Source organism: Elaeis guineensis, chromosome 1 (genome assembly GCF_000442705.2).
Source record: "Elaeis guineensis isolate ETL-2024a chromosome 1, EG11, whole genome shotgun sequence".
Classification (NCBI taxonomy): domain Eukaryota; kingdom Viridiplantae; phylum Streptophyta; class Magnoliopsida; order Arecales; family Arecaceae; genus Elaeis; species Elaeis guineensis.
The window spans coordinates 101,329,578-101,401,666 of record NC_025993.2 but is presented as its reverse complement, the minus strand read 5'-3'; the positions used below and the strand labels follow the sequence as shown (position 1 = coordinate 101,401,666).

At 35.7% G+C, this 72,089-nt stretch overlaps 4 protein-coding genes and 1 pseudogene across 5 annotated transcripts in view; 2 read left to right on the top strand and 3 right to left on the bottom strand.

The window, feature by feature from the left end:
• The first annotated feature begins 12,527 nt into the window (after positions 1-12,527).
• Positions 12,528-30,224, top strand: LOC105060765 (kinesin-like protein KIN-14F). The gene is made up of 17 exons (XM_073257589.1): positions 12,528-12,855; positions 12,958-13,121; positions 16,631-16,774; positions 17,071-17,427; positions 19,268-19,336; positions 21,386-21,580; positions 22,227-22,308; positions 22,406-22,501; positions 22,588-22,767; positions 23,238-23,344; positions 24,307-24,486; positions 24,672-24,835; positions 25,595-25,848; positions 26,828-26,991; positions 27,078-27,254; positions 29,033-29,664; positions 29,777-30,224. Exons 1-17 carry the CDS (start codon positions 12,735-12,737, stop codon positions 29,934-29,936), a joined length of 3,246 nt encoding a protein of 1,081 aa, XP_073113690.1. The 5' UTR covers positions 12,528-12,734; the 3' UTR covers positions 29,937-30,224.
• Positions 30,225-35,098: 4,874 nt separating this feature from the next.
• LOC105060764 (vacuolar protein sorting-associated protein 32 homolog 2) lies at positions 35,099-43,873 on the bottom strand. The gene is made up of 8 exons (XM_010944605.4): positions 43,643-43,873; positions 43,360-43,457; positions 39,214-39,313; positions 38,636-38,721; positions 38,425-38,516; positions 37,923-38,037; positions 37,628-37,826; positions 35,099-35,379 (listed from the first exon to the last, which is right to left on the bottom strand). Exons 2-7 carry the CDS (start codon positions 43,429-43,431, stop codon positions 37,632-37,634), a joined length of 660 nt encoding a protein of 219 aa, XP_010942907.1. The 5' UTR covers positions 43,432-43,457; positions 43,643-43,873; the 3' UTR covers positions 35,099-35,379; positions 37,628-37,631.
• Positions 43,874-45,615: 1,742 nt separating this feature from the next.
• LOC140856413 (ethylene-responsive transcription factor 3-like) lies at positions 45,616-46,318 on the top strand (annotated as a pseudogene).
• A 3,616-nt stretch (positions 46,319-49,934) lies between these two features.
• Positions 49,935-57,750, bottom strand: LOC105060763 (DNA-directed RNA polymerases IV and V subunit 4). 2 transcript variants are annotated; one of them, XM_010944602.3, is made up of 10 exons: positions 57,535-57,750; positions 54,389-54,469; positions 53,329-53,469; positions 53,082-53,201; positions 52,548-52,659; positions 52,377-52,454; positions 52,232-52,265; positions 52,085-52,153; positions 50,694-50,797; positions 49,935-50,223 (listed from the first exon to the last, which is right to left on the bottom strand). In XM_010944602.3, exons 1-9 carry the CDS (start codon positions 57,608-57,610, stop codon positions 50,723-50,725), a joined length of 786 nt encoding a protein of 261 aa, XP_010942904.1. In that variant the 5' UTR covers positions 57,611-57,750; the 3' UTR covers positions 49,935-50,223; positions 50,694-50,722. The 2 variants fall into 2 exon arrangements, with proteins under 2 accessions (XP_010942904.1, XP_010942906.1); XM_010944604.3 differs by having other exon boundaries at positions 50,006-50,239.
• Positions 57,751-69,861: 12,111 nt separating this feature from the next.
• LOC105060762 (extradiol ring-cleavage dioxygenase) overlaps positions 69,862-72,089 on the bottom strand; it is a 5,147-nt gene continuing 2,919 nt past the window's right edge. The window contains exons 2-3 of the mRNA XM_010944601.3: positions 70,548-70,918; positions 69,862-70,338 (exon numbers count right to left, since the gene is read on the bottom strand). Of these exons, the coding sequence (XP_010942903.1) occupies positions 70,146-70,338; positions 70,548-70,918 (564 nt within the window). The 3' untranslated portion in view covers positions 69,862-70,145. The remainder of the gene's footprint in view (positions 70,339-70,547; positions 70,919-72,089) is intronic.

Here is a 72,089-nt window from a genome sequence, read left to right as displayed (position 1 = left end):
CCCCACGTCCTCATTTGTGCGCCATATGGATGGATAAATTAATTAGTTAGCCATTCAAATTCAAAGCATGTTTGAATTTGAATGGATAACTTATCACTTGCCCTTTCATCCTTATCCATTTTGTGCGCCACATTACTTACACGAGAAAAGGTTTCTCGTGAAACTTTTCCATGCACAAAGAGCCACGCCCCTTCTCTTCTCACGCCCAAAAGGATAGGGATAAGTTGGTTTTCGTTTGAATTCAAATTTTGATTTGAATTCAAATGTGTAACCTCTTGTCTTTATCCTCTCACGCGGATAAGACACGTTCGACGTTGTTTTAAAAAGAGGAGAAAGGTGGGACGTGCGTAGAAAAATTAGGAGAGAAACTTTGGGGCGTGAGGAAGGCTTCTGCACAAGGTGAAGGTCCAAAACCTTCCGAGAGAAAAAGAAAGAAAAGAGAGAAAATTGGGCGCAGGGTTTTTGGTGTGTACCCTAGGGTTTCTACCTAGGGTTCGGGAAGTGAGATTGGTGTGCCACGAGTGTCGTGAGTCCACCAAATTTCAGAGAGAGATCCATCAGCCTCTCAAGTAACTGTGCAGATGATCCGGAGCATCCGAGAAGTCGGCACACATCGATCGAAGGAGTTCGATCAACATCTGCCATCAAAAGGGTGAAATCACGAACTAGCATTCGTGAGGAGCTGATCAGACGGGAGCTTCGTGTGGATGATCCGCAGAGGCCAGACAGTTGGGTGGCTGCGACGTGATGATCAGAGCCCTCCGACGGTGATCAGATTGCGGTGATCGACTACCCGCAAAAGGTGATGTGTTCTGAACACAGTACTGTAAAACGTTTACTGATTCAAATTTGAATTTCAAATTTAAATGCATGCTGTTGTATCATATTTAGATCCTAGTGTAGGGTTAATTAGTATTAATTAATGAGATTAATTAATAATTCACTGTAAAATAGTAATTTTGAAAAAGTTTTAAAATTACCATTTTGCCCCTGCACTAAATTTTCGCTTCAATTGGTATCAGAGCAGGTTCTAGAATATGATATACATATGCATGCGTAGATTAAGGTGTAATCTATAAGTTTAAATTTGAAATTCAAAATTGAAATTCGAAATTCAAAAAGATTTGAAATTTGAAATTTGAAATTTGTTAGAAGTTTCAAATTTGAAATTCAAAATTTGAAATTTGAAATTTGGTTGAAATCTCAAATTTGAAATTTGAAATTTGAAATTCGAAATTTGAAATTTGAAATTCAAAATTCAAAATTTGAAATTTGAAATTTGGTTGAAATCTCAAATTTGAAATTTGAAATTTGAAATTCGAAATTTGAAATTTGAAATTCAAAATTCAAAATTTAAAATTCAAAGATTGAAAATTCGAAATTTGAAATTTGGTTGAAATCTCAAATTTGAAATTTAAAATTTAAATTTGAAATTTGAAATTTGAAATTCAAAATTTAAATTTTGAAATTTGTATATTTAGATATACATGATCCAAGTAGCAAGTAATCTAATTGGGTTGGTTGCCATGGCCGTCCGGTCATAGGAGAAAAGTAGGGTTTAAAGGCCCTCTCTTCCCATTCGATGGGGTCTCCTATGGCGGTAGGGGTGCCGATGCAATTATATCCCATGCCGATGAAGCAGCGAAAGGACTTAATTAAGAAATTTATCATGAATGTGTTAGATTAGATCTAAAAGAAAATTTATGATTTATTTTGAGTTATTTTCTGTTATGAAATGAGCAATAGAATTGCTGTTTATGAAATGTGCTGACCCGTTTGTGAAATGAGTTAACACATTTGGTGAACAGAAAATAAAATCTTTCAAATTTGAAAATTATTTTCGAAATGCCAAACCCTGACCCATCAGCCCAAGTACTTAATTAAAAGAATTAAGTGTTGTCTAGTAGGTCTAGAATTGTGAATTAAGACCTAAGACAATTGCATAAACTTTTGGGTCAATGGGTTAGATGAATTAGGTCCATAATTGGGTTAGACCTAAGGTTAGTTTAAAAAATGGACGAATTGGAGTAATTGGTCAAATCTAATCAAAAGTTGAATTAGATTAGGTCAAGGATACTCTAGACTCAACTTCAATAGTTGTAGTTGAATGGGTCCATGTCTTTAACTAGACCAAGATGGACTTAATTCATGGCTACGCGGTGGAGCTCTATTTACTAAGTTGATCAAAATTAAAACTAATGAACCGGTTGGTGTCTAAGGTAAGTTCGGCAGTTTTGACCAGTGGTTCTTAAGCGGGAGCTACTCGCATTGATTCGATCATTGACGAGTTAATGGCAAATCCCCACCACTGATCTCACTTACCTGGCCAATCTGGTAAGTTAGATTTTGATTAGATCACTTGGTGATTAGAGCTCACCCATGTCATTAGGTAAATCAGTATGACTGATTTAGGTGCTCCTAATGCCAGCTTTAATTAAATCCTTTTTAATCTGACTTGGTGAAGTCAGTGGGAGGATTGAAATTGGCTGGATGATTTCTTCTCTACTATTCTTTAATAAAATCCTCAAAATTATTAGGTCCCTAAAATGATTAAGTTATAATGATAACTAAGTCATAGCCTCCCATTAAGTGAATGATAATGAGTCCATTAGTTCAATGATCATTGGAGGCCCAAAGGCCTGGTGCTCATTGGCTAATGGAATTATTATTCATAATATGATAATTTGATTGAGTCTTTCTGATGGTGGTTAGGTTGGCCGGCCAAAGTCGGGCCTGATCATTTATTGGTCCGATTCACTAAATTAAGTCATGTTAATGGTTGGACCTAACCAGATCTTTTCAGTGGAGGCCAAAGCCTACTGATTAGGTTCTGGGGCAAAATAAATTACTAGAAGTTGTTTAGAGAAACAACTGGTTAAGAACCTACCCATAGATGCACATGGGTTGACCAACCAAAGTTGGGCTCGTGTGTAGTCTGTGTGGATTCTAGTACCCATTAAGGAATTAAAGTAATTTCTCGAATTGGAGGATGAGGCTACCAGTTCGTAAAAATATTGGGAAAAATTTAGACTAAAGTCCAAGTCTTTAGTATTAATTTATGTACTAATAGAGGTCTCGTTTTCCTTTAAGCAGCTATGGCCACTACCCTGTCGCTCCGGTCATTATTAGATAATGACAAGCTCATGGGCCCAATTTCGATAGCTGGTATCGAAAATTGAAAATCGTCCTTGAGCATGAACGGATCCTTTATGTAGTAACGGATCCAGCACCTGAGGAGCCAGCTCCGAACGCTATAAAGCGATCCGAGACACTTACTTGAAGTGGCTCAATGACCGCACCACCGTTCGATGTATTATGCTGGCAGCAATGAATGACGAGTTCAGCCGAAGGTTTGAGAACGCCCAGCCACAGGAGATGCTTCAAATGTTGAACGACTCCTTTGGCACGCCTGACGACGTTGAAAGGCACAAAACTAGTTGTGCTATTTTCAATGCTCGGATGAGGGATGGGGCCTCAGTCACTGATCATATACTGTATATGATCGAGATGATTGAGCGCCTAAGCAAATTGGGCTTTCCTCTGCACGAGCAGCTCGATAAGGATGCGATCCTTAATTCCTTGCCCAAGTCCTTCCCATTCCTTACTCATTTTCGAATGACAAAGCCTGCAGTAAACTACCACGGATTGTTGGGGTTGCTGCAGAACTTTGAGAAGGATCACCAACTCCATAAGGAGTCGGTGAATGTAGTGGGAGGGTCTTCTTCTCGTCGTCAACCCTTTGGGAAGGGGAAGAAGAACAAGAAGAAGAAAAATAAGAAGGTGCAATCTCATGCTGGGAACAGTAGCAGGGGTCAGACCAAGAAGCGCAAGCATGACCAGAGCCAGGCGGAGTGCTTCTTTTGCAAGAAGCACGGGCATTGGAAGAGGAACTGTCCTCAATACATTGCCTCACTGGACCCGAACAGGCCAAAGAAGAAGCAAGGTAATTATATGATAACTCCTTGCAACTTTTCGATTTGTGATACTACTGCCTGGGTATTGGATACCGGAAGCCCTTATCATATTTGTAATTCGATGCAGGGTCTGTAGGTCAGTAGGAGATTTGATGAAGGTGAGAGGTTCCTGAATGTTGGAGATGGAAGCAAAGTTCCAGTTCTAGCTTTAGAATCATGAGTCTTGTAATCAATTCTCGTAATGTAATTCTGAGTGAATGTCACTATTGTCCAAGTTTTTTATTAAATATTATTTCTGTAGGCCTTTTGGTCATGTACGGTTATGATTTTTTAATAAAAGAAAATATTTGCAATATCATTTTGAATGGTGTTACAATATTTGTTGGACAATTAAATAATGAATTTACTTACTATCACAGCCTGTTAATGTGGTTCAAAAATTCGGTAAACGTTCTAGAATAGATAATGTGTCAGAAGTCTACCTTTGGCACTGTAGGCTAGGTCATATCAATAAGAACAGGATAAACAGGTTGGCTCAAGAAGGAATTCTTGAAGTTAGTGATTGTGAATCACTTCCAACCTGTGAGTCCTGTCTTCTTGGAAAGATGACCAAGTCACCTTTTACTGGAAAAGTGAGCGAGCCAGTGAACTCTTAGGTCTGGTACATTCTGATGTATGTGGACCCATGAGCTCAAGTGCAAGAGGTGGATTTTTCTACTTCATAACCTTCACAGACGACCTATCTAGGTATGGGTATGTCTATTTAATGAAGCATAAGTCGGAATCATTTGAAATGTTCAAACTATTCTGAAATGAGGTAGAAAAACAAACTGGGAAGTGTATTAAAACTCTTCGATCTGATCGAGGAGGTGAATACCTTTCCAATGAGTTTCTGACGTATCTAGGGGAGAATGAGATTCTCTCTCAGTGGACTCTTCCTGGAACACCACAGCATAATGATGTGTCTGAAAGGAAGAATCGGACCCTGTTAGACATGGTTCGATCCATGATGGGGTTTGCTGGTCTGCCGATCTCCCTCTGGGGATATGCGCTCGAATCGGCTTGTTACCTTCTAAATAGAGTTCCGAGTAAGTCTGTAGCCAAAACGCCATATGAGATATGGATAGGACGTAAGCCAGTACTCTCGCACCTTAGGGTTTGGGGGTGTCCGACTTATGTTAAACGTTTAATTACAGACAAGCTTGGACCTAGGTCTGACAAGTGTAATTTTATAGGGTACCCAAAAGAGACCAAAGGGTATTATTTCTACCTTGCTGATGAGCAAAAGATGTTTGTCAGCCTTAAGGCAATCTTTTTAGAAAAGGAGTTCCTTAGTGAAGGAACTGTTGCCTCTAAAGTCGAACTTGACGAAGTTCGACAGGTGGAAAAATCGACACATGTTACTGAACCTGAACCGGATTTGATTAGATCAGATCCGGAGCCCATTGATTATGCACCCTTAAGGCGGTCTGGTAGAGTACCACATCAACCGGACAGATATTATGGTTTCTTGGTCCGGGATGGTGATCCTATCGAACTTGATGAAAACGATGAGGATCCGATCACCTACATGGATGCAATGCAGAGACCTGACTCTGAGAAATGGCTAGAGGCCATGAAATCCGAAATGGAGTCCATGAAGGTCAACGATGTGTGGACATTGGTTGACCCACCCGAAGGAGTAAAACCCATAGGGTGTAAGTGGGTCTTCAAAAGGAAGAGGGGCGCAGACGGAAAGGTGGAGACCTATAAAGTCCGTCTGGTTGCCAAGGGATATCGTCAACGTTATGGTATAGACTATGACGAGATGTTTTCTCCTGTGGCAATGCTCAAATCCATTCGAATTATGCTTGCGATAGCTGCCCATCTGGACTATGAAATCTGGCAGATGGATGTGAAGACAGCTTTCCTAAACGGAGAGCTGGACGAAGAGGTGTATATGATACAACCTGAAGGATTCACATCCACAGATGAGTCTAAGGTGTGCAAGCTACAGAGGTCCATTTATGGACTTAAGCAGGCATCTCGGAGTTGGAACATACGTTTTGATAGGACGATCAAAACGTATGGCTTCGTTAAGAACGGAGAAGAACCCTGCATTTATAAGTGGGCTAATGGTCCAGCAGTAGTATTTCTTGTATTGTATGTGGATGACATTCTCTTAATCGGAAATGATGTCCCTGCATTACAGGGAATAAAGATTTGGCTATCGTCACAGTTCTCCATGAAGGATCTGGGAGAAGCTTCCTACATCCTAGGGATGAGGATCTATAGGGATAGATCCAAAAAGTTGCTTGGCTTATCCCAGTCCACGTACATTGATACTATGCTGAAAAGGTTCAGCATGGAAAATTCCAAGAAAGGCTATCTACCGATAGGCCATGGAATTTCTCTCTCGAAGAGGGATTGTCCGACAACACCTCAAGAGAGAGAGCGTATGGGTAGGATTTCATATGCTTCGACAGTGGGATCTATCATGTACGCCATGACATGTACACGACCAGATGTGGCATACTCACTAGGGGTAGTGAGTAGATACCAATCTGATCCAGGAGAGAATCACTGGAAGGTTGTTAAAATCATCCTGAAGTATTTGAGAAATACTAAGGACCAGTGGCTTATATATGGTGAATCGGACTTGAGACTTATAGGGTTTACAGACTCTAGTTTCCAGTCTGATCGAGATGATAGCAAGAGTGTGTCAGGATTTATTTTTACCCTTAATGGTGGGGCTGTCTGCTGGAAGAGTTCCAAGCAGCACACTGTGGCTGATTCAGTATGCGAGGCGGAGTATATTGCTGCATCAGATGCTGTCAAAGAAGCGGTGTGGCTGAGAAAATTCATCACCGAGCTCGGAGTAGCACCCTCCCTTGTTGGTCCAGTTCTGCTCTACTGCGACAGCTCTGGAGCCATTGCTCAGGCAAAGGAACCAAAGGCACACCAGCGGACGAAGCATATTCTGCGCCGCTACCATCTCATCCGGGAGATCGTGGATCGAGGTGACGTCGACCTTCAGAAGATCGACGGGAAGGAGAACCTGGCCGACCCATTCACTAAAGCCATTGTGGTGAAGGAGTTCAACGACTACAAGTCGAAGATGGGTATTAGATACTGCACCGATAGGCTTTAGGCCAAGTGGGAGATTGTTGGGAATAGTGTCCCAAAGCCAATCGTCAGCCTGTTGACGGTTGTGCTCCTTTTGTATTAGTACATGAATTATAAATAAATAAAAGTTATTTTGGTATTTTTTCATCACAAATGTTTCATCTTCTAATGAACTCCTGTGTTGTGGTGAAGTCTTTAGGACTATTTAGACTCGACAAAGGAGGATTTGTCGTTTAGTCCTTAAACATGTTCGCGATCAAATGATACGTTGTTACCAAGGACGACAATATTTATCGAGCATAGGTCGTTGTGTGCCATATGGGTTGGTTGTCCTTATAACCAAAGAGTGTGGAGACACTGGTATGGTATACAGGTGAGATGTAATGGTACATCTGCACTGAACGTGACCAACTCCGGAGCTATTTCTGCTGTCAAGATTTGCTCCGATGGGATATGGGTATAAATGTCCCTCCGACCTGAGACCGTCACGGTGACTTGCAAGCAACTCACTGCACTTAGGCACTGGACTACCTGAATTTCTAATTCAGTGACGGAAGGTTGCTGGGTGTAGTCAAGTACTTGACTTGTCGGTGCGTGTGTCAAGATGAGATTGACCACTCCAGTTTAGGAGCTGTGTACAGTCGTGTTTCAATTTAGCAAAACCTTGGCCAAGGTAGTCCTAGTGAGGAGTCACAGGACTAATTGAGTTGAGCACGATTCGGATGATATCATCAGGGTTGACAGTTTAACTCTGAGTCATCCTAAACACAGGGGTCAAAAGGGATGAATTATACGGTAACCATATTCACGTAGGTTCTGAATGTTGCGATTGTGATTATTCGACCTATCCGGTCGTCGGGTATCATTGCTAGATGGTCACTTCGATTAGTACAGAAATTGATTCCTGTGCTACCGGCTTAGGTTCGAACCTGCGGGGTCACACACATTAGAGGTTCCTTTCTGATCTGATGGCTGATTATGAGTCTTATCTATCTGGAACTCTATGATTGAGAATTAGGATTCTCTAATCATGAGTTCCACACATTTTGGGTACCGGGGTCAAAATTTTGAATTTCGAATTTTGAATTTGAAATTTGAACTCTTTGATCAGGGTTTCATATCGATGGTCTCTAATGCCTGATTGCCCATCGAATTTGGACTCAACATTTATGAGAGGTTTAATTAGTAATTTAATCACTAATTAACTCAATTTGATTGAGTAATTATTTTTGGATCAAGTCCAATTGAATTGGATTCAGTTTGGATTGACCCGATTAGGTTAAATGTTGACCTAATCGCTAAGGTGGTTTAGTCCCTGATTTGATCAGAGGTTAGGTTTAGTTAATTCCTGATTTGATTAGGATTTTATTAAGCCTAATTAAGCCTAATTATGTTGGGTTTAATTTGGTCTAATTGTGCTCAACCTATTTTAAACTAGGTTGGCTCAATTTGAATCAAACCACCTTGTTTTAAATTCCCTGCGTCACCCAACTTCCTTGCACCCATTTGAATTCACGAGAAGAAACTTCTCGTAAAATTTTTCTCACGTAAAACCCTTCCCCACGTCCTCATTTGTGCGCCATATGGATGGATAAATTAATTAGTTAGCCATTCAAATTCAAAGCATGTTTGAATTTGAATGGATAACTTATCACTTGCCCTTTCATCCTTATCCATTTTGTGCGCCACATTACTTACACGAGAAAAGGTTTCTCGTGAAACTTTTCTACGCACAAAGATCCACGCCCCTTCTCTTCTCACGCCCAAAAGGATAGGGATAAATTGGTTTTCGTTTGAATTCAAATTTGATTTGAATTCAAATGTGTAACCTCTTGTCTTTATCCTCTCACGCGGATAAGACACGTTCGACGTTGTTTTAAAAAGAGGAGAAAGGTGGGACGTGCGTAAAAAAATTAGGAGAGAAACTTTGGGGCGTGAGGAAGGCTTCTGCACAAGGTGAAGGTCCAAAACCTTCCGAGAGAAAAAGAAAGAAAAGAGAGAAAATTGGGCGCAGGGTTTTTGGTGTGTACCCTAGGGTTTCTACCTAGGGTTCGGGAAGTGAGATTGGTGTGCCACGAGTGTCGTGAGTCCACCAAATTTTAGAGAGAGATCCATCAGCCTCTCAAGTAACTGTGCAGACGATCTGGAGCATCCGAGAAGTCGGCACACATCGATCGAAGGAGTTCGATCAACATCTGCCATCAAAGGGTGAAATCACGAACTAGCATTCGTGAGGAGCTGATCAGACGGGAGCTTCGTGTGGACGATCCGCAGAGGCCAGACAGTTGGGTGGCTGCGACATGACGATCAGAGCTCTCCGACGGTGATCAGATTGCGGTGATCGACTACCCGCAAAAGGTGATATGTTCTGAACACAGTACTGTAAAACGTTTACTGATTCAAATTTGAATTTCAAATTTAAATGCATGCTGTTGTATCATATTTAGATCCTAGTGTAGGGTTAATTAGTATTAATTAATGAGATTAATTAATAATTTCACTGTAAAATAGTAATTTTGAAAAAGTTTTAAAATTACCATTTTGCCCCTGCACTAAATTTTCGCTTCACGTGGGATACACAGAAACGGGTTGTTGACCCCACCATCGGCATCAGGAGTAAAAAGCTAACATCGGCCTGAAGCACGATGCCACTTTCAAAATCGACTAACGGTCAAATCCCATAACGGAAAAGTCTCCGAGTCCAATAGGGAGTCGTCGGCCGGAACCCACGATTGACCACCCCTTGTGACAACCTCACTCATCAAAAATACTCAAAAAATCTGGACTGAGGAAAGCGACAAGAAGTGATTTTAGCTCAAAAGCTGCTCTCTAACAGAACCCTCTTTTCAGAAAAGACAAAATGAGGGATGAGTACCTGACTGACAGAGCCCCTTTATATAGAGAAATGCCCAACGGATCGGATGAAAGTGGCAAGACCGAAGCCATGCCAGATGATGACGCGTGGCAACATCTAAGCCCATCACCGGCCTGATGATTCGATGCACTTGCACCAGATTGAACCACATCACCTCTATCCACGTGAACAACTCCGACCTAATGACGCCCCGACACGTGGAGGGAATCTACAAGCCAGAGTTGAATTGCGCGATGCCGGTTCGCCTTCCCGATATAACGACTGGCGCCAGCTCACCTTCCGCAAATAACGCCTGATACCAGATCTCTCTGTCGATACGACAGCTCAAGGACGACAAAGGGGATGATCGGCCATATTTTGGAGAATGTGGTGATAAAATCGAGACTCGACATGACGGATAACTACTCCTTTCATCCAAAGTGACCGACATGTAGCTACGCATGCGATGACTCGCCATTTGGACTCAAAAGTAGGGGGCAACTGTTGGAAAAAATCGATCGGCCTCTATTTGTCGATCAATCTTCGGAATAGTTCGACCGACACCCGACTCTGACCCATCAAATAAACGGACGATCCTGAAAGCAACTACCAACTATATATCAGCTAAGCAGGCCGACACTACTTTCAGCCGACCGACCGAATCTCTTTTGCCAACCTAGATCGGTAAGCGGTCGATATTCGGACTCTACAGACAACAGACTACTTTGACCGTTGGTATTTCAGAGTTACTAACCGACAACCGACCCCCGACGCATAGTCAGCCGACTCATTCAAATATATCATAACCGTCACAGACGGTTACTCCACTGATATCGCGGCGTAATCTATGGGGACTAATAACCCATTGCGAGATTACTGTCCTGTGATTCTACGCCGCTAAATGCGGGATCATATCCGACAGTTACGATGATCTACTCTATAAAAAGGGGATAAGGCAAAAAGTTTCGGTAAGCTAATTTTTATACGCTGAGCTCTGTCTCCATTCTCATACGATTGGTGTCCAGTCTTCTCCTCTAATTGAGATATCGAAGGATCTTTATCAAAGATAACTTCGATCAGTGCAAATTTTATTTTGTAGGTACTCATTTTTCATGAACAGACGACGAGGAGATTGCAGCAACATCTCTAATAATCCTCAGTGGGATGTTTAAGTTCGAGAAATTGGCTCTAAGTACAATTTCTCTTGCTTTTTGTTAATGCTGTGCTGGGGCCATATTTTGCATTCGATGGCCTATTCCACATGTAATGATAAATCATCAATGCTATCCACCTTTTGAACATGCTACTCAACGATGCCAAATTCAACAACTTGCCATGGATTCATCCAATTTCTCTAGTCAAAACCGTGATAGAAGGCAATCTCTTCCTGTCTCCAGCTGACACATGTATAGACACAATGACGCATGTTACTTATTATGAACATGCACACACTGGTTCGCACATTTTTTTTTTCACTAATCCAACTTTCCCCTATCCAGATAATAAGTAAAAAAGCTATTCTTGATTGAAGCGTTTCATGCCAGATGCAAAGATAAAAAGCATGGAATTGATTAGATAGGAGGTCACTCATCAAGAGCTTGGGACGCATTCCGTGATCAAAGGCCAAGGATCATGCTTCAAAGCCAAGCCATGACTTGCTAACAAAGTGATTCGGTGTCGGTGAAATAAAGAGGCCTCTCGTTTGCCGAGCTAATGGTGGACAGACGGTATTATTCCGTGCTCAATGGCATCGCCCGCGTGCGCAGTCATTTGAATCCGTGGACGTGGTGGATCCCAACGGTCGAATTGGGACGTGTGATCCCAATCATTTCAAACCTCCAGACCGCGTCGTCAACTCCCTCACTTCTCTCCTGTTCCCCATCAGGTATGCCCCCATCGTATCTTGGTCCCACCGTGCTTCATCAGACGGTAAAATTTAAAAACGCGGACCAGTCCTACGCCGGATCGCTCCCCCCTGTTACATTATCCGATCTTGGATACTGTGTCTTCGAAGACATCAGACAGAATGTATTTCTGCCTACGTGGCGCTTAATAATTGGTTGGTTTTGAAAAGGTCGACCATGTGGGGACAAGGGATCGGGTCAAAAGGGCGTCAATTTAACGGGCCTTCGATTGTTAACGACGTTATCAGAAGGAGCAATGCTACGAGGCCCAAGAAAACGACACCAAATGTTCTCCTCATCTATGAGGTCAAAGCGGGTTGTGATGATTCACCAAATGTCACCGATTGTTGCAGCTTAGATCGGTTACAAAGGAAGAACCAAGCTACAAATGCTGGTGGATTTGGGTCCCGTAACTCGCATCCTTCACCGTATTTCGATCAGCTAGCGGAGAAGCCCCGTTAACGTCTTACTTTTGAATCCCTGGGGTTTTAAATGGCTTTGGTAGAACGACAATAGCTGCTGACAAACAAACAAACAAAATTTGCAGCAGCAGGCCCACGCGTATTAAAAAAAAATTTTAAGAACAAAATCCCGTCGCATCTACACGTTGCGTCTTAACATTCGCAAGAACAACTGTTTGCTGTTCCAATTCAGATAGCAGACGCTGGTGAAATTTCAACTACCACGCAACTCCCACTCCGCATTTAATAAACCCGTCGATTTGGTTTTCGAATGCTCTCCCTCGCACACTCCACGAGAACCCTGCCTCTCTCTATCTCTCTGCCTCCATATCTCTCGTCACCTTTCTCCGCTCCTTTGTTCACAGTTTTGGATCCGTGGTGAGAGCGAGACAACCGAGTCTATTTCCGGAGGCCTAGATCTCTCCGGCAAAGCTCCGCGAAACGCGTTGGGATTGGATCCTTGAGATCGCTTCGTTTTCCGGTGGCGGGGACTGCCATGGCGTCTTCCGGCAGGAGCTTTGGCTTGCGAGGCGGCGGAATGGGGTTGAAGGCTTTTAAGCTCACTGCGGAGGAGAGCATTAGCGATGAGATGGCTCTTAGAAAGGCTGAAGAAGCTGGTATGGATCCATCCCTCGTAGAAACGCCGGGGTTCCATCTTTACACTGCCTCCTCTTCAGCTTACTTAAATAGATGAAGATCTTTATTGTTTCTAATTTTAGCTTCAAGGAGGTTCGAAGCGGCACGATGGCTGAGGCAAATGGATCGGGGTGCGTTGGAAAGCCTGGCGACGGAGCCGTCGGAGGAGGAGTTCTGCGTCGTGTTGCGCAATGGCCTGATCCTCTGCAACATCCTCAACAGAGTCAATCCTGGCGCAGTTCCAAAGGTATATGACGTAAAATTTCACAGTTTAGTTCGTTGTTTCCGCTACTTTTCTTTTCTCTTTTTTTTTTTTTTTTTTTTTGGATTCCCTAGGAGAAAGATTCTTGAATACTTTGACTTCTTGATGTTTACCTCGATTCGGCCAATGCCCTTTTCTTGGTTATTCACTTGGCCTGTGCTGGAGTGGTGATTAGATTTATAAACCTAGTCATTTCTTGTTGGTCATGATGGAAGTTTGACGTTATTTTCATGTGTTGGATTAGTTTAAGTAATAATTTAATATTTCATATGAAAAATTTCAGTGGTGTCGACATTTGCATGTACCTGAAGTTGGGTAGAATTGGACTCACCAGATAATGAAACTTATTGGAGGGTGTTTATGCCATTCTAATTTGTAATATGGATCCTTTTGTTTATCATCTATGGCATGAGGCTGAAATGTTGGCAAATTGCTACTTTAAACGGACAATTATAATAGGGTAGGTATTGATTTATTTTGTTAGACAGCACATATTTATTGTAGATTGGATGTTTGTCTTTGCGAACGGTCCTATCCTTTAGGCGCAGCTTAGAATTCTTGGTGAAATAATTGCTTTGGAGGGATTGCTAAGTAAAGTGCTATCGTTGAAGGTTTTCCCCTTTAGAGAGAATTGGGTATGGTAGACACAAGCATCCTTTCTAAAGGGCATCATAAATTCATGTGATTAGCTTCAATGGATATAGAAATATGATCAGTTCAGGTAAGATGAGAAAGAAGTCATAGACTTGGTGCATGTTTGGTGTTGTTCTTGTCTCTCTTGAGATCCTCTTTTGGAAGATCTTTCAGTTTTTTGAATAGAAGAATTTCGTGGAAGGTTTGGTTTTTGGTAACCATGATTGCAGTACTACTTCTTTGTGTCACATCATTGATAAAGTTGATGCAATCATGTTGGAGACTTTGATATTGCCCAGGCTTGGTACTGAGCAATATTAAATGACTAGGGCTTGATTTAGGCTGAACTGCCCCGATCTGGTATAATCTAGATGGTTCAGGCCCAGTTGACAAAATCAGCATGTAATGAATCTTACTATAGTGGTTCATGACTGGTATGCAGCTGGTATGCCCATTCTTCGAACGGTGGTTTTAAATTATGGGATTGTAAGCCACAACTAGGAGGAAGTTTGAGTGAGAATATGATGGTTTTCGTGAACTTCTGTTTCCCATGTATTGGCCAAGCAATCTTTGGGATTAACAACGAGGGTTTAGATTGGATCCAAATATTCAGTTTGGGTGGGGTGTAGATATGGTTGTGTCTAAGTAAAATTTTGGTCCATAATCCCGACCAAAATGAGAAAGAAGCAAGAAATCACCATGAAGTGGGAACAAGAAATCACCATGAAGTGGGTTGAATTTGTTATGTTGAAAATATAGGAGTAATAGTTTCATAACAAGAAGAGAGGGGCCTACTTCACATCATTGCTAATTTTCATGTTAAGGTTTTTGTTTTTGAAAATATGGAAACCGAGGCAAAGCACTTGTTTGTTCATCCTATTTCACATTTGATTTTTTTTTTTGAAAACTATTTTTAAGTTTCTAAAAAAGTGAGCTCTCGGGACTCACATTCACCTAATTTTTTCCGAAAATAGGAACTACATAGCTATCATCACCATCTCTATAGCCACTGCTGCCACCATGTATTGATCCCTGCCACCACTTGTAGCTATCATTGCCACTCACCAGCCTTAATCATAGGCATGGAACACCGTACTGGGCCGAATCATCTGATACACCCCGAACCATACTAATCTCGTACTGTACCAATGCTTGATACACCATCTCATGCCATACCGAACTACATACCGACATTATAATAGATAGTATTGGTACAAGGTCTGGTACTGAGACGGCGAACCTTAATCATAGGCCTTGTCACCACCATTGGTGTAGCAGTCAAAAGCAACCGCCACAATCATTGCCACTGCCATAACTCAAGTGACTACCGAATAAGTTTTGGCTTTTGATTTTCAAAAAAACGGTTTGGGTTTTCAAAACTGGAAATTGGAGGTGATGCCAAAATGGAACCCAATTTTTTAGCCTCTTGTTGGAGCCACTTTATATTTAATCTTGATATTTTTTGAAAGAATTTATTCCATAATTAACTTTACCAAACCTTTTTTTTAAATCAATACGCCTTTTATCTTTAAATGTCTTAAAATGACATTTGTTTAATCAATACCAAAGCAATTCAAAACAGGGTGAAAGTTTTGTGGGCCAGCGATACGTTGCTTTGACATTGGAACCGTATGTATCATGTTGTGCTTTCTCACTAGTTGGCATGCATTAGCATGCACTCATCACCATGACATATCTGCTTATCCATAAGACACTAGCATGATGTGTGCTGGTCTATGCTGAGCTGCGTTGGACAGCATTCTAGTTGATAGCTTGACAAATCTTTTGTAGTTGGACCACTTGGACTAGAGATGAGACTGTGCAAGTTAACACACCAAAAGTAACAGGCATGACATACTACAAAGCAGTTGTAATTGCAATGGAGCAACATTTAATTAAATGTGGTCAAAGGAAAATATCTAAAATATGATCACATTTTTTTTCTTATGGACAATGGAAATGGCCATTCCAGTGGAGCACATTTTTTAGAGCAGGCAATGGCAATATGACTAGAAGCTTATTGAGAAATTTAGAGGGTGAAGTACAAGGCAATAGCAACTTCTTCTAGACTGGCAAGAATATCATGTTAGCAAAAGACCAAGTAAAGATGGCATTATTTTACATGCAGTTGTAATATGATATTATGACATGTTGCCTAACTACTAAATTAACAATTTGTGATCAAACTTGATAATTAAAATGTTTTTATTTTGGTTGGCTTCCAAGCATATTAAGTCATGGAAAATCCAAAAAAGTTACTTCATTGCAGAAAAGGTACCATATGATGAAATCATAGATTTTAGCATAAATATGAAATCTCAAGTAGTGGCATCTCTGTGAGAATATCATACAAGACTAAGCTTGAAGAAACTTAAATCCGTTTGAGCATCTCTAAGTTAAGACAGAGTGGAAGTGCTAATATGTAATTCTACATTGATGTCTCACTAGCTTTTGCTATTTTAGCCTGTCATGTGTAATCCATGCATAATGTATGCAGAAAATTCTTACATCCATGTATTGATACAACAAATATTTTACAATGTGTTACTCTCCCTTTCTGGTTCTCCTTAGGTTGAAAAGCGGGTATTGGGTGCTCAATACAATATTCAAGTGTATGATAGCATATACAAACTTGTGCTCCATAAGTGACAATAACAAGGAAGAGTATTTCCTGTGATTGGCTATTTTATATGTCTGTCTGTGCCTGCATGCATTTGTTGTATAATTGTACATTCTATCTCTTGTCAGATCTTTTCCACTGTTGATGTTATGCTGCCTGATAGTATAGAAGTCTAACGCCATGATGGGTTTGTTTGCTATTTTGTGACAACATCTCATTGCTGATAGATGTGATCCAATAGGTTGTAGAGAATCCTGTTGTCACTGTTGAATCTACCGATGGTGCAGCTCAGTCAGCAATTCAGTATTTTGAGAACATGAGAAATTTTCTTCTTGCGGTCGGTGAAATGAAGCTTTTGACATTTGAAGCATCAGATCTAGAAAAGGTATATCCTAACCTAGAACAAATCATCATAGTCAGAAAAAGGGGAAAAACTTGGTGTTCTTTCTCAAGAACCGACTAATCTCTCTAAGACATTGGTTTGATCGGGCCTGAGCGAGATAATGAACCAATGCTGTCTTAGTAAAAGAACCATTATGCAAGCAAAAACAGTTATTTTAATTGGCTGAAGAATGTGAATGACTGCTTTATTGGGCATGTATATTTAATCATGAACTTAATTGTGATTCAGTGTTCATTTCAATTTTTCATCTTGATTGGAATATTGCAATATATTTGCAGGGAGGATCATCAATTAAGGTTGTTGATTGTATCCTTTGTCTCAAAGGATACCATGAGTGGAAACTAGCTGGTGGAATAGGGGTCTGGAGGTATGGTGGGCTTGTAAAGATTACATCATCGAGCAAGGGTTCTCCTTCCACTTTGCTTGATGGTACTTCTGCTGAATTATATGATGCTTCAACTTTGCCACCCAACCAACAGCTATTGGAAATACTTGATTTAGTTACAGAGGTTTCCCTTGAAGAGTCCAATGCAGCTAATGCTCTCAGTCTCCTCTTCGATCAGTTTGGGCTGAGACTTCTACAGGCTTTTCTTACACAATACAGAGAGCTGGAGGACATACCTTTGAATGAAATGGTAGGTAAGATATCATTTCTTTTGTTTCACAGTTTTGCTGTGTTTCTCCATTCTCATCAATAAAAGATTCCGTTACTATTCTTGAAATTTTATACTGTTATGATGTATGCCAAAGATTTGTCTAAGAAACAATTGCTAAAAGGAAATTGTAACTCGTTTGCACATCAAGATGGCTTAATGTCAATAAGAATTATGAGTAAAACCTTTTTTTCTGAGAGATATGATGGGACTGCCACCTCCTAATCTGGAACACAGAATCTCTCCTGAGCAAACCAGCAGAACCAACTCTTGTTGTCATGGATCAAGTAAAGCTCAGTCATAGTAATCTTCATCATTAACTTATAATTCATACATTGCAAGGGATCAGATGTTCTCTTTAATATTCATGGATCAGAAAGCAAAAGTACTTCCCTATACGATTACAATTTTGGAGGAAAAAATATTTTCCAAATTTAGAAAATTGAACTTGCACTGTAAACATGCATGATTTTAAAAAATTTACTATTTGAATTTTGTAAAATTCTACATCATTCGGGTCTAATAATTTGTACTCCCAGTTACATCCTTTGCTCCTTGGTAATGGTTGCATGAACATAATGCACATAACGAACATTTCTTCAGGAAGCTGACATGATTGAATATGACCAATTGTCACCCTTATGAAAAAAGTAAATTATCTTTGGAAAATATGATCCATGAACTAACATGACAAAGTTGCATTATTTTTAAAACACTGGCATGCAATTGAACTGAAGATGGGATCATGGAAATTTACATAAAATGTGATTTTATCCATAAAAATTAGCAAACACTTGATGAAGCAAACTTTCTATATATTGCCAAAAATTTGATATATTCTTTGGATCTAGCATCAAAGATGACGTATGACCAAATGGACATCTAAATTTTTGACATCAAGAGTATAATTGTGGGCATGTGGAGGTGGGATGAACACAACATATGAACCAGACTGCAATGATACTTTGTTTACTTCCAATGGTCTTTGAAGTGTCTGGTCTGGGTATATTGAGTGGACTTTGCGATGGTCTTATGGCAAGCATATCATTGAGTCTCCCATAAATCAAAGGGTCTGAGTCAACTAAATACAGCAGCATCAGGTAGCTAGATCATGTCCAGAAGGTCTTAACTCTTGAGTTCATGTAAAGGGCCTGAGATGCTTATTTTGTACCCCAGCTAAAATTTGAAGAGACCATTTTCAGGGAGATTGCAATATATGCTTACAAAGTCTAGCCAAATAGGACTCAATATACTATGGGTATGATATACCACCAACGGTTACCTTATCAAACTGATATATAGCTTTGTTCAATCCGAACATTACACAACCAAATAGAGAAAAGAAAATAAAAATACTAATCTAATAAGTAGTAAGATATTTAGTAATGTAGTCACTGTGGTGAACATCCACTATAGCAAGTAAAGAGTGCTAGATTTCTTTTCCCATAGAGCAGGCTACTCAACAAATTCTGTTTCAGATATACTGCTCATTTGTCTGAAATTTACAAATGCTATCAAGACAGGCACGTGGACATGCATTTAAATAGGTATATTTAGTTGGCCGCAGGATGCAAATTTTAATGCTGTATATACATAACTGGCTATGTTGGCATGCTTGTAAACTGGTTTCATGGCAACTGTAGCTATCAAATAGGCATATTCATATTTGATTGTGTACAATTACATGTCTTATCTGTGCCAGAAATACTTCAGTTTTCTCTCTGATAAATCTAAACCTTTCATGGGCAAGTCTTTGCACTCATGTTTTCTCTTTGTTCTGTCAAACAATTTAAACTGTCTAATTTGGCTTTTTATGCTGTAGCTCATTGATTGGGTGCTTGAGCAAGCTGTTAAAGAGTTTTGTATGCTGCTTGTGTCTCAAAGAAATCAGGTAACCATTATGACAGTTATTTATGCACCTCTATGATTCCAGAAATTATTAATTTTTGAGTGATATAAGAGGGTGTCTTAACAGATTCTGATCAGTTCTGTTACAGTTATCAGACTAGGGAGTAATGATTGAAAGAGGCTAAAACCTGAAGGAGAAAAAACTGACGGCAGCACTTCATTTTGAACCAAGAAAAGGATGTTGCCAATGGAATTAATATTTGATAAATTCTTTAGTTGAAACTGGTTTCATGGTGACCACATTTTCCAAAGTGATCCTTGTATTGATAACATTTGTATCTTTATAATAAATTAATCATCAGTCGTGCTGGTTTAAATAAATTCATTTTTCTTTTCCGTGATAAGTTATTTATTACTTTCTAAAAAATTTTAAAAAAATTCTGCTATTTGTATGGTTATTTTAGTTGTTACAAATTGTCGAAAATTAGCCATTCTTTGGTGTTGTATACAGTGCAGCAACTGATACCCATGGCGGAACATATTAACCGTTGAAGATAATTAGACATCAAATTCATGTTATTATAATTAATGCAGATTGGCGTGTTAATGGAAGTATGTCACAGAAGCAGATCTGAACATGGACCAAGCTGTAGACCTAGGCCTGTGGCTTGATTTTGTCTGAAATGTAGGATCGATTCCTGAATCAAGTCAAATATGTCTAACACAGCTAAAACAGTCAATTTAGACTCCTATAAAATGTTAATATGTCAAAGCTAGCTCATGAAAATTTGGATCTTGTTAAACACTGCTTCATTGAGTAAGAGTGGGTTGATTCTACATTCAGATCCTCAACCTGTGAGACTAATCAAGAACTGGACCTGACTTGACTCAACACCCTACTTTTCAATAACAACGTATGGTGGAGGATTGCAATGCAAAAGGGAGAGAGGGAATGCAACTTTCTTTTATTGCTGGATGACTACAACAGCATGGTTCAGTATTCTTGTTTCATGTTCTGTTTTTTTTCCCCCAGAAAAAGGAACTGGTTGACATACAGATATTGCTTAAACTTTAAAGCATGAGTCCCTATTACATGTATGTAATTATGGCATAAAATAAAATGATAGATACATATGAATGGAGGAATGTTTATAGATGCATTTTTCATGTATCTGTTCATATGGAAGCATGCATTATCTGCATAGAGATTCACAATTTAATACCTATTTTCTGTTTAGATATCACAAAAGATTAGTACATATAACAGATTATTAGTACGGAGCTATTGAACAAACTTGGTTTCTTAGAAAGTTAGGTATTAGAGGTAATTAGCTTTTATTGTTAACTAAGAGTTTGCTAAACCTCTTCATGTAGGCTGTTTACATTTTTGTCTTGCTGCTTTGCAATGCAGGACGTGATAATATTACATATGCAAGTCATTTTTTCTGTGATTACAATCTAGTTTGATTGAATGATAATATCTGTTCTTTTTACCTGTTTTTGAGAAATCCATCAGTGTTGGGTGTCGGTTTATCTTTGGTACTGGCTAAGACCCAGAAAAGGGCAAGAAAACAACCATTTATAGAGATGCTAACAGATATACAAACCAAAAGAAACACACAGAATTGATCTAAAAAATGAGATACGAACACGAAGAGCAGCACCTGATGACCGGTTCTTTTGTTATCTTAATTAGTCAGTCCATTTTGAACATGCAGCATAATTAGCTTAACTGTAAAAGTTTTAGGCATCCAAGCGATGGCATGATGACTGAGTCTTTAGGATTGTTCTATGAGTGCTGGTGGGAGTTGCAAGGACTAGAACTTTATACCTAGAAAGACAACATCATACTCCTTTCAAGAGAGTGGCCACTTATGATTCACTATATTTATTTTGCTGTCAACTTGTGAGTATGAATGTAATAGCCATAGTTGGAGAGGCTTGGAATTTTTCTTCCAAGAAGCATTTAATTGATCATGCTAATTTGCAATAAGTGCCATCGTTGAATCCTGAAGTATTCCATTAATTGCTAGCTATTGTGCATAATTTTGATTGTTTCTTTGTCTTTGATTGCTATTGATACCTTCACCAGCTAGGGTTGCTTTTGAAGAGAACACTGAAGGACTGCAGCAAAACCATATCGAAGCCAGAGTTGGTTGAGATTGTTGTGAGATTCCTTAAAGAAAATAGTTGTCGCTTGTCTTCTTTCTCAAAGTTCTGTTTCTGTGGTGGTCCCGCAAATGCTGATGGAGAGGAAAGGCTTGCACATCAGCAGAAGGAACTAGAGGTAAAGATATATTATCTGTCAATTTTACCGATTCATGAGGATAGTCAGATATAGAACATATTATGAATATGCATGATTTCTTTGGAGCCATGTTTATAGACGTTTTGTGCGACTTAGTCCCATGTTTGGCATCTTGGCAATGTCAGATTCCTAGTATGTGGAAAGTTTGCCATGGTCCCAGGATAATTTGGAAAATATTACATCAAAGATTTCTTAAAACTTTGTAATAGTTAGTTAATAATTATGCTAGTGAATACAGAAGGAAGGATGGGAAGACAACAACAATCAAAGTCGTCAGCAAGCGAGCAACAGAAGAAACAGCAATAAAAACAACATTAACAGATAATCCATGATTACTTTGAGAAGTAGTTGTGAAGGATAAAATAGCTAGGGAACACTGAATTAGTGTACAATCTGTGAATGAATTATTTATCTGTTGACATTTGGAAGAACCATATAGAGATTAAGATTTTGATTATAATTAGAAATTGCCTAGAAGAGGCAACAACAAGAATCAGTATCAGCAGACATCCCAGCAGCAGCAGCACCAATACAAGTTACAACAAACAACTTGGTGCTTGTTAGTTATTATCTGCAACTCTCATTTCTTGGAGTTACAATAATGATCTTATTATAAAATTTTCAGAAGTTGAAATTCTCCTTTTGTGAAATGAAAGTTAAAGTTGAATGCAGTCAGACAAGATGGGAAGAGGATCTTAAGAAGCTTGGTAAGAAAATGAAATTGTTATGACTTCTTTTTTGTATTTTTTTTTTAAATATTAATTCATCATTTGACTTCATTTTGTGTCATTGTTATTACCTTAGAACACCATATGCAATGCCTCCAAGTGAACACTTCTTCCTACCATAAATTGCTTGAGGAAAATCGTCTGCTTCACAATCAAGTGCAAGATCTTAAAGGTAACTACTGATTTTTCCTATGTTCAATCTCTTATTAGTTCATATAGATCAAAAGCTTATTTGGTACAATGTGGAATTCTACACAGGTAACATTAGGGTGTACTGTCGAGTGAGGCCTTTCTTATCAAATCAATGTGATGGAAAATCTACCATTGATCATATTGGAGAAAATGGAAGTATCATGATTGTGAATCCTCAAAAGCCAGGGAAGGATGCGAGGAAGATATTTTCATTCAACAAAGTATTTGGAGCTAATGCCACGCAAAGTATAACTTTCAGACTTGGGTTTTGATTGTAGTCATGATTTGATTAGCTAAATATAGTTTATGAAGAATTCATGTTGTAAGGGGGAAAAAACTATTTTTTTAGAGTGCACAAATAAAAAATGTCATCAATTGTTTTAATTCTTTGCTGATAAGGCAATGCACTCTTCAGCCATTCAAAACTAATAGAATGCATGGAAAAATTTCTTGCAAAAGAGAAAAACTGCATTGATGACAGAGAGTGGGAGCAATTAGCTGTTCTATGTCCCGGGAGGAATAAGTTGTTCTACAACAGTTTTTAATTTTGTCTATGAGGTTGGGATGCATTTTAATAATGTGCTTCATCTATAGAATCGAAATGTACACTTTCTTTATCAATCTCTAAATTAGTATTGGTAATGACTTTCATCGATATTACGTTATTCATATTTGATTTTTAAAATAGAAATTAATGATGGTTTGATTTCTGGCAGATGAAGTATTTGCTGATACCCAACCTTTGATCAGATCTGTAATGGATGGTTACAATGTCTGTATCTTTGCATATGGACAAACAGGCTCTGGGAAGACATATACAATGGTACGATTATTTAGAATGGTTAAGATTTTAATCTGCATACATGCACATTTGCATGTCTGTGTTGGTGCTGTTGGCCGTAAGTCTGGATATCTGTTTTGACATTGGGATGTGCACACAGACACATGTGCGTGCATGCGTGCTTGTAAACAAAAACAGATCCATACACACACTAGGCATGCATCAGACTACTTTTATATGAAACCAGAGCTGCTTGATGCTGCCTTGTGATTAAATATTATTTTGGCTCCTGATATGAATTGATTTTTCTCCTTTCTGACCATAGTTGTTTGAGGATGAAATTGTGTATCAACATGAGCATACTGGTATGAGCACACAGGATATGCATATAGAGAGACATCCTATGAAACAAAGTTATTGATGCTCCTCCTCCCGATTTGACTAGATATTATTTTGTTTTCAAAAAATGTTTAGAATGCAGAGAATTATTACCTTCTCCTACTTGATCTATGTGGTTGTTGCCGATGGGACTTTAGTCTGCTGGTTGGCACCTGTCTCCTAAGCGCTTGTGCTGGGAGAGGCCCTGACTTTCAGTCACTAACATGACACTTTCACAATTATTATTGAAAAAGAAAAAAGATTTTTGTGATCATTGCCTAAGGTTATCATAATTACTTGTAATGGATGGGCTAAATTAATCAGTTTTTATTCTGTGATCCATTCATTTGATTCTATTTATGCAAAGAACTTTTTCTACAAATAAGCTCTGTAACGTTTATACACAAACATAAGATTTCTTAAGTTCTGCATTTTTCAGCCTTTCTTTAATACCACATCCAGATTAGTTCAGAGTCCTTGCAGTATCAGTATCAGTATCCTTCTACAGTTAAAAATTATTAGGCTACTGCTGGCATGGCAATGCATTTAACACATGAAAATTGTAGTTCTTGAAACAAACATTATCTTGAGATCACACTTTAGTGATGCGCAGTTTTGCTTTCCAGAGTGGTCCAGACATGACAACAGAGGAAACATGGGGTGTGAACTATCGAGCACTTAATGATCTATTCTGCATATCAAGGTCAAGGGCTGATCTTGTCTCGTATGATGTGAGTGTCCAGATGATTGAGATATACAATGAACAAGTGAGGGATCTTTTGGTGGCTCATGGTTCTAACAGAAGATATCCTTTTCTACTATTTACAGTTTTATAATGATTTTATTTTTTTCCTTGATTGCAAAAATAACAATTAAACTCTGAATAATGCAATAAAATATTTTTGCCCTTAAAACATTAATACTGTGATTTAATGAGGTAGACAACTTGATTTATCTGTCAGATTTGGGCATTTCCCTGACCTTTAATACACTTGAGATAAGGAACAATTCTCAATTAAATGGACTCAACATACCTGACGCAAGCTTAGTTTCTGTGAAATGCACACAAGATGTTCTGGAATTAATGAAAATTGGCCAGGGAAATCGTGCAGTTGGCGCTACTGCATTAAATGAACGCAGCAGCCGATCTCACAGGTACTTCCAAATTATCATTAGGTTTTATCACCTCTCGAAATGGTCAAGGATGGTCCTTTAATATTGTTTAAAGCGGTTATCCTCTTGTTCACATGGTGTAATCTAAAAGCCATGAAAGTGCTCTACTTGATTTAGTTTACAAAAACACACTAAAGTAGCATGGCCTATTATCAGATCTTACTCATGGCTCTAGTTCATTATTCAAGGTTTTAAGTATCGTGGTAGATGGAAACTATCTGGTAATTATACATTTAATCTGTTTTTGTTTTCTTTTTAATAAACCGACCATCATGAATGCCCCTTATTAATTAGTACAGCATGAGCAGCACTTTTTAGTCTGCATTTGTAGGGATAAAACTAAAACAAACAACATCATGAATAACTGACAAAAAACAATGACTTATTTTTTGATTGGCAATAAAACATGAATAAGCTACACCAATTGTTTTGGAACTAATTGAAGTGCTTAGCCTGGCTATAGGCTCCACATGGCATGCATGAATATCTAAATATTTAAGTTATCTAGAATTTCTAGTAAAGATAAGAGGAACTATTGGCACAATGCATAAAAACTTAGGTGAGTAGAAAAAGATCATTAATGATTAGGTAATCATGATGGCAGAAATATTACTTTATCATCAATGATGTTAAATTAGCATTATATTTCCTGTTTAACAAACAGATGTGTTTATACCTACTTCAATGATTTCTCTTTGCATAGTGCTCATAATTATCTGATGATCCTCCTCTTTTCTCCAGTGTGTTGACAGTTCATGTTCAAGGCAGAGAGTTAGCAACTGATTCTATCATAAGAGGCTGCCTTCATCTGGTAGATCTTGCAGGAAGTGAAAGGGTGGATAAGTCTGAAGCTACTGGAGAAAGATTGAGGGAAGCTCAACACATAAATAGATCACTTTCTGCACTAGGAGACGTTATCTCTGCACTTGCACAGAAGAGCTCCCACATTCCATATAGAAATAGCAAACTTACACAAGTGCTGCAAGATGCTCTAGGTACTGAAAACTTCTAACTTACATTGGACTTTTGGAACATCACTCCCACTAAAATTCATGGCAATTACAGGATGCTTCCAAATTTTATCAAGTATCTCTTCAGGTTTCTTCCTATACTTGATCTCAAGTGAACACATACAGGAACAAATTGCTTATATACCAAACTGTTGCTGACTGATGATATTAGAGAAACTTATAAATCTGTGAATCACATTCACACAAGCTATTTTTTATTTTCTGAGAACTCAAAATGGTTATTACCTTTTTTTCTTTATTTTTCAAACTATTATTGCTTTGCATAAAGGTCATGACATTTTAGTAATATGGTGCAAACAAAAATTATAAAACCAGCCAGCATGATTATTTGTGCTCTTAATAACGGACTAATTTTTTATTCTACAGATAGATCTTTTTCAAGAGAAAGTCCAGAATTATACTTTTTGCGAAAAAAAGATTTTCATTCATATATTTTTAGGGTTAGTAGGTAGTCTATGTGGATAAGTGGCATGCCTACAGATCTAGTCCTTACTCTTTAGCAATGTAAGCACAAAAAGGCTGGAAGGCAAGCTTTGTACCTTTACTATCAGTTACAACAATTTCTTCCTAAAAAAAATTTAAATTGGAAGGCATCAGCACATGGAAATCTTGAACAGATTTAAATAGTCCTTTGTATTTTAAGTAAGATGTTTGAAAGATTAGTTTCTCTTGAAAAGCCTGCATATGCCGCATTCAGGTTGGTGAAACTTGTTTGTTTCAAAACAATGGATTTATATTCTCAGTATGACACAGGTGCTGCTTCTTTCAGTAGACAATTAAATAGAAAAAATGCTAATTTTTTCAAACTGACTAAGCAATGCATTTTATAGAAAAAAACTAACAATAAGAATATATCTTCTAAAATTTGTTTTGTAGCTTATCTCAATATCATTCTTCTAACCATGTTTTTCTGTTTTATTTTATGTTTTTATTTTTAATGTAGGTGGGCAGGCTAAGACTTTGATGTTTGTACATATAAATCCAGAGGTTAATGCTTTTGGAGAAACAATTAGCACACTTAAGTTTGCAGAGCGTGTTGCCTCTGTAGAGCTTGGGGCAGCTCGTGCTAATAAAGAAGTTGGTGAAGTTAGAGAACTTAAAGAGGAGGTTTGCCCTATGGTCTTGAGCCAGTTCAGAGTAAGGCATAACTGTTTATTGGTAGGATACTAAATATGATATTCCTTCTTGCTCAGATCTCTAAACTGAAATCAGCATTAGAAGGTAAACAATCTGAAACAGAACTGAGAGGTTACTACCGGATTACTTTGGAGGAGCAAAATTCAAAAGTAAGATCACCTTATTCTAGCAGTAGCAACTCAAAAATTGAAGGTGCTCAACAACGAACAGGCAATGCTAGAATGACTGAGGAGGTATCTTATACATCCTTAAACAACCTTTAGCACAAAGTACTTTAAAACTCAGTTCTTAGATTAATTGAGTTAGAGCCTTGGAGGGTTTGCTTCAAATTAGGTTATTATGCAGCATAGAAATTAGTGCAATTTCCTGTATTTGAACTTGTATTCCTCTCTCCATCTGGACACATTCCTAGGATAAAGGAGACTTTGAAGATTCCTGTCTTCACTGCATGAGTTAAAATTGCATGATTAATAAAGTAGGTTTTCATCCTTTTGCTAATAGTTATTTTGGACAGAATTTAATCACCAATTCAGAAGGTTGGTGTCAGATTAACAGTGGATGTGGAACAATATCACTTTTTTAAAGTATACCATGATCACCCCTATGGCCAACTTAGCACATATGGGATAAAGCTTGCTGGTTCATCTGATGACATAACCTTCTAGGCATGTTAATTGCATAAGCTGCGTGGGGGGGGTAAGACTTTGGTTACAATTTACAAATTAGAAAACTACTTGATATCTTCTACCAATTTATTTGTGGCACTTTGGTAATTTCTGTAGCAAATGCATTCGTGCATAATGTTATTATTTTAGGGGTGCCATATTACTGAACTTCGATTGGAAATTCATGCTTAAATAAGAGATGGTTTTCACTTGGTGAAGGTTGGGTTTGATGGACAGAAAAAAGTAGTATTGTTATTAACATAAAGAGTATAATTTGGCCTTGTTGGGGTTTGATAGACAGAAAAGAATAGTATTGTTATTAACATAAAGAGTATAATTGGCCTTGTGCAATCCTTTCATTATTTAATTTGTAAACTTGGTTAAATAGTCTAAACTCCATTCAGATTTTGATTAATCATAAGTAAGTGTCATTCCCTTGTCATGTCAGGATCAAAATGATTTGATCATCCTCATTATGTAGGATAAGAGTAGGGTATTGTCCCGAGAATCTTTAGATAGTTTCAGTGATAGGTTTTCTTATTTTTCACATATATGTTAACATACTCTTGTTGAAGTCAATGGATATTGCTTTTGGAACCTAGGATCATTAGCCAGTCTTCGTTACTGTTGAACACTTGGTAATGCAGAAGGTGAAGGCAGCAGGCCTGATATCATTCAGGCTTAAGAAAACTTCTAGTGAAGAAAAGAAAGCAGCGCTGGAATCCACCAGAAATTGGAGAAAATTTTATAGTATCACTAAATCTCTTTCTCAACCGGTACAGCACAATGAATATTTATAGTAGCTGTTCCTATTCTTGCAAGGAAGAAGACTTGTAGACAACTTTGTGAGCAAAAATTTTAAAAGATAATTTATTGGACGAAGAGTGACTTAATTACTGATATAAAGCATGCAAAATAAACAACCAAAAGTAAGATCAAAGTCTAACGGTTTCCGATAAATTTGCTGCTCAAGTAATTCATTCCTGTTCTACATCATTTCTTGATGTCAATCCTTATAAAATTGGTCCACATTCTATGCAAAACCAACTTTAGTTATGGGAAGCGCCTTTTTTCTTTAAACAACCTAGAAGGCTGACTATTGGGTAGGGAGCACCTTTTAAACAACTATGTTTGTGCAAGTGCAAACAACCCTCCAAGGTGCTTCTAAACAAGTAAGATTAAGAAGGCAAAGGCATACCAGTGTGAGCAGTATTCATGATCTGGGCTCATGTTATAAGACAGAATCAATTAAACTGTGGTCTGCATGATGGCAGCATTTATGAACAAGTGGATAAAACAAGTTCCAACATTTGATATTTTTTTTCTTCTTTTATGCTGCTGTGCAGTTCAGAAGCTGTTCATCAGGAAAGCAGAGAAGGCCGCGTTATTCCTCTGCATTATTCAATAAAGAACTTGATGCACAATCACCTTCTAATGCTGAAGAGAGCTACCGCAACTCCATTATGCTGAGGTCCACATCTCCTCCGCTAAGAAGATCATTATCCACTGACCGTGCTGCCATCATTAAGAGCAAGCCTAAGATTGTAAACATCGATGATAGGCCCGTATCAAGATTGCAGTTTCCAGATAAATCATCCATTAACAGATCCAGTGCCACAAAATCATCAGCACTAACAAATAGGAGTTCGAGCGTATGTTGGAACCCTCAAGAGATTAGCAATTTAAGGACAGCCTTTTCTGAACATGAAGAAAAGCAGCTCAAGTCAGCACTTAATGTCAGACAAGGTGGCATCAGGAAGAATATGGCAGAGAGTAGGATCAAGTCAAAGCATCAGCAACCATTTGGGTCTCAAAGGTTCGACTTTGATAGTGGGGGCAGGGAAGAGTCACGTAAGAAGAGCAATTTTTATGAAACAGAAAATGAGTGCAGCCTTGTTGAGTCTCCTGTATATGGTAGTCCTCGGGCAAAACAGTTAAAGCATCACATGACAAGAATCTCCCAAAATGTTGAACCTAGGTGTTTGTTTTCCTCCTCAACCATACCAGTTTGCTGCCTCTCCATTGTACTTGTCATTATTAATGGATGCTGATGTATTTCTACTACTAAAAGGTGGTTGTGCTTGTTTCAGGGTCTTAGTTCAGGCTGTGGAGCCGCTGTCCAGCGGGAAGCATGAGAACAAGCTTCGAAATGGTGCAGTTCACAATGGAAAGAAGGAAAGCACTGATAGTATTGAACCTGACTTCAGACGGAGCAGATCATTGCCTCGTGGAAAATTTACACTATCATGAGATTTCAACCTTCCACCAGAGGCAAATTAGCTTTTTTAGCGAGGGTGGGTGGAAAAGGTGAAGAAGGAATAATGTATCCGAACGAAATTAAGTAAATGTTTTCAAGTTGTATTGATTGAGCAATTGCATTATTCTTTGGATACACTGGAATTAGTATATTAGCTATAGGCAGTCTGTTTAGTAGTTAACAATAAGCATAAGCCAGTTGGGTGCTAATGGTTGACTCAATGAGCCCTTTGATGATACTTCAGATTTCCTTGCTTCTGGGTCTTAAAAGACAGATGCTAAATCTGTTAATTTTAAGTTGCTAGATAAAATCAGAGAAAAAGGCTTTTGTTCTGTGAAAAACTATTTGATTATCTTCTGCCTGCCATCAGAGCTATAGATTCAGAGGTTTTTGATGCGCCCTTTTAAAGAGAAGAATATGCTACTTCCTGGTGGACCCTGGGGCTGGAAACTGTGCTTGGGTGCCTGTTATTGGGAAGCTATAGGCACCACTGGGGATTCTGAATTTTATTCCCAGAATAATGGCATGTGCTATGACCGAACATGACCTCACCCAAGCCCGTTCTACATGTTGAGAAAGTCCCAAGTTCTTAAGGTTTTGATTAGTTCGGGATAATCTAGTTAGGAAAAATAAATATCATATCACATTATCATATGTGGTTCGAAAAATGAAAGCGAGAGATGATAAAAAAATTAGTAGATCATTTATTTTTCGAAGAGAGAAGATAAAATAAATATCGAAAATTGGTATTTGATAAATTTTTGAGTGGTGGTAATTTATATTTGATAAAATTATCTTCTGTAAATTTGCATATATAACTATTGAATTTAATTCTGATATATTTCTAAATTTATTTAATAAAAATTTTTTATAAAAAAATTAAAATAATAATAATAATATGCAAAGAAATATATAATTATAGTCATTATATTAAAATTGATGGAAATGACAATGCTATCCTAATATTAAAAAATTATTGTATATTGAAAGATATATTTATAAATTGTATCGTATTTTCATTTAAAATTACTTCCAATCAAATGTAATAATCTCTTTTTAGTGTTATTTTTGAAATAAATTTTCTATCAACCTGACCTAATAAAAATTATTTTTTTCAATTATTTTTTTAAATAAATAATTTTTTGAAATCATTAGATTATCCCATAATCCCGCACACCCCAACCAAACAGATCCCAAGACAACTAACTATATACTAAAACTGGGTGCAAAGAACCGAAATCCCTTCTTTCTTTAAAAGTTCTTTCGTGACACGTGGGTTAACTTACATACCCGGGCTGCCTCAATATTATTGGAAAACAATCTAATCTAGGCTTTTCAATGACTTGGCCATTCAATCTTGTGAACTAATCGAGATCAAAATTAAATAAAGAGGTATAAATGGAAAGAAATACCAGCCGAACGATGAAAGAACATATGAAACCATTCTTCTTTTTTTTCGGGGAGGGCGGGAGGGTACATTAACCATTCTACTTTAATGGAGGTATGTAAAATGGTTGGAGGTAATGAAGCTCTGAACCGGCTACTATAAATTTTATTAATTTTATTTATTAATAAAATTTATTTATTTTATTGATTTTTTTTTTACATGTATATCTTTCAAAAATATTGAATTTGTATGAATATCCGTGAAAATCAATATCTGCATTTGTATCCTCTTAAAACATAGTTTTTGCTCAAATGCCTTAAAATAATAGTTCTTCTTAATAAAAACTATATTTATTTAAATTAAAAATTAATTAAAATTCTGAAATTATTGTTTTACTTCTGAAATAATTAACAGGTCTTGCTAAGAAATCGAACCTGTTCCTCCGTCGCTCACTCGCGATTCCCCTTCTGCTGATGATACTTTGTATTCATATTCCTGAGCAATACTATTTTCTTGTCATCGAAGAAAATGGCACTACTATTTTTCTAATATCCCTCAATTTGATTCTCCATTGCTGGCGGCCTTCTCCTTCTCTTCCCTCACCGATCCTTTCTTTGTCGCTCATCATCTGAGTCTTTATTAGTGCCGATCCTTTCTCTCCATTGGAGATCTCGTCACTGCTATCTTTTCTTAATTGGAGATCGTGTTATTGTTTCTGAAGAAGAATAGAGGGTGTTGTGGTGTAGAGAGAGCATCTTTAGTCTCACATCGGTTATGAATCAAGAGAAAATATGTCTTATATGAATTGAAATCTTCTTCCACGTGAGGTATTTTTTAAAGAACAAAACCTAAGACTCCAAATAGCCATAGGCCATTATAACATAAAAATGATCAGAGCCAAAGTAGACAATACCTCACATATGTGAATGCGGAAGCATAAGTCAACCATCTGAGTCATTCGACCCCTTGACCCATGACCGCAACATTGACGCCATCTGTGGGAACGTCTTCTGCCCACACATACTTTCTCTTGACTGTGGGTCTGTGTTGTGGTATAGAGAGAGCATCTTTAGTTCCACATCGATTGCGAGCCAAGAGATAGTATAGCTTATATGGATTGAACCTTCTCTCCCATATGAGACATTTTTTGAAGGACAAAATCGTGAGGCTTTAAATAGCCATAGGCCCATTAAAGTCTAAAGATGGTCAGAGCCAAAACAGAAATACTTCACGTATATGAATGTGGACGCATAAATCAACCATCCGAGCCATTCAACCCCTTAGACCTAAGACCGCAACAAAGGGCTTCATTGTTTCCTCTATCTATCCTCGAAGATTTGTTTGCTTCTGAAAAAAAAAAAAAAAATATTAGAGAAACTTTATTCTCCAAATTAACCTTTCTTAATTTTATTCTTCAAATTTTCCTTTCAATTCTTGACATACTTGTTTATGGTGATTATGGACAGGTCAATTTTATTCCACAAATAATTGTACCATTTTACATAATAGTGCGCATATTTTTTATTTGGTAGCAAAGCTAGACAGGATATTCTACCAAAACTTAAAAAAAAAAAAAAAAAAAAAAAAAAAAAAAAAAAAGCTATATAGGATATTCTATAATGCGGACCAATGAGAGTGCAAACCAGAATGTATATGGCGCTAAGCAACAGCACGACACCGACACCTGGCGAGGACTGACAAGATGAGCTTCAGGTCAGAGATAGGGGTCCTATTCAATGGATCCGTGACACCATAGAGCAACAAGTTTTTGGAGTTGGACAAGTGTGTCAGGGTTCCTGATGAGCTCGTTGTAGGAGATGTCAATGCACCTGAGCTTCCCTGGGATGGAGAACTGGCTTGGAATCTCATCAGTGAAATGGTTGTAGCTACGGCTGAACAAGATTTCAAGTGCTAGAAGCTGACCTAATTCTACCGCCGGTATCTTGCTGGAGAAAGCATGGTCACCGAGGTCCAATAATTATAACTTGCTGCAGGGGCCTGATCTCCACCGAAATCTCGTTGGAGAGCTGATTCTTCCCAACAATAAGCTTCCTTAGCTCAGAAAAAATTATAATATATATTATTATATATAATAATATAATATATTATTATATTATTATATATTATATTATATTATTATTATAATATATTATAGTATGTTATAATATAATATATTATATTATGTTAATATCTTAGGTGAATAAAATTTTTTTCATTTTATAGATAAATATTATTTATGAAAAAATAATTTATTCATCTTAAAAAAATGTAAAAAAATGAATAAATTGATCAATAAAAAAATTAATCAATTTTTTTTATAATATTTATCTATAAAAGAACGGGTCTTAAAAACTATACGTCTTTAACATTTGGATCCCCTCCAACCCGAGGAACAACACATTCCTGTAGTTTTTCAATGACGGGCGGATTGCACTGAATCTTCACGTATGGGATGGTAAGCTGCTTCAAAACAAGTTTCTTCTTGTCCACGATCTCATTGGCTGCTCCTCAAGAAAGATCCTTCTGAGCCGCAAAACTTCCAACCCTACAAGTCTAGCGCCTAACACATGCTGAGCTTCAGCAACAGCAGGTGGTAGGCTACCTTTCCAACCCTATCCAAGATCTCGAAATGTCCAACATATTAGAAACTCGGCTCACTTTAGACTCCAAATCTCATCACATCCTGGGCAGGTGATATCTTAAGAAACATATAATCTCTCACTTGAAATTTAAAGATGCTCCTTCCTTTGATTATATGATCAAAGATCAGTCACCAGATTGAGATCCATTTTTGTATAGAAATCCAAGTGGCTGAATCTTGATCCTATTTAAGATTAAAATGCAGGTCAACAAGATTAGCATTAATAAAATGAATAGAATATAATGAGACTTGAGATCCATACTTCTTGATTACAAAATACTCTAGGATCAATGTATAAAACATGAGAAATGAAATACAATAATATGGTTTGACAACATTAAGATCCAGGTTCCATAATTCCTTTCATTGACTAACAATTCCATAGTCAAATAGAATATGTGATAAAAAATATAATGATAAATTCCTGTTAGTTACATTTTAAGGTTAGATTGAAAAGATAACAAGCATAGAAATCATATTTTTCACTGTCCTTGACCTTTTCATGGAGACTTGGCGGGCATTGAATCATTCTGACATAGATTACCCGATCAACCACCATATAACTCTAACCAAGAAAAACCAAACAATAAAACTCGTCTAAGTGGATCACCCACCTGACGTACTGGTCTCAGAAAGCCTCAACTCTTGACACCATTCCACATGCTATCAAAAGTTATCCCTTTAGAAAGCACGCACATCAATTCAGAAAGGTTCGCTACATCTGTGAGCTAGGAAACCCTTTATCAGATGTACAGCCACTTAACAATCTGGACTAAATCCTGAGCTAACATTTTAATTTTCAAGCATATCAATGTAGTTTTCAAAATTGCTAGATTTTCTTGAGGATTCTTTTTTAAGCTTATGTGCAACCTCAGTTTTTATTTTACAGTCATGACTGCAAATGTTCCAATTGAAGTGCTTAGAAGTAGGTTACCAAGGACTAAGCAGTAGGAAGCATTCCCACAACTTAAGATGATGCAATGAACTGCAGAAATTGTACTCCTCCCATGTAATAAGAACCAAAGAACAGCCACAAGACCTCTGATCTAGATGTTGAAGGATGACCTAGGAACACCCTTGGCTGCTTTAAACACACACCCGAGGGGTTCACAAACAACACCTGTTGCTGTTTTGAACAACTCCATGTGTTTTGATAATTTTAGAACAGGCTAGAAAAGATATATGATCATGCCGACAAACAAATGTTCCTGAAAGACGTGTGATTACAAGAGAGAGCACAGTGCACCCATAAATAGAATAAGAAGCTAACTAAATGATCATTTCTCTCTGCCAATAACATTTTGCAAAAAGTATACACACCAGAAATGTAATGTTGCAATATGGAGCAGACTCCATTATAAAGTACAACCAACCACTTGTACAGTACTGTGTATCTCTAGAATCAGATCTGCAGAAAATAAAAAAAAATAAAAAAGAAAAAGATTAGAAAATTCAGTTGTTTGTAAATTTCCAATATGACATCAAAAATATTGGTTATCCTTCCATTTCAAAAGGTAATCGCAAGCAAACCGATAGGCAAAACTTCCCAAGCCCCCTTTTCTGGGAACATCTGAATATGCTGTAAAAAAGGGATGGCTTTGCAGAGGCAGACAACTACCCCAAAAAAATTAGCCATATGGAAGAAGCTACTAAGTCATTAGTTGTAAAGGATTTTTCCACGCTCAACCATATGGAAGATTTTAGTTGTAAAGGATTTTTCCATGCTCAACCATATGGAAGATTTTAGTTGTAAAGGATTTTTCCATACTCGACCATGTGGAAGATTTCAGTAATTTGTTTAAACTGGGTTACCATATTGATAAGATTAGGAGCACAGGAAAATGGTAAGATTTCCTAAATTTGCCAATTCACTGCCTTCTCTTCCTAATAGTAGCAATCAAAAACATGTAGTAGCTGTATTAATGTCTGACTATTGCATTAAGATGCCAAAGGGAGAAGGGAGTCCAAGGATGACATTTATATTTTCACTTAGAACAGACTATGCAGGTCCATTTTCTCCCATAATCCCTTTCTCCACTACACCAAGTTCACCATATGAAGCAAAAAGCATAACCAATAAAGCTTTTTTTTTTTGGTTTCCATACCCTGCTAAGTGACCTTGGAATACATGTTTTCTGCCATAACTTTATGTAATTAAAACAAAAGTGCCACATAAATTGCTTTAAATTACAGCCTCAAAAGAAAGGGCTAAACACATACAAGCTGATTGTCATTTATTTTGCAAACAATTAACTAGGTTATATTGGCTTCAAAACTTCTACATACATCTCTAGTAAGCACCATATAGTGCATTTCTTCAGTAAAAGAACTACCCCCAAATGTCATCACCTAACATCAAGCAACTATTACTTGTTGGCACTTGGTAGAATTTGCAAGGGGGTGCGGTCTTTAATCCATAGATTGTTGTACGATTACCCAGTTATCCATAATATTTATCAGGCTAGCAAGACTATGCTAGCAACCATTCTTTAGACAGCGCAATTAATATCTTCATCTACTTCTCCATTACTAAAATATATCATGAAGAAACAAAAACATAACCAAAATAAAAGAAAACCACCTACCAAAAAATAAATAAAATAAATAAAGAAAACTAGCAAAGTCGATTATGCTAACTGAAAACAATTCCTCCTAAAGATCAAGGAAAAGACAGGAATTCAGCACATGGACACCCAAAAGCCAGCATATCATCTGTCGTTTATCTAGTTATATATGGAGATGGTGCAATGTGGGCTGCTATGAGAAAAGGGTACTAGAAGTCTTGGAAGAAAAAAGTCTGGAGAATCATGAAAACGGATTTAATTATGCTGGAAGTAAACTTTTAAAATATTCAATGATGAATTATAATAAATAATTCAATTAACTAATTTTCTTAGGGTTAAACATAAATCTTGGGAGATAAGTTTTGAGCTCACTAAAGTCGGACTCGGGAATTTGAGACACTAAAATCTATATGTACGCACAAGCACTAGGATTTATAACTAGTTATTGAATCATCTGATTCATCAATTCTAATTGATCATTTAAAGGTATAATCCTAACAATATATCAACTCTGAATATACCAACTTGCAAATTCCCATAATACACTCAATTAGATTTATCTGTTAAATGTTGTTCCTGCTCTTAATCTCAGTGTCCTAATCATAACTCCATTATCTCTAGGATTCCCTGCCAATCTTCCACCTCACCCAAACTCTCATCCTAAAAAGTCTTTAGCTTTATTGGTTTCCAAACCAACAACCTTTTGCTTGCAATAACTTTTTTTTCCAAATTAAAACTAATTAATTTTGAATCTTTTTTTAAAATTTAGAATTTAGCTGAATTTCTCCCTGTCCAAAATAGGTAGCAGCCATGCACGTTTGCATGTTCATTATAAGTAGTCTCAAAAAAAATTTAATAAACTTCCAGCATGAAGCTGTTGAAAAAAATATAAAAGCAAAGCCAAATAACCAAGCACCATGGAAGAAGTCTTCTTTAGCCTCACATCTTGTCTAGCTCAAACAACAGACTTTGAGATTCCACTTCATCACAAAAGTATGGTTTCTTATAGTGCTAACTGAAGATCAAACATTTGATAACTGTTAAAATGTGAAACTCTGATGTCTATGGCATAGATGTGAGAAAGAAAAATACCTGACTACATAGCCATTTCAGCTTGTAGTGCTGCAAGTTCATCCTCTTCAGCTGTATTTTTCTGTGGAGCAGGGCGAGTTGGCCGTCTTCCTGCTGGAACATACTGTGCTGGTGCAGCAGGAGCAATTGTAGTAGGTTGAAGAAGTTGTTCCTCCAACTCAGCTCCCTCCAACTCCTCAAGTTCTGCTTCCAGTTCATCCTGCCATGGCAAAATATACATTGGATATATCATGACAGGACAAAAATAGAACAGCAAAATATATCAGAGGGGGAAGAAGTGAGGGGATATGATTACTTCATCAAAATCAGCTGCTGCTCCAATAGGAGCGGAAAGTGCTTCTTGGATCTGCTTCATGTTCTCTGTCTGCTCGTTGATTTCATCCATAGTCTTGTCTACATCATCAATGTTACTGAAAAATTAATAAGCATCAGGTCAAATTCCTCCATTAACATAAATGTTAACATTATGATAGTAAATTATTTGAAGCTGGGAAATGTAACAAAATATTCAAAAAGTTATAGGTTGAAAGCCATCACCAGATAATTAAAAGAAAAAAATATTATTCATTCTCTAGGCAGAAATTCTAAATGTTCCACTTCATGCAAGATTTATCTTTCAGGTAGGATTAGACAACAAAAAAATTATATTTATTATGCATTAAGATCCGGAAATAAAGATGTTGGAAAAATTGCTGACACATGAGGTTTCCAATAACATGCTCTGTATCCCTATAAAACAGTTACCTAAGAACATGAATAATCAAAAGTTCAATGGAGTATAAGACAAAGCTGCTCACGTTGCTTTCTGCATAGCCTTCATTGCTGCTGCCCCAGTTCTCAACGCATCAACAGTTTCAGTTGTAGCTTTTGCACCTTCTAGCATTATCATCTATAGTGATAAACAATCCAACAAAATTTAAGTATCAACTTCATAAGTAGTACTCCCAGAATAGATTAACCAGGCACTCTCTGAAGCAATGAAAGAACTGCTTGACTTAGAAAAGGTACCTGATCATGAATCCTCAATTGGAAATTTCCAAGTTGCTCCATTTGTTGCTCATAGAGCCTTTTCCTCTTCAGACACTGTATTGCAGCTAATATAAAATCCAAAGCAAAATTTCAGAGAGGATACACATATAGCAATATGTATATCATTGATGAAAACTTCCAAAATATAAAAGAATGATAAATTCCTGCTAATTTATCAGTCCATAGAGAAGTTGGGGAATTATAAATATACCCTAAGCATCCTAGGATAATCTCTTCTAAGAAGAGTTACTGGCAGGCATTTGAGAACACAAAAAAAAAAAAAAAACATCGCACAGATATATTGTTCTCTTTGAAAAATAATGCAAAAGTCAGCATTAATGATCTCTGGACCTTTTCTTTCCTTCTTCCTGGAACTTCCCATTCATGCACTCAATGACCTAGAGTGCATGTTACATGAATCTAAAACATGAACATGAAGTTCAGGCAAATATATTGGCTGACTAAAGCTATGCTTCATGATATTTCACAGTGTTGCATGTATGCATGTGTGTATTTTGTATATGTATGTTGACTATATGTACAATTAAAAAGCATACCTCTTTTGTTCTTTGCTCTTGTGAATTCCTTGGCCTTTTCAACTTCTGCAGCAACTTTTTTCTCGAGAACTTTCTCTTTTTTCTCGAGCATTTCAAGTGTCTAAAACATTCATAAAGCATAGCAGCAGTTTAGATAATTTTTCCTAATCAAGAGTATGATTTGTACTTTCATGACTTGCATGACACAGAATTAGAATATGTACACAAGTTATATGAATACAAAAGAGAACTGAATGAATGTACAAGTGAACTACATGAATGTACAAGTGAACAGGCACGAAAGCCAAACATATATGCAGGTTAGTTGCCAATATTAGGAGTAGACGCATAAAGGTGCGCATAAGTGGTTGTCCTAGAACTACTCTTAGTAAAGGAGGGGAATCAGACTCTAAACTCCCTACTCAGAAATCTCAGACAAAGCAAAAAAAAATCTGCACCTCGACCAATTTAGACTTCTCTCTCTTAAAATAATTCAAAGAAAGTTTTGGAAACTTGCAAACTCTCGAGGACATTCCACCTTCTATTCCCTGCTCATAATAATCTATATGAAAAATAGAACTCTCTAAGAAGCCAGTCTGGCCCTCTAACTCTTCATGCACAAATCCCAAAAAGGTTTTAATAGATTTCTTCTCTTTTAATAAATCTAGAAATTCTTTCCAAAGGGAGAGAAATCTGGATTTCAATCGTAAGAAAAAATATATCTAGCAATGGATAGGTCACATTTCATGCTGACTTTTGGACTTTCTAATGAACAGGACTGAATTTTCAGGATAATAAGGTCATAGCTATTCATGCTTTTAAGAGTTCAACATATATTCTCTAAATGCTTTTGAAGTCTCAACATATATGCACTCACGTGCATAGCATGTGCTAGAGAATAGCACTAGTTGTTCCTGCAGATCTCTATGTATCTAAACAATGTAAGAATTAGCAAGTGCATGCTTTACAACGTATGCTCAAGTTCATCCATATGTCAAGTTTACTAAAATTCTGTTACCCTCTACCTTCCCATTGTAGCTAGCACTCTTCTTTAAAAGCTTGCTTTATCATCAACATTTCTTTCCTGAGCTAATCAGAGCAACTTATTTAATCTTTATTTTTTCTCATAGTTCCACTTCAGTGCCTTTTGAATTTCCAACAAAGAAAGGATACAAAAGGGCAGAGAGATGTGATAAAAGTTGCATCTGGCACCTAAAAGCAGTTTCCATGCAAGTACTTCTATACTCTCCGCATGTTTCTCTATTGGTGGCTGCTTGACAGTTTATCAAATTTATATTTTCCAAGTATCATAAAAGGTAAAACAAATGCAAGTGGGTTGCTCCTATTTAAGAAAATGGATACAAATGACAGGAAACCTACACAAGAATATCCATAAATATTATTGCATGAAAATTGGGAAAATGGATCTGCAAATGGATATATAAACAGAGAAAATGCAGTTATGATGAATTAATTCTATCGGTTGTGTATTGCTAACTAGCATTCCCCATTATTTTATTTGCAATGAGGATTGGCGGACAGAGAACATGCAAGGGTTTCATTAGGAGAGAACAAAATAAGTCGATTCAACTATGTTGCAACCAAATTAGGTTAAATTTAATTTCCTTATATGAAAATCAAATTTAATCAAGTGTGTTTTATTTTCATAATAAAAGGTTATGTGAACAAATGGTCATGGTTGTGTTGGGCAACCCTTATGTTGAACAATCATTAGATTTTATCATCCTGGGTATTAGCATGTCCTTTACACGGGAATGATGGAAGACTCATCACTACCTGAACCCATGACTGAAAGCTTAAATATTTGGTTTATAGTCAGGTCTAATTCATGTTCGAGACATGATGCAGTAACAGAACACCCAAAACCCATGCAAGATCATTCAACCGAAGAAAAAAATGCTGCCTTCAGCTTCCAATGATTGATTCGGATCCATTAGATTGTTTCAGTAGTACATTACCTACCCAATGCTTGCCTGAATTGACGGATTGGATGTACAGGTGAAGCATGTTCATTGGAGTCTTTTATGGGCTGCACCTCCTTGGTACTCAGGCATGTCTACCAAGAGGCGAATAGTGCGGTGGATTGGGTCACCTCCTTTATAGCTCAACACGCAATGGACGTCCTATGAACCAACACGACGGGTGCTCCGAGAGCTTTTAGGGATGTTTTGTTTTCTGATTTTGTTGGATTACTCAAACTAGACTTATATGAACTGTTCATCTTTATCAGAAAAAGAAAAAGGACTACTCTAGTTTGGTGACAGTTTGAGGACAAATCACCTTTTGAAAGCTAAAGTTGCGCTCATTAGTCCACAAAGAAAGCTTGAACAGAACACTTGGGTGGTTGGCTATCAAACCACTTCCGTCACATCTATCACTTGAATAAGCTCTCTAGTGCCATTTTAACTCGCATCAATTGGAATCCAGATGAGGGAGAAATAGCGAAAATAGTGAAAAAACAAATAGTGGAAGGTGTTGACAAATTTGCACATAATAAACTTTCAATTTTGCAGCCAATTCAATTCAGACATGAATATTGATAGCTTTTGGGACCACGTTTAACTCATCTCTCTTTTCGGAAAGATTGCTGGCCAAGTTATAAGTCCTATCAGGCAAAAAAAAAAAGATATTTTTCATCATTTATTGTATTTTCTTTTTGTAATTGAGTTCTATAGAATTAAAAAGGATTCCTTGGGGCTTGAGGAGCCTCATAACCACACCTGGTCATATATATTCACTTTTAAGACAGATAACCAAGTTAATAAAATATGAGTGAGTTTTCTCTTCTATCCTATTATGTGATGTGAGATCATGTGCGAGATCCATGGCAAAAGACTGCAGTTATTTTTTTAGAGAAGCTTGGTGTTGAGACACTAGGTATAGTCTTGCCGGTTATCTTATTATGTGATGTGAGATCATCTTTGCTTGTTTACTGTAGATATAGTCTTGCCGGTTTGTTTGCGCTGATATCTGTAAACCGACCTTGGTTTCAGATTGATTCCGAGAAAATCAGAAATAATCTGGTTTTAATTTCTGATACTAAGCCAAAACTGGTATTCTGAACCATGCCGAACCAACCACTTCAGGGGGTACCAAACCAGCTCCCGACACGATTCGGTATATAAATCACCCAGCCTCTGCAACTTTGGCTTATTTTTTTTTCATTTCAATTGCTGCGCCCATTCCCCTCCCTCAAAGCACTAAGGGCATCTGTTCGTGGTGCTCGATGATGATGCTGAACAACGCTGCACTGCCAATGAGGTACACCCTTCCTCCCTCTCCCTCCCCCTCCCCCTCCCTCTCCGCCTCTGAAAGACAGGATCTCTCCCTCCCTTCCTCTCCCTCTCTCCCTCTCTGTCCGACTTGACGTGATAGCCTCTTGGCCCTTTCTTTCCCTCCCTTCCTCCGGCTCCCTCTCCCTCTCCCTCTCCCTCTCCCTCTCCCTCCCTCTCTATCTCTCTCTTTCCTTTCTCTCCTCTCTCTAAATCTCTCCTGTCAGTACATGCCGAAGCAGCACAGTATGGATCCATATTGTGCCAAACCAATCGCCAGGCAGAACTCCCTCCGAGACTGGGTTGGCAAACCCTCCTTAAAACCAAAATCACAACATAAAAAAACTGAGCTTGTCCATGGAACTAGAGAATGAGTTCTATCTAGCTAAAGTTTGATCCCCGAAGGTATCCCAAATAACATTCATTGAGAGCATTAAACAACCCAGATGATAAAGGATGTGTTGGTCATACATAGTCAATATCAGTGGTATGGCATTGTTGCTCATATGGAATATTAATGTGAAAAAATATATATATATATATTCTTAGACCTATGATCTTGTTAAACCTGCCAATCATAGCCAGTACTTTTGGTCAGCTTAAAAGGAAACAAAAAAATTACGAGCACTTTTGATAACAGAAGAGTATATTTATGAAAGAAAAGGAATTCTCCCATTAACAAAGACAAAAGTTCCGAGAACAATCAGTTTGAAGTAACATCCGACCAACTTAAGTAAGAATCTTCCATAAGATTACTATGTACCCAGTTATGCTACAATTCCAAAATCCATGTCAGTATAACATCAAAATTATTTTACAAGCAAATAAAAACAAAACAAAAAAAAAAACTTAACAAAACTCTATCAGAACATACCTCATGCAACTTCTCGAGAGTGGTCAGAGCATTGGCCTGCTCCTTGGGCTTTCCGAAGAGCCTATTAAACATGGTTGCCAGCTTCTAAAAGCTCAACTCTGCGGGAGGAAAAAACCAATTAATCTCTAAGAACCCCATCCAAACCATAACCCTAAATAAATAATTGATCCAAAAAGATAACACCGCATTGCACCGATCAATTTTAGGAAAAAAACAAAGAAAAAAAATAAAAAAGGAAATTTTTCTATGAGAAATCGTTGAATAATCGCTAAAAGAAACCCACCTACGCCACGATAACGCGACCAAGGGGAGATTGGGATCGGCCGCGTCTGGGGGTCGAGCGGGGGCGAGGCGAGGATTTGTATGTCACTGGAGAAAAGACGGGGGAGGGATCTGAAATCCCCCACGGGGAAAAAAAAAGGAGGGGAACAAAAAGGCGTCCTTTTTCCGGTCGATGTCCCCTACTCTTTCCGATATGGATTGGTACGGAGGTATGCAAGGGAGACCTAAACGTGATCAAGGGACAGGATGTTCTTGTTAATTTACAAGGAAAACCAGAAAAATTACTCCTTCCAATTTAAATTTAAAAATAACTAACTACTTGACTTTTAAGTAAAAATAATTATTCATTTAAAATATAACTTAAAAATAATTATCTAAATAAATATAAAATAATCTAATTATTTTTAAATTATAAAATAATATATATTATTATAAAATAATATTATATTATTATAAAATTATAATACATTATTATGAAGCAACATATATTATTATAAAGTAATACTATACTATTATAAAATTATACTATACTATTATAAAGCAGCGCTGCATTATTGTAAAGTAATACTATAATAAAGAAATAGTATATTATGACAATATAATACTATTTTATTATAAAAAATACTATATTAATATAATACGATAAAGTAATACTACATTATTATAAAAAAATACTACACTAATATAATACAATAAAGCAACATTATATTATTATAAAGTAATACTATATTAATATAATATCATACTATCTTATTATAAAGAAATACTATACTCTAATAATATAATACCACATTATTTTAAAGGATATAAGAGTATAAAGATTATTTCAGTTAAAATGGATAGTTACTTTTAATTTATATTTCAAATGAGTAGTCATTTTTATTTGAAATTCAAATGGGTAACTACTTATAAGTTGAAAATATAGCTGGAAGTTTATCTCTAATTCTCTATAATTTATATCCTTTTAAGATTTTACAACAATAACCCATTTTACTTTTGCTTTTATAGTTTTTTTCACAAAAGTGTCCCTATAATAATTTTCCTAACATTTTCTACACCCAGTCCTTGCAGGTTTAAAAGAACTTTTTTTATAAAAAAAATGAATATATATATATATATATATATATATATATATATACCTTAATATAAGTATTACATATATATATTTAAATATTAATTATATAATTATTAATAGTACTGTTTATATTTGTGGGGTGTCTATTTTGGATTAAAGATGAGCAATTGGAACTCTGTATTGGACTATTCAAATAATTCTTGTATTGCAAGGAATGGTTGATGTAATTTTCCAACTTTATTATGTTAATTATAGAGGTGTCAAATTAATAATCATGTGCTTGATGAATTTTTCATGAGCACATAACGGGCATCGTCTTGAAACATTTTCAAAGAAAAACCTGAGTCTATAAGGATAAAAATAAAATAAGTTTCTTTTATATTTAATATTTTTCCATAGTTGTTATTATATATACACAAGGGCTTCAAACCATGTAGAGATGAAAAGCAAAATTATTTTATATGTAGGGAAAAAAAAAATTACTTATAGATTGTTTTATAAAGCATAAATTATTTTTAAGTTGATGAAGCATAAACAGCAGCAGTGTATTATTGTGGATATTGTGTATAAGATCCAATACCTTTCTTCATTCCTCTTATTTAATGAACATGCTTTTAGGACTGGGAGAGGTTCCTCTATTACACTCAGTTGGAGTAAAGTGCGAATTAATTAAGATTTATTTAGGACACATTTGATTATACTTTTTGATTTTTTTATTTTTAAAAAATATTTTTTTATTTTTACTATAAAATAAAAAATATGTTTGGTAACTAATTGTAATAACCTTCTCCTCTCCTTCTCAACTCCAGACCTTCCTCTCTCCATCTCCTCTTTTACATTGCCCCAAACCTTCATTTGCGTCTCCTCCACTCTCCCTCCTTTCTTTCCTCCGAACAGTGATGCGGAAGGGGAGAGCTGGCGCAGCCCCGATAGTGGCAGAGGCAATAATTGAATCTGGATCAGGCTCGAAGGTCCGGTTCCGCGACGTTCAAAAGAGACCATGGGGGCAGTTCGCAATGAAGATCCGCAATCCAGCAAGAAGATGCACGTCTGGCTCGGCACTTTCGACTCCACCGAGGAGGCCGCCCATGCCTACGATGTCACCACCATCAGCCTCCGTGGCTGTAAGATCAAGACTAATTTTCCCACCCTGTGCCCTCCCTTCCCAGCCATCCCCCTCCCTATCTTCTCCTCCCCCACCGCCATCGTAGCCGCCTTTCCCCACACCCCCTACCCTCGCCAGTGCCAACCACCGCCGCAGTGGCCGGCCTCCAGCAGCCACAGCAACACCGTGGAGTCCTTCAGCAGGCCCCGGTGCTCTCCCGCCACTCCCCTCAGGTCTCAGCTCAAGAGTCGAAGGTCGATCCACCGCGCGTCCTCCCCAATGAGGGCTTGCACAACGACTGTGATTTCTCGTCCTCCGTCGTGGACGACGATATCGGGGATATCGCATGCGTTTACCGTCATTCGCCTCAGTCGTTCGATCTCAACCTTCTTTCGCTGCTCGACGACCACGACCCCATTGATCGACGGTGCTCACCGACCAGACAGGCAAAGAGCCAAAGGGAGGGGAAGAGAAGGGGAAGGGCGAAGGGGAGGTAGCGCACATCGGGATGAGTCGAAGTAAGTCGGGAAGAAACAAAAATAAAATTTAAAAAGTAAAAAAAATATTTTTCATAAAAATTAATTATTTTTATTTTTTTGATTTTTATTTTTTATAGTGTTATCAAACGTTGCTTTTTGATTTTTATTTTTTAAAAATTAAAAAATAAAAATATATATATATATTTTTTTTTTGTTAACCAAATGCACCTTTACTTAAAATAGGTGATTATGGCAATTTAGATTCAAATATAATGATAACATTGTTCAACTTATGATTTGATATTATACTTAAAAAAAATCATTATCATTTGGCTAGCTAATGAATATCTTCGTTATCTAGTTTTAGAGAATATAAAATGGAAACTCATACCATTTGTGTCTCAACCTAAAGAAGCAAAAATAAGAAAACATCCGCAAATAGCCTCATTACTACCATAAAAGTTTTTGGTTTTTTATTTGTTGTACAAGGTCTATTTTCAACCACAGTTGTAAAAGCAAAAACAAGAAAACATTTAGTAATAGCCTTATGACTGCTACAAAAAAATTTTATTTTTTATTTAGTGTATAAGGTCTATTTTCAACTATAGTACTAAAATATTACTAAAATTGCTTTGAATATAATGACATTTCTAATAGCTAACATTTTTGCTGGATAGCATACTTGCAATCAAGATAACATATGTTTAGCGTTTGTTATAAGAGGAACAGAACACAATTTTGCACATTTAACTCAAGGCCACATTTCACAAATAATTAACTTTTGTCCAAATGAAATCTAGCATGGATCAACCAAAACACACCAGTCCAAAGGCCAGTCATATCACCTATGAAGAATTCAGCGTTCGCAATGGAATTAAGTTTTGCATATGAAAATAGGCAATGGACATTATTTGATCATCATGGTACGTACACCTCCTCCAAACCACCTTTATTACTTGTAACTTCACAGTAACCGAGAACCGGATACTTTTGCACCAAGACCTTGTTTTGAACTAACAGGAGCCATGGACGTCCAGGAAAACACGTTGGCACGACGATGGTTTATATATTTGTGAATCCATTTGAAAGGTATTTAGTTCGTAAATGAAATTAAAATAAAAATAAGAATCGAAATGGTTTAAAATCGGAATCGAAATGATCAAATTTTTTAAAATATTTAGTTCATAACCAGAATCGAAATCGAAATCGAAATTAGAATAGAAATTTGAATCCATAGAAAAGAGTAGGGATTGAGTTCTATATAGATTGAGCTATTCTCATTTCATTCTAAAATCGGAATCGAAATGAGATTCTTTCCAATTAAACGGTTGGAATGAGAGTCACTTATTTCAATTTTGATTCCAGATCTCATTCTTCCCAATCAAATATCCCTTTGGTTTATTCAACCAACATCCATATCTTCATCTCTTTCTGACCCTAGAACTGCAATTGGACGTGGATAAAACACCAAAAGAGGTTGCCTTCTAACTCTACAAGAGAAACACCAGAAATAGACCTTCCAGCATGGGGCAGTGGAATCGGAGTGAAGTTTTCGAGTTTTAGATACCGCTGTAGCCTCCTTCTGCAACCCAATACGTAGCTCCATCTACAGAAACTCCATTGCATAAAGCCATTTAATCGATTTTGCCAATTTGCCTCCCAGAGCTGGCGCCAAGCGTGTAGACCTCACACCTCATACCAGAGTTGCTAGAATTCAAAAATTTGGCATGATAGAAGTGTATAACTTCGAATTCCTTCATCCCTGATTCAAATCCCAGGGAGTGACCCCAAGTAAATGCTTCGGTATAGTTAGGGATTCTCCGGTTGTCGGGTTCAAGAGCTCAATAATTTTGTGAACTTCATGGTAGAAACAGAGCAGGACATTACAACATCCACATGATCTGCCTCCGGGCCTTGATAGACGATACTTGATGTTGCATGATTTATCGAGCACAGTGATGTGGACTTCCATCAAACCAAGATGATTGGAATTTTCTAGACTGAGAAGTCCCAGCTATCTTATTTGTTATGTAGGACATCGCTGGTTAGCATTTTTTTTTTTTTGCTTTTCTTTTTCAAGGATCAAAATTCAATCACAACCAACGGTCATTTATAAAGAAAAAATTATCCATCTATCCTGATCCATCATTTTATATTCTTTCAAATTGAAAGGATGAAGCAGATGGATTTTAGAATTGATGAAATTATTTCTCATTAATTTTTTTTATAAAAATATAATACTATTTTATTTTTTTATTCATATTATTTATATATATTTTTATATATAATATTAATCATATACTACTAAATTTTATTAGTTATTATTTTAATTTTAATATATAATTTTCATAATTATAATTAAATAATTAAATTATCTTTTATTTCTTTGTTTATATTTATTATTTTTTAATTAACTATTTAAATTAAATTATAAATTAATTAGCATTTATATAACTAATTTATAAAATTATGTATTAAATTAAATATTTATATAATTTTTTATTTAATTATAGATTATAAATTAATAATAATAATATTTTTATTAAACGATGATTTTGTAAAGTATTATATAAATACCATCCATCCTTCTTCTCATTCTTCCTATACCAAATAAAAGAGAGAGTCTTTTTTAGCCATCTTTCTATGTTTCATCAAATGAATGAAAAATCCATCCATCCTCTTCTCTATCCATTCTTTCTACAATCCACCCTTTGTACCAAATAGAGAATAAAGCATGCAATGCCATGTCCATAGCCATAAATGGTGGATTAGGCATTCTAAGACTTGTGCCGTAATATCGAACTTATAATTAACTTGATTTTCCCTCCCCAAGGTGGGTTCCAACCATTTATCCCTATAGAAACTTCCCACCCTGGAGAAAGATTTCATGAGGAATGGCTGGGTAGACGAATAAACATGAGACCAGTAGCATTGCATCCTTTCATTTCTCTGGTTGAGCATTGCGTCCTCTGCCTTGCCGCAGTACATTTTAACATTTTTCAGGTTATTACGTATCTCCATCCATCCATAGTTCAGGCAAATTAACTGTCAACACACTCAAAGGAGCACCAATGAGGCACCTTCAGATTGAAAAGTCACCACGTTAATATTTCCCTCGTTTAGACTCTGTTGGAGGAACCTTGTGTGGTTAATAGATCAGGATTTAAGTAATCTGAGTCAACTTTTTTTTTTTTTCACATCCCAAAAATGTCTTAAATTTTCAGAGGCATCAGATCGTCTAATTTTAAGAAGTCGCTCCGAGGGTCAATAATATAATCAAGCTATGATTACAGATTTAAACAATAATTTCGATCTTTCACACGAGTCCAAATAAACAATGATGTTACAAATTACAACATTTAGTCTTACACAGAAGCATCACAATTTTATTAGATGCTTTTATTTTAGAGGCTTCTGACTAAAGTCAGTACAAGTCTTGGTTTCCGTTTCTGCAAATCAACACTTGAGCCAAATCTGGTTTTAGTAGAACTTGTATGAAAGTAGCACAGACAAATCATGGTGAATGCACAAATGAAACTAGTTTATCTTTACGGCCCTCCTCTATAGGGGAAAAATATTTTTTCCCTTCGAGTGCTAGATTGAATTGAGGTACAAGCAAGAACAGGTGCAACAATAGTCTACAACCAGTAATTTGACCAATTTCATCTTAATCCAAGTTCTTGAAGTTGAACCATGATAAGCATGAAAAGCTACATAAAACAGAATATATACAACTCCCAGAAAGTACCATCCTCTCAAAAACTGCCAGGTTTAGATTTACGGAAAAACCTACCATTCTCACTGAAATTCCCTGATGTACAAAATTTCCAGTTCATAAGAGACCAAAAATGTCAATTGTCTCCACTGATGCGCTTTGGTTGCTCGGCTTGACTTACTGCTGATCATCATGTCTCAGCCAAATCCTGCATAGAGTCATAGCTGATGGACAAACAAATGCAGGTGAAAGACAAAAAGACTGCAGGACCAGGTGCGAGAGAAGGAAATTATTGCAAATGGCCCGAAGGGGTGGGGTATCACAAGGAGAAATTCAAGAACACTTGCACCATGAAAAAATAAACAAAATCCATTTAACAATACAAGCACCGATCATTTATAGCCTATGATATTCAAAAGCTCTTTTAAAAAAAAGATAATCTATTAATTCAATGAGTTCCAAATGCATGCAATAGATCTCTTCTTTTCGGTTTTTTGCTCCATGTTCCCTTCAAAAATTGTATCATATTTATTCAGTTCTTGAAAGCATATTTTATTGCAGATGATTAAATACTGAGATCGATCAGATATCTTGCTAAGCAGATGGGATTTGGATCAGACCCTCATTTGACTAGAAAAGTAAGCTAGAATAGCAAGAAATTAAGGAATGAATGCTTACAGTGGATTTCTGCATGTCTTGAAGAGGATTTACTTGGAAGTCTTGACCTTTGCAAGACTAGCTAGCACCTCTTTGATTGGTTCTTCATTCTTATGTTTATTCACCTATAAAGAAATAAAGAAATTTTAAATTTCAGAGATTTAAAGGATGTGACAATATAAAACAGAGAAGATTAAAGAACTACAATTAAGACCAAAGATTAAGCATAGAGTGTCAGAGCAATGTCAAAAATCAAGTAGCCTAAAAACACAAAAGGTAACTTCTGTCAACAATCAAACCCTTCACTAAAAGATACACCAATTTTATTGATAATAAGGTAGAAAAAGTCATAACCTTTTACGTATAACCTCTTTCTTATTCTACAAATGCAATACACACCAGAAAAGGCCATCTCGACCAGTACCTAATTAATCTACCACTATGCCAGAGAAGATACATGCTGGATCGTGTCTCCAATTAGGGATGGCAATGGGTCGGGTTTGGATCGAATATTGTACTACCCATCCCCAAACTCGAACTTAATATCCTATACCCAAACCCTACCCGATACCCGATCGAATAAGAAAAGAAATACCCATCCCCATACCCAATGGGTTCGGAGATATCCACGGGTAACCCATTTCCCCATACCCAACTCATACCCGCCCCATGCCTATCCCATACCCAAAAAAAATAAACAATCAAAATAATTTTATGCATATTATCAATCAAAACAAAATTACCAATTCAACATAGAACATAATTTATAAGTCCAAATTCATAGAAATCAAACATAGAAATAGAATTACAATTCAACATAGAACATATAAATAACTAAAATAATTTTATACATATTATCAACCAAAATCGAATTACCAAAACAGAATTATAAACATATATATTCGAATATGGGTTCGGATATTACCCATACCTGTAGGTTTGGGTCGGGTTCGGGTTCGGGTTCGGGTTTAGGTAGAAAACAGCACTACCCATACCCTACCCATACCCGTGCTGCAGTTTTCGGGTTTTACCCAAACCCGATCAAACCCTATGTTTCAGGTTTGATCGGGTTTGGATAGGGTGCATACCCATTGGGTTGGGTCGATTTTGCCATCCCTATCTCCAATAGTACTGATGTCTAAGAAGTCTCTTATGTTTGTTAGTATGAAAACTCTATGCTTTATTAAATAAAGAAACAAATACACATAATACCTAAAAGCTCAAAATCAACACCTTAATTATTTTGTCTTGCACCATAACAACAGATAGCTAATTTATATTTTATATAGTTTGTAGTGGCAGCATTATCTGTAAATTCTAGATAATCCAGAGTCAATTCTATGGGAACATAAGAAATGACTAATCGTTCTTCACTGATATGGCAAAACAAGCAGTTACAACATGACTCATACCTTCAAGGATGGTAAAAGAGCATAAACCTCCTCAACGGTCTCTGGGCAAATGTTTCCAATCATACATATCTGTATCAAGAGGGAACCATGATTACAAAAAATATACATGATACTTACACAGAAGAACATAATAATTGAGATCCGAACCTCGCCATCATTGACCCCATTTATTTTGAGAGTCCTGGAAGTTGAGTTAATGGATTAACAGTCAGATTGTTCATTGGAGAAGATGACAGACAATTCATTATTAGATTAAATCCACTGAAAGAGGAAGAAGACAAATATAGGATACTCTAGGACTTTTCTCGCAGACTGGCTATTAATATAATGGCTACCAAATTTGGTATACTGCAATACTTTGTTAAATGACCTGAGAGAAGAATTACTGTCGTCAATATTCAAATCAGCAAGAAATGACTCAACATATCTGAAAAGTAAGCATGCGAGGAGAAAGGATAGTTACTCTGGAAATTTAACTTTTGGGTCTTCTGATAAGATGGTCTTGTGCTCCTCGATTTCTTGTAAAATTTCTGCTGCTTCACAGTCCATCAACAATCTAGCATTCTTGGGGAGTTCTACAAGAAATTTTAATAACAAAAGAATGTCAGCAAATTGAGAAAGTATAAAAACAAATAGCTGATCAGCTATATATCAAAACTGACAAAACATCGAGCAACAAGGGATACAAAGACAGACAGAAAAGAGGGGACGGTGTGTCACTTCATAAATTGTCATTGATCTTCAACCCAATGCCTACTCCAAATTGGACACCTTTTAGGGTCCAGAACAGGGTACTCGTATTGGAGCCATGCTTGGAACCTTTTGAGCCGAGTTCATATCCTTTAAGCAGGAATGGAGAAATAGTCTACTAATTACACAATTTTTGCCTCTATTACAACATGATTTTCACATTCAACCTCATGAAATCAATGGAATCATATTCAACAAGACAAAGAATGTGACAAAACAGCACATTGAGTTATAAGAGAAATACGACCTAGTTCAAGTTTCAGTTCTATTTCTGTTAGGCGAGGCTTTACAGCTGTTGCTCGTGGTAAGCTGCCCTTTCCCCCAGCCTTCCCTGCATTAAAATCCTTTCCTCCTTTGCCCCAATCCCCTGAAAATTTTAACAAGATGCAAGAAAGGAACTTGTCACCATCTGCAAACTGTTTATCTAAAGCATGATTCACCATGTGAAAAAGGGCATGCATCTGAGACACCAAAAATAAGAGGAAAATTCAAACCTTTAGCAGCTGGGGTCTCGAACGAAGTCTTCCTTCCTGTCTTCAGGCTTTCAAATGAGACCTTCTTTTTGCCAGATTTCAGGTCAGATGATGCCTTTCCACTTGCCTTTGATGAAGCTGGACTTCTTTCATCAACAAAACCTAAGAAAAAAATTTAGTGCATGCAATATAAGAGCATTTTTCACCAATTTAACTGCTCAGATGATGGACTCTTGCTTGAAGCCTTTTCAGGTGATAAAATTTTGGGAAGAGAGTATTCAACATGCAGCAACTAAGTTGGCATGTCCAGGTGCATGTGACTAAAGAATAAAGAGGTAAAAGTGTCTGATGCATTTCTATGATCTCAAATAAAGGAAAAGGAATATTCAATTAGATTTTTTGCCACATGTACATAAAATGGTCGATGCACTCTCAAATTGGCCATCCCAAATTTGGTTGATGTGGCTATTATTTATCTCCTTATGTTTCTAAAGAGTTATATGAAGAGAGAGAATCAAGAGCAGTGTATTTTTAAGAAAATAAAAAAAGGAAATCATTCATAGAGATGAGACTCAGCACGACACAAGCACCATATTGCATTAGGCATTTAGATTGATAGCAAATGTGTAACTTCTGAAACAATTCCTGCCACTATATTGAGAGGAACATCTATGGACTGATGAGGTCACCCCCTTTATCAATGGATTCACTCTCTTATAGCATTGAGGATGCAAATATGTGGAAAATTACATAGCATTTGCATATATGAAGATCCAGTTGGTGAACTCCATCAGTATATTGTGTATTCCATGGTAGGGATGGATATCTTCATCCAATAGATATGGTTCTTATCAAATCCTACAAGCAACAATAAAAACTGCATTGCTGGCCTTGATGGTTGTCTATCTGTGAATTTTTTGATTCAAAAATGATGCCTTGACAGGGATAGCAAAAAAGTAACAGTAAACTACTAATTACACGTATTCTAGACTGTAGCAATATGTTAAGAGGGGAAGATGTCAAAATACCACCTTAAACCTTATAAAATAACACTAGATTATAAAGAAATATAAATACCTACCTTCATACTCAGAATCTGAGTCGTCTAACTGGATGTGCCTCGTCTTATTCACAGGAACACTGTCCTTTCCCTTAAGGGATCCTGCATGCAAATGGCTCACCTTTAAAAGCAAGAAGTTGGCCTCAGTCAAACCAAGGTCAGAAAACCTTTATAGAAAGAGCTTTGCATTTCTGCCACAAAATTTTAAAGACACACAAACACCCCACTTGTTATTGCCATATAATGCCAAGAGTCTGCACAAACTAGACCTGAAATATGTTCAGCCTTACTGATAGATACTCCAAGAATACAAAAAGCTATAATAGGAAACCCTTTCCTTCTTACTACACTAGTGAACAGCAACAAGCAATGCAACATAGATTATAAAATGGAATAATTTCAAATGCTAATATTTTATTTTCTTCTAGAATGTTGAGATTATTATAACAATTATTCTTTGTGTGTTTGGAAAGTGGTTTTTGCAATATTGACAACATGTTTACCAAAGAGTGATTCCAGCAGTGTTGTTCTGGTCGTCAAATCTTTTGGATTTGATCGGTAAGCATTGCAAACTTGATCTATCAATTTAATAGGGAGGTTCACTGAACTCACATAAATTTGCTAAAGAGAATGCATGGCAACAAGCAAGGTGGCTCAAAGAGATTGATTTGTCTGGATCACATGGCTGTATGCTCTCTAAATGAATGGGAGAGCATTGGCATGTAAGATGAAATGCCAATTGATTCATCAACGCATAAATAACAGTGCATTAAACAAGCAACATGAGCATGCATGCTCAAGAATAGTATATGAGCATTACATTTAGGTCAATGCATGCCTGCACAGCTTACAACAGGAAAATAAACAAGTGGCAAAAAGCGGTAATGGTCTTAACTCTTACGAGGTCAACCATTTTTTGAGTGGCAGAGTGAAAAAAGGCCACCCATAAGACTACCATGTAAGTTTTGTCCTTCTAGAAAGGACACCATGTGATACAACAACCAAAAAAAAAAAACAAATAAGAACACCTGTACTGAATTGGTAGTAGAGCACACTTTGTGACCTCCAATAGAAGTGGTAAATTTAAAGCTGAAGTGGTTAATAATTATTACAGGTTGACATCTAATCATCAATCTCCTATGACAGGAGGGAATAATGAAGAGTGTTAGTTAGTTAGTGAGATGTTAAAGGACATCAAATTTCATTGCTTGAGGTAATATAGACATTGAGCTCAGCACTAGAGAATGTTAGACAATGATTGAGCTAGCCTGTAGGACTAAGCAATTTAAAGTGGAGCAGATGTTGATAAGTTGCAGAGTGAATGATGCAAACTGGAAGCGTATGCTCAAAGGCGAACAAATGGCAATCGGTTGATGGCTACCAATTTTTCTTGTAGTGAGATAGCAGCATCAATATTTCTACAAAGTGTTTTCTCATGCAGTTTTCATTATTCATCGTAATGAAGAATTTGTAAGTTTGAAGCATGTTGATTTTTAGAAAACAGTCAGGAGGAGTTGCATACAAATATGATGTCAAAGAATTATATAGTACACAGCATAACTGATGCAATCAGCATGATGTACTTGATTCATTAATAAGGTTGATTATGGGGTACAATGTCATGACATTATCTTTAACACAAACAAAGCAAGCATAAAGTGAGACAACCAAAACAAGTGCTTGGATGGAAAATTTTTTGCAGCATGAAACTGTAAAGAAGGCATATCATGGATGCAAACATCGGATTATTGCAAATGAGTGCTTGAAGATGAGTGTGGTCCAATGCTTGTGAGATGAAACATGTTTAGTCATCTCAGTGCAAAGCAATACCATGAGGCATGCCACTACTTGGCTAATTAGCCTTGTGCAACAGATGTTATGATCATCAAGAAGTCAATAACAGTTCAGTGGCACTACATACTCTTGTCTCATGGTTTGGTATGACTACATTAAACAAAACTCAGATAGTCTTAAAAGATGAATGGACTAGATTTGAACTCAAAAGTGTGACAGCATGAGGGAATGGAGCTCATAGACAAAAAGGTGACCGACATGCGGTTTGTGGGGCAAGAGGACAACGAGAATATAAAGGTGGCCAATGCTTGTGCAATGTCTTATAGTTGTGGTACAATGAACGGCATTTTGACTGGCTCTTGTAAAATTGCCCATGACACTTAAAGTTATTACTAGAATTCAACTGTGATGGCAGAAGCTACTGTCACGGTCTGCCTAACCATCTCGAACCGCCCATATCAAGATGCACCATTTTGTACTAGCGCAAAACCGGGATGGTTCCTAAGTTCGGTCTTGTATATGAGTTGGACCAGTCCATAACCATTTAGACATGTATCGATTGTGCCGTGCCGAACCAGCAACTACCAGTTCGATTCCTCCTACTGATTTCATTGAGTTTGGCTACCAATAAGAAGGAACATGAGTATCCATACGCAAGTTCACATTTATTGTGTAGGGAATGGCATTCGAATTAAGCATTTAGACAATGCTGGCTCTAGTGTAAGACATGCTAGCGTGCCACGTAGAGAAGATGACGGATCGAAATGTGAAGGCCTGCACAAACTCAGCAGAAATATTAAAGGGCAAAATGGTTTCAAGCGAGTGCGTAAGCACTATTCCATAGCCATAAGGCATATTCTTCTTTGTTGCGCTATTTCCAGACAAGTCTTATAACGAAAAAACGAATAAGATAATAATGTCGTAAGGAGAGAAAAGAAAAGGCATGGATGAGATTGTTACCAAAATTAAGTGTTTAAAGAATTGGTAAATTTTTTTTAAAAAAAATCATTTTTCTTCACCAAACCAACCTGCATTGAGAGAGGCCAACGTACACAGACAAATAATCTATTACAAATCAATGCTTTATTGTTAAACCACACAAATTTATCATCAAACACAAGTTTCTCAAACTACTCTCAAACCAAAAACCCTAAAATTTCATCCAAAAACCACACACCACACCATATTAACTCATCTTCAATGGAAAATTTCATAATAAAAAGAAAAAGAAACCGGTTCAAGAATCCCAGATCGCTTCCTGCGAATGAAAGCAAAGTCGCTGCCTTTTCCCCCTACTGCCTTCGTAGATTTCGTTCGAAAAACTTCCAAGTTTAAGGACAATCGCAGAGGGACAAAAGCAGAGAGGATCTGACCTTCCTTTGATGCCGCCAAGTTTGAAGGCGTCTTCCCTTTCTCCGAGGAGAAATTCTTTCCCCCTTTCTCCGCCATTGCTGGAGCTCGGGCTAGGGCTCAACGGAGAGCAACTTCTCCGTCCAAACCCTGAAGCCGAATTTTGAGGGGATTTGAGAATCGTTGCCGGGTTCTTTGTTTTGGTGTCCACACTGAGATCGGCCTTTCATGCACAGAAATCGGGGTCACCGCACCTGACAATCGGAGGTAAGATTACTCTTCTGGAGCTACCTAAGCGTCGAGATAACTAGCAAATAGTTGTGGTGACATGTAACCAAAAAAAAAAGTTGTGCTGACATGCCGGCCCCCTAACCGGAGAGTGATGGGACCTTTCACTCCTCGTAACCCGAGACTCACACAGTATGGACGGTCATGATCTTAGTTGATATGCGCACTCTCAATTACCAGATATGCACCCTTCTAATATCTATTCTTTAGTGTACCAAGTTGCTTATATCTAAAAATAAATTATTTAAAAATTTTTATATTATTTTAAATTTTAATTTAGTACAATCAGAATATCGAATTTTTATATTTATTCACCTCAAATCTATTTATAAATTTTAAAAAATAATATATTTTTATATAATAAAATTTGAATATACTAACTATCGAGTGTATAAAATTTCGAACTTGTCAATTTGATCAATAAAATGATCAAATCAATCAATTTCAGAAAAATAGATTGACGGAACTCAATGCCGTTTGCTCAGTTTGTCAAGTGACTCTAGGTACATGCTAATAAATTTTGATATGGCACAGAATTTGCTGATATGGTTAGAAAGTGCTGACGTGGCTTCTAATATTAATGGAAAAGATTGTTTGTGATTTGAATTGCCTCGCTTCGTATGACCTCCATCCAAAACTCTAGATCCCTCGTCTTCTCCATGTTTGATGTTTGCTTCTTCATTACGGTGCCAACCTCGTCTTTATGCGACAAGCTTGCCTCTTCATTGGTAAAAGGAAAAACCTATCTATTCCCTTTTAGAATCCCACCATCATTGATTGAAGGTTCTGCGGTAAGTTGGAAGGTACAGATTTAAAAATATATGTTTGTTTGTAGGATCCTGTATTTTATTCAGAAATAATTCTTTCTTTGTATGATTTGAGAGTAGTCTCCTAATTTTTTATGCTAAACAGTCTTCTGAATAGTGGATTATAATGCATGTCATTGGATATTTATCCAAGGATCAATTTAGTTAATACTGTCTGTTCTCATTCAGACAATTATTTATATTTCATCTACTTTTTCTATTACATTTGTAATCCTACCTATGTCCTTTGTGACAATTGAAATAGACCTGTTATTCTGGCAAAGGATTTACAGTAATTACTAATTGATTAAGGTAAGCCCTAGTTTTTATATAATTGTGACAATTAGTAGATATTTACATGTATTTTTTTAATAGTTTGCAGCATGGATGTAGTTGTTATAGTTGTTATTCATCATGATGAATTATTTATTAACCATCTTACATTTGATTATGTTGATAGATCAGTGGTAGAGGTAGATGATATTGATGTTGATAAAGTATCATATTTTAGTATTATTGATAAGTTAAATAAGTTGGGTTACAATAATAATATAGACAAAGTACACTATGGGATACTAGGAAGGAGATTTGAAGCGTAGCCTTAGACTTTTATATTGTGACCAACAAATTTTTGAGACATTTAATCAAGTCAACAATGGAGGTACAGTGTATCTTTATGTTGAACATCAATTGGATATACCTAAAGTCATAGATATGGATAATGTTACTAAGAAGTATTTTGATACTGCTACTGATAATTTTGATAAAAATGAGTGTAAGTTTGCAGATAACACTGAGAAAGATGTTCAGGATGATCGGATCTATGGCTCAATTAATTCACTGATTTAATCAGATTTAATTGAGATTATGGGAGCCTAATTAGATTAGATTTATTATATTTTATTTGAGTCTAATTGGATTGGATTTGAAAAAAATCTAATTGGTTAAATCTTAGAGTCCCATATGAATGAAACTCTCTCTCTCTTTGCACCTCCCCTTCTCTCCAGGCCTTCTTTCATCGCACAAATTATTTTGTGCACTGAATAATCCATGCCAAAGCCTCCTATTATCACCTATTAGTGATAGGATTAGGTTGGATTGGTTTTGAATTCAAAGTAGTTTGAATTTCAAAACCTATGTTGATCTATATCCTCCCACACACTGGCCCCTTGTGAAGGGTGCCCAATATATGCAACAAAAGGAAATAAATTCTGATTTTTTCTACACCAAAAAGCCTTGGTCGACCTTTTCTTTCATCTGGATATGCATTGGTTAAGTGGCATTTGATTTAAAATTCAAAGGGAGTTTGAATTCGAATCAAATAACTCCTTATCTCATCCAAGTTTGTTTTGTGAGACAACCATAAAATGGTTATGATTTTTTGTGCCAAGTGAACTTTGAGTTTTACCGTGAGATACCAGAGAAAAAGAAGAGCCAAATATATCTTTTAGGGTATGAGGTTTCGGGTGGGTTTCTACCTTCTTAGCATGTGCAAAGAAGGAGATCTATCTCCTCTCCGATGAGAGATCTAAAATAGTTCTAGGGTTTCTGGATGAGGAAAAAAATCAAAGAGAAGAGTCTTTATCTGATTTTTCTCTATCTTTCATTAACCTTCTCTGATCTATCTTCGACATCGAAAAGATCCGAGGTGATCGAAGGAGATCAAACCAGATTAATCATCAGAAGCCGACTGCGCGAGCTAGCACTCCTATAGAGGGCTGATCGATCTAAGGATTTCATGTGAACCATCCGTAGAGGCCAAATGCTTATACGGTTGTAAGTGACCAGTGAGGACTTTCATATCCATATTTTTGATCTTGGAGTTTGACTATCTACGCTCAAGTATTGAGTTCGAAATTCTCACTATGGTAGATTAGATCTATCACAATATGCTGATTTTTTATTCACATACTTGTTGTTTTAAATTTAGATTTTTATGCATGTAAATTCATGTCATAGTTTCGTTTGTAGGAATTTTAAGATCAGATCTTATGCATGCATTTGTAGATTAAATAGTTTAATCTAATATTCTTCTGCTGTAAAATTTTGAAATGGATGCATAAAACTCCTACGCATCCCAACATTATCAGCCACAAAAATACAGCTACTGATACAAACAATGTAAATAGAACCATTTTTCCAAATCTCTCAAGTCGAGCCTCTGATTTCTATAACTTTTCAATCAGCTGCACCTCAACTTGATGAAGCCTATGTGCTTCATTCTCAGTTGTAGCAAGCCTGGTTTGATTAGTAGAAGTCCGCAAATTTTTATTTTTCCTTCTTAAAATCTAAATTTCATCACGTAATTTAAGAATCACCATCATTGATCGAGAACACATAGGAGGGTCTATCCATTCAAAATATCCACAATATAACTCCTCATCCTACACAATCAAACCATCCGATAAATAAAAAATAATGAATATTTAAGAAATAGGACATCTGATTATTAAAGCATACTTACATGATATTTAGGACAGCCTACAAACCTCCTATCAAGATTGTTTTTAGTCCACGATATCCACTGTCAAACAAACACATTGCAGTTGTATTTTTTTGGACCAACATTGTTCTTCTCAGATGGAGCAGACATCGGGATGGAGGTGAAACTTTGTTTGTTGATGAAGAGGCCGAACTAAAGCTAGATGATTACATCCATAGATTAGAAGGGATCAAAGAAGGAGAAAGCATGGAATTTTAGGTTCATGCCTGCAAAGTATGGCTTCTTCTTTGCTTTCCCCTTTCCATCTCCATTAACCTTGCTTGCCTGCAAAGTATGGCTTCTTCTTTGCTTTCTCCTTTCCATCTCCATTAACCTTGCTTGCTCCTTGAAGCCGTAGATAAAGACAACGGAAAGATGGGAAAAAAAGAGGCTCCGACCATTCATCTGAATCACAAATAACTATTTTCATTAATATTAGAAGCCACATCAGTACCTTCTAATCATGCCAGTAAGTTCTATGCCACGTCAAAGCTCATTAGCATACACATGGGGTCACATGACAAATCAGGCAAATGGTGTTGAGCTCCGTCGGCCCGTTTTTCTGAAATTGATCGGTTTGACTATTTTATTATTCAAATTGATAAGTTCAAAATTTTATTCACTTGATTGCTAGTATATCCAAACTTTATTGTACAAAAACACATTTTTCCCTAGATTGTATTTGATTGCCGTGACAAACATGATGTCACCATTTTAGGCATCATCTTCTTCCATACAAATAAGTCAGATGACATTACATCATAGAATTAAATAAATTTAAAAAAGATTTGATATAATTTTTTATATAATGTAACAAAGAAGAAGAGGTTGAAGAAAATCCAAGCTATAGCAAGTGGAAACCACAAAAAAAATTAGTTTTCACATATTCAAATGCATATAAAATAATTCAACTTATAAGATTGTAAAGATAAATTATTCCAATGAATTCTAATAAATTATAAAACTATGTATCAAATCAAATAAGTAAATGAACAGATCAAGTCTGACATCCAAATCCATCTCAATACATGCATTTGATGTAGGCAAAATATTTTCAAAACTCGTCAGCCACAAGATATTAAACAATTCATATTACTTTCTCGCCGATGCATTGATTTATTTTATTAATCAACTAGAGCTTGGCATGTGAGGTTAGTCTACATCTGTCATGCTCATACTATCAAAAGATACTGTCCTCGATAATATAAAGTCAATCAATCATAATCAGCTAAAATCTATCATAATAAAATAAAATAAAAAATTTAACTGCATCATAATTATATAATTAAACTAAAATTAGTTTGGAGTCACTGAATCTAAAATCAAATATCAAATCTATATCTAAAAAATTTTAGCAATAAAAATTTTCAAGCTTGCTATGCAAGTCCCCAAGTTTGGATCTTCCATCATTCCTAACATTAAAGAGGTATGAGTTATACTAGCTCAGTAAGTAAAATATATATTTTTTTATTAGATCAAATAATAGTTTTTTTATAATAATATAATATTTTAAAAAATAATAGATATTATAAAATAAAGTATTTCATAGAGTATATAATAAAATAAGTCATAAAGATAATTATGCATGCATAAATCATGAAATTTCATAAATATGATTTATAAATTATTCTTATCAGATATTCATATCATATTTCAAAATATTGTTTACAGATATTTATGCTATAGTCACTTTATATCCATAATAGGATCATTATTGTAATCGATAAGTTTTATAATTCATATTCATTAGCAACTTTATACCCATTGGTAGAAGATCGTTTGTCGACTGACTTCACTTTCGCAAGGTTGTCATAGCTATTTGAGAGTCTTTAAAATTTTATATCTTTTTTCTTAAAATATATACATACATAATGAAAAAATAATAAAATTTATGCTTTATAAACATGCTACGTTCATAAAATATATTCATGAAATCATTGATCATAATAAAATATATTTTTTATACCTCATATATTGATCTTTGTTTTATAAAAATATGATTTCATCGATAATAGATCATATACATGAAAAACATAGTAATTTGAAAAAAAAAAAAAAAGCATAAGATTTACCTACTTGATTTATCCTAGATCTTTAGATTTTATTAAAAGAATCAACTAATCCTATTTAAAATATTAAATCATAATCAATTTTTTTAATTAATTCAATAAAATTAAATAATAATAGAAGGTCGTTAATTAGGTGTTAGTCTGATAGACCATCAAAGCATTAAAGAGATATGGGATTTTCTTATTAGGTTAAAATGAATCCCTAAAAGAGGAAGGTATGACTCGATACTAGAGTCTCTACGTCTTCTTAAAGAAAAAAAGTGGATGAAGAGAGAAAAGTAGAGAGATAACATAGAGAGAAAATCTTCGTATCCCTCAAAAGAGAAATCCATGATCAAGATCATCAAGGCTCATGTCAGGATAACTCAATAGAGGTTAACAGTGATCAAATGCTATGAATTTTTGATAAGAGCCGGCTAGGATCTGACCTACTATATAGATATCAAAGCGATTCTGAGTCTTTTTGAAAAGATCATCTTAGATTTATACTAGGATCCATGGATTAGATAGAGAAGGAAAGAGAGAGAAACCTTCGAGAAAGAAGGAGAGAAACAAGAGAGAGAACTTTTCTCTCTCTTTTTTTTTCCTCTTCTTTTCTTCTTTCTTTCTTTCTTTGGCCGAACAAGGGATGCAAGGGGGTGGTGGCTACAAGTCCAGCTGAAGGGGGCCTCCACTATTTCATAGGCCCCATATATTCTCTCACTTTTCTAATTAAGTGCCTAATAAAATATCCATATATTCTCTCACTTCCCTAATTAAGTGCCTAGTAAATCTCTATTTTCTCTCACTTTCTATAATTCCTATTAATTCTCAACCATAAAATTGTTTCTCTAATTTTCAATTAATCAATGGGTATACATTTTTATTGAGCACAATGGTTATATTTTTTTCCTATAAAACCAAGTCTTTTTTTCATTTATAATATCAATTTCTTAATTCCTCTTTTCTTATTCTCTTTATTCTTCTCCTTAGTGGCACTTTCTAAGACTCTAATATTCCCTGCACTTCTGTATAAGATAATTAGTTAATTATTCATCTCATTTACAATCAGCATTCAACAATCAGGTATTATTATTCTAATCTTTATAGATTTTTTTTAAAATTTAAAGTTTATATTATATTATTATATTATCTCTATTTTATTTAATAGTTGATTCATTGAATTAAAAATTTTGATTATTGATCTTGTATTAGCTATTTAAAAAATATAAGATATATGTAATAGCTAAATTTTTTTAATAATTCATAATAAGAAGTTAAATATGTCAACTCAAAAATATAAATCTGATTATTTAGAACTTCAAAAAAAAAGAATTAAAATTTTAATGCAATCTTAAAAAAGAGATCTTGATAATTTTTTTTATGAGCAATAAAAATAATAAATTAAAAAATATTGATAAATATTTTTTAAATAAATAATTTAATAATATTTTAAAATTAGATGATAATAAAATACAAGAACAAGAAGAAGTCAACAAAGAGATTTAAAATGATTCTCTAACTCATGGTGAAGAGAACCAACCTATTAATTTAAATGATTGCATTCCTAAAAATATTTATGATTCAAGTCAATGAATAAATTTTGATACAAATTTGAAAGATTTTTGAGTACAAAAAAGTCCAATTAGAGTTAATGATATAGATTTTTCTTAAAAAAAATTCTCAAGATATTTTTTTGCTACATATTATATTCAAAAATTAACAAACAGAGAGAAACATGAAAGAAGATAGCTAGTTTATTCAAAAAACTTGAATAAAATATTATATTTTAATTGTAAATTATTTAATTCTACTTCTACTATAAGTAAACTAGCTAATGTTGGCACTAGAGATTGAAAAAACCTTAGTGCTAAACTTAAAAATCATGAGATGAGCAATGAGCATATTATTAATATAAGTTTATAGATTGATTTAGAAATGAGATCGTTGAAAAATAAAATAATTGATAAAAGTATTTAAGAACAAATACGTAAAGATGAAGAATATTGAAAAAAGTATTATCAAGAATTCTTACTATAGTAAAAACTCTTGATAAAAATAATTTAACTTTCCATGAAAAAATAAAAAGATCTATTAAAAAAAATAATGATAATTTTTTAAGTCTAATTAAAATGATTGTAAAATTCAATTTGATGATGTAAAAACATATTCGATGTATTAAATATAATAAAATTATACTCATTGTCTTAGACATAATGTACAAAATGAATTGATAAATTTATTAGCAAGTAAAATTAAAAATAAAATTATTAAAAAATTATAAAAATAAATTTTTTTCAATATTATTTGATTGCACTCTAGATGCAAGTCATCAAGAGCAAATATCTTTTATATTGCGATATATGGATATTTCATCAAGTCCAATTAAAATTATAAAATAAATTTTAAATTCTTAAAAATAGATAATACAACTGAAAAAGGTCTTTTTGATGTTATTGTATATGAAATAAAATAATTAGACTTGATATTAATAATTTAAGAGGACAGAAATATGATAATGGATCTAATATAAAGGGCAAACAATAATGAGTATAAAAATAATTTTTAGATATGAATCCTAGATCTTTTTATACACCATAATTTTTAGATATGAATCCTAAATTTAATACTTTGTGACATGGTTAATTCTTGTACTATAGCTATATCATCTTTTAGAATGGTATAATATATATATTTACTATTTTCTTCTTCTATTAACTGATAGAAAATTTTATAAGATAATATATCCGGTCTAACTTTTAAATCATTATCACAAATACGTTAAAAAAATCATATTAAAAATGTTAAAGCAATAAGATTCTAAGCTCCACAAATAAAAGATTCTTTATTGAAATTAATAGAAGTTAGTGAAGATCCTAAAATTAAAAGTGAAGCTAATTGCTTAGCAACATATGAGCTTAAAAATTTTAAATTTTTATTGGACATGACTATTTAGTATAATATATTATTTATTGTTAACTCAGTTAACAAAAATTTATAATAAAAAAATATGCATATTAATGTTGCTATAAAATAACTAAAAGGCCTCATTTCTCTTTTTGAAAAATATAGAGAAGATGGATGTACATCTGCCATAATTTTTTTAAAAAAAAATTACATTTGAAATAAAAATAAAATCTAAATTTTATGATAAATGTATCATTTATAGAAAAAAATAATTTAATGAGAATGTTGATAATGAAATAACAAAATTTCTTAAAGAATCATTTAGATTTGATTATTTCTTATATATAGTAAATCAAGCAATTTTTTTACTCAAAAATAGATTTGAATAGTTTAAGATATATACAAATATTTTTGATTTTCTATTTAGTGATAAAAAATTGAAGTCATTAGACAATGATAGTTTGAAAGAATATTATCTTGACTTTAAATGTTCTTTAAAATATAATAACTATTCTGATATTGATGATTTAAATTTATTTTTAAAACTAAAAATTTTAAAAAAAATTATATAAGTGGAAGATAACAGTTTAATTGACATACTCAATCATATAAAAAGACTTACTCTTTTTTAAATACATATATTACTTTTAAAATAATATTAACTATTCCACTAAGTGTTGCTTCGACGAAATTTTTTTTTTCAAAACTAAAATTAATAAAATATTACTTAAAATCAATAATGTCTCAAGAAAGATTAAACGAATTGGTTATATTATCAATTGAAAAAAAAATATTAGAAGAATTTGATTGTAAAAATTTAATTAGCAATTTTATATCTCAAAAAGCTAAAAAAATAAAATTTTTATAAAAAATTTACATAAGCTTTAATAGAAAAAAACCTCATTTTAATATTTAGCTTTAGGTCTCTATATATATTGAGCCACTTCTGGATGGCTAGTTATCAGAGAATTGGCAACAGGCAACATCAGTGAGTAGCTGGCCGTGATCAGTAGGGGATGGCCTATAGCAAGGATCAAATGGTGGAAATTCATAAAAACTAGCTCAAAAAATAGGACATTCAGGAGCTTTTGTTTGTTTTTTTGGTCGTCGGCCGTTCGTCGACGATCATGGATTTGCCGCATAGGGTTGAGGGGAGGCCGAGCAACCCAACCAAGGGTTTGGTGTCAAGTGGTAATAGCATCGGCAACCAAAAAAAGAAAAGATCAAGATTGAAAAATAAGAGAAGTAGAACTTAAATGATTTTCGGCCAAGCCGGTGGCCGACAGTGGTGCCCAATGACATGAAAAGAAAGAGAAAGAAGAGAGAAAGAGGGGTCAAGATTTATCTCGAGCTCCAGTGACGTCTCTGGCGAAGATTTTGGATGGGCACAAAGATGGTAGGCTACAACTTCAACGAAAAAAAAAAGAGAAAAAAGATGAAAGAAGGTCGGTGGTCACCGTGGACGGCTTCGGAGGAAGGAGAAGGAGATTTAGAAAGGGTTTTTTAAGGTTTTGGCAGCTCGGGAGTCCTAAAATTCTAGAAGTCTCAAAATCTTAGGAGTTCAGTTCTCAGACGGACTCGATGGGGAAGAAGACTCCGATCGGGAGTCTTTGTTCCTCTTTTTTTTTCTTTTTGAATTTTTTTTTTATTTTTTGCTTTAAGATTCATACAAAGAAAATTTTTGGACCAGATACCACAACGTACCTTAGTCAACCTTGGTTGAGCTTGGGATAAATCAAGATAGTTTTGAAATTATTTTTGAGCATGAAATTTGAGATCAAGCTTGGTTTATTCGTCATTTGATTGAACTTAATATCAAGTCGAGCCAAGCATAAGTTTGATCCATCAGTTTGATAAACTAAAATCAAGCTACAATTAATTTGAGTTTTCTAATACGATAGCTTAACTTAATGTTTGATTGATTCAAACATTTGAAAATAATTAGTATTTAATCAAAAAATACAAACCTAAAAATATTAAGTATACTATGAAAAAAAGTATTACTCGACAAAGCATAATAAAATAACTAAGCCATCAATCAAAGCTTATATATATTGTATCTATTATATAAACATTGTATATTTATACGTTCTTTTATACATAAAGTAGAATATATATATATATATATATATATAAAACATTTATTATATGATACTCTACATAAAATGCTATAGGGCATGTCTTGAAGGCGTATGGAGTTGGGCTAATTTCCAGCTTGCTTGAAAGTTAGTTTGAGCAGGCTTGATCAACTGATAGCGTTATTCAGCACTAGATGCAAAATCAGCTGACAGGCATGACTGATCCACATGAAGCTTGTAACTTAAGGATTTGTAAGTAATTTAAAGCTTAATTAGTGATCCGTAGAACATTATAATTTAATGTATAACTTGCTACAGCTCAGGAACTTCTAGTAATTTAAGGTGGAAGTCGAGGCTTATAAATAACTTTATCAATGCCGTATATCCAGCTTAGCGTGGTCTTTATTGAGGAACTTAAAAATAGTTCAAAATTCAAATGGTACTCAATAACCTCTTTGACATGTAAATCAGAGGCCATGCTGATATATGCATGTAAGCAACAAGTCTTGCCAGATTTAGCAGTTTCACGATGCTTAAAAGAAGATTATAGTTTGTTATTGGTCAGAACATGTTCTAGTTTGAGTGCACTTTTACATTGTTTGAGACATTTATCTAAATATGCTCGCGTAAAACAGGCTTGTTTACAACGTTCATCGCACCTAGAAGATTAGAAACTTACAGAGGATTCACCATGTGCAAATAGCTTACTTGAGCCTTTATATCAGTTAGACTTCAGAAAATTAAGCTAGGTTTAACCTTCTGTAGTTTACCTACCCTTATTGCACCCAAAACATTTTTTGGAGTCCAAGACTCACCTAGCTACTTATAAGTTGATATCAACCAGCACTACAATGATCTCCATAGTACATTTTGATTACATCGGCCTCTGCTAGGTCTATCTTGCATACTCAACATTGGCATGTCATGCCTCAAATGTGCCTGTTGCAAAACACACATCACAGTTACCGATGCTCAAATAATCTATTAGGCAAAATTTGATGACCCAAATAGGATCATCAAGTGACCTGATATCCGATGATTGAAGATCATTATAATTGGTATACTATGTTCCAATGATTAAAGATCCTCAAGAATCCACGAATAACCTATTTGGTACAAAATCGGAAACTAAGGTCATTAACCATATAATATCAAAACTACCATAATTCTATAAAATATATTTATTAATCATATAAAATATATTATATATTAGTAATATATTTATGAATATATTAATTACTAATATATTATATAATATATGTTGATCCTATAAATTATTATTCCTACAAAAATATATTAATTGTTATAATAGAATTTATATTTTTATTTATAAGAATATATTATTATTTTAATACTAATATTTATTTTTACTAAAAATAACATAAATAGGATTAATATATTAAATAATTTCATTGCATAAATATAAAGTATAAAAAATATTTTTATTATAATTTAAATTTATAATCAAATAAAAATATAATAATAATATATTACAACAATATTATTATAAATATAATCCAACTGCTGGCACCCTTCCAGGATTCAAACTCTAATAATGCTATTACAGCCATGGTTAAAGAGCACCATTCAGGTTGGTCATTTGCTCCACATACTAGTTACTATTTGAAAATTTTGGGGCATTAGAAAGTCATGTTCCCTAGTTTCCCATATATCTAATGTCTTAGACACGCCGGAGATTAGAGATTTACTTTAGAGTAAATAAATACACCCAAACACCATGTTGAATGATAAGAATCTCCAAGATTATAAACTTATCCAAGGTAAATGAACACACCCAAGGATACCATGTTCGATGGCAAATTCTAGAGGTACATTAACCATCATCAAGGAGCTAAATTCAAGTCCCCATGATGAAATTATTCTGCAAAAAAATGGAAGAAGGAATTTGAAACACAGCTTCCAGCAAGCTTCTCATTTATTCACCAGCTATGGATTCTCAACCCTATCTTTTGAGTTTATTTATCATCTGGCCCATAGGATTGATTGGGGCATATGACCTGCACATCATTGAACAGCTGTAAACCGATAAGAGGCATAAGAAAGTGATCCATTGCTCCAGCTATTGTGGATCAGTTCAGCCTTTGCTCTCTCGCCTGCAGCCCCAAGAGCCACATGGAGAGGGTAGAAATGCTCCGGCCACGGGTGTGCAACCTTTGCACAAGGTGCCTTGTCCTCATATTGTATCACATCTTCATATCTAATGCAAAAAATATAATTCCCATCAAATAGAAGCTATTACAATTGTAAATGTACTAAAGGTACAACCAAATAGAAATCCATGCTCTTCATATCAAACATATTGAAACAGATGGATCCACCAACTTCAATGGATCCCAATTTTGAATTGCTTTAAGTAAATAGCTTGTGTGTGTGTGTGTGTGTGTGTGTGGATAATGAGAAGTATACCTTCCATCAAGGAGAGCCTCTTTGAGCCAAGTATCAAAATCCAGTGCCCACTTTGGTGCAGGTGAATTGCCTCGGCTGATCATCCTCAGGTTGTGTGTAGCACTTCCTGACCCAATAATAAGGACCCCCTCCTCCCCAAGTGGAGCCAAGGCCTTCCCCATGTTGTAATGGTATCTAGCATCCTTCTGCATTTGGACAGAGAGTTGGCACACTGGAATGTTAGCCTCTGGGTACATGAGCATGAGGGGAACCCATGCACCATGATCGAGCCCGCGAGTTTTGTCTTCTTTAACATGGCCAAAGCCTGCTGCTTGCAGCAACTCCTTTACTCTCTCTGCCAATTTGGGTGCGCCAGGTGCAGGATACTTGAGCTGGAACAAAAACCAAACTAGTAATTATGCAACTACATGGTAACTTAAGTGTTTACCTTTCAGGGGTGTGACGATCAGGAGAGCTGCCTGATTCATACTTGATCTTAAGAAAAAATTACAACATATATCTAGTAAATTGAGCTTGAAACTAATATAATAAATGTTTTCTTTTGTTTGGTGTTGAAAGCAATTAGCTGAGCATTATGAAATGTTTCTTTGCATTTTAAGAGAAAACCATGGGGTCAGGAGATCAATCACTTAGTTACTAGTTCAAGAGTCCTTTTCTCTGACAATATTATAGCTACAAATGTAGTTATACCAGCTCCATAGGTACAAACGTTAGTTACTCCTCTTTTTTTTTGAAAAAAAAACTTCTACAATTATTATGTGATACCGGAATTTCTCTCATAGCAAACTTTTTTGACCCAATTGAGTGGTTGAAAATGCATAATTCTTCTCTCAGAATGAAGAGGTTGTTCTTATAGGACTTCATTACAAGATGCAAATGTTTTACATGATTCATGCAATATTTATGAAAATACAACAACTTAACTAGAAATACAATTAAGGTGCACCACAAGATATGATATATGTCGTCCAATAAACTTTAAGATGATGTATGTCAGTTTTTCCAATTTATATGCTTCATGACATAAAAGTAGAAACATGAAAGATGCATAAAATGAGGTGATGGCGGAAAAATTTTTAAAGAGAAATGGCAGATATTAGGAATGTTATCTGTAACCAGTCGTGAGGGAACAAGTGAAACAAGTCAACATAACACTTTTTGACTATGAGATCAATGGAAGTTTGAGAACTTGTCCTTCCCTGAAGGGGAAAGAGGAAGTTTGGATTACAAACCTCTTGCCTTATTTATTCAGGTAATTGAACTCATAAATCTTTGACTAAGTTTAGGCTACTTGGAACAGTTTCCCTTTTTGTGCTCAATGTTTTAAGTGCCACTGTGCCAGTCTGCATCAGGCCAGTGCCAATATCAATATTGGGCCCAATAATACTCTGCAAGATTTATAGCTTTTTTTCTAAAAAAAAATTATATGTTTTCAAAGTAATATGGCACACACCACGCCAGCCAAACTTATATCTAGGGCTGCATGTGGATTGAACCCATTGATTTGGGAATGATCCAAAATTAATCCAGTCCAACTTGAAC

Bases quoted from the DNA above. Each gene is read 5' to 3' on its own strand.
- LOC105060763 (XM_010944602.3), bottom strand. From the start codon at position 57,610: ATGGCGGAGAAAGGGGGAAAGAATTTCTCCTCGGAGAAAGGGAAGACG. The intron at 52,266-52,376 runs GTATCCTATATT...CTCAACTTCCAG, and splicing joins TCTGCGAGAAAAGTCCTAGA to GACTCTCAAAATAAATGGGG. The intron at 50,798-52,084 runs GTATGAGTCATG...ATTTCTTTATAG, and splicing joins CTCTTTTACCATCCTTGAAG to GTGAATAAACATAAGAATGA.
- LOC105060765 (XM_073257589.1), top strand. From the start codon at position 12,735: ATGGCGTCTTCCGGCAGGAGCTTTGGCTTGCGAGGCGGCGGAATGGGG. The intron at 17,428-19,267 runs GTAGGTAAGATA...TTTATGCTGTAG, and splicing joins ACATACCTTTGAATGAAATG to CTCATTGATTGGGTGCTTGA. The intron at 22,309-22,405 runs GTAAGAAAATGA...TTATTACCTTAG, and splicing joins AGAGGATCTTAAGAAGCTTG to AACACCATATGCAATGCCTC.
- LOC105060764 (XM_010944605.4), bottom strand. From the start codon at position 43,431: ATGTTTAATAGGCTCTTCGGAAAGCCCAAGGAGCAGGCCAATGCTCTG. The intron at 39,314-43,359 runs GTATGTTCTGAT...TGAATGTTTTAG, and splicing joins CTCTCGAGAAGTTGCATGAG to ACACTTGAAATGCTCGAGAA. The intron at 38,517-38,635 runs GTACCTTTTCTA...TTATCACTATAG, and splicing joins AATTGAGGATTCATGATCAG to ATGATAATGCTAGAAGGTGC.